We start from the raw sequence: 71,519 nt of genomic DNA on the forward strand, positions 1-71,519 counted from the left end.
CGCCAGGCCCCGCCCTGGCGACGCCGCGGAGTCTCAAGCAGTGGCGTGCCCCTCGTCTCGGCGAAGGAGGCTGCGACGACTGCAGGAACAGGAGAGCAAAGTCAGGGCGCGGGAGGTCTTATTCCACTGGAGGCTGACGAGCGGGCTCTGTTCTACTTGTATCAGCGAAACTACGGCGTGGACAGGGCATCGCTAAGTCTGATGTCAGAGCTTGGAATGGGAAAGGGTGCGTTCTGCTGCAGTATATCTTGATGTCACTCGCATGTTGATTCGTGTTGTTTTCTCATAGCCCTTGGGGACGGCACCATTTGGCTTGCCCTCGTCTTCATGACCCCCTCACAGAATACAAGTTCCTTCATGCGCTGGACACACTTTATCAATCGGGCGCCTCCGCTGCGGCCCTGGATCGTCGTGACCGCACCACTTTGGTGGGATCCTTCTCCTCTGGGGGCGTCCCGTCGATAGGCTACTCGCGAGGGGCTCGGCCAGCACAGTACCCGTACGCATACTACTATCCCGACAGAGCGCCCTCGGCGGCCAGGGGATCGAGCACTGAAGAAGATGGCGGCCACGGGGGAAAGCCAGAGCAACAAGAGTGCTTAGGCGAGGATGAAGACGGGCCGGTTGAGAGGTGTGTGGCTTGGTGGTGCGATTTGTATGGCATAGCGTTGTAATGCTTAGCTTCGTCCCTCTAACGCTCTATTGCCATGCGCATTCCCTCTCCGGCTTCAGCCGCGAAAAAAAGAAGCGGTCTGCGGACAAAACAGAAACTCGTAAGCAATACGCGGTCCTGGTGGAACGTGCATCTTCGCTTTGGCGTGCTGTTGAAGCGTGCAGGAAAAAAGGTAGCAGCGGCAGCAATCTTAATCTGAATGGCGATGGAGGAAAGGTTACCTCAGCCTGTGCATCGACTTCCGTGTCAGATCGGCCGCGTCAATCAGACATTTTGACCATCGTCCATGAAATCGCGACTTTGCCAAATGTGGATCTTCCTCTCGGAGGTCTGGTTTTTTAATTCATCCCATGTGACATTTTTTTGACAGGGCGTGTTTTAATTCAAACGACCCCTTACCACATATTTTCGTAGACTCGCTTTCCAAGGAGTTGGACAAGTCATTTGGAGGGCTTAAAGAAGTATTGGCGACCTCGAGGAAATTTGTGGCCAAGGTACACGATGCATTGAATACCACCGCTGCCCCAAGTAGCTCTATAGATGAGCTGAATGCCCTTCTTGAGGAGCTCCGGCAGCAGCCAATTTTGCTAAGGGTAAGTGCTATTGCATCCTGCCTTTGTCCCGCTTCCATCGCACTTCCCATGCTTTCATTATCTCTCCAGGCTTGACCCGACTTACCGGCATTTTCTTACGTTCGTACAGGAAGAGGTCCAACTCGCTCAGATCATTGCGGACGCAAAGCAGTGGGAGGCTAAAGCAAAGAAATCATTACAAGATTTGCGTAAACTTTCTTTGCCAGAGGCAGAGAATCTCATTACAGCGGCAGATGGTTTACCTCTGCGTTTAGATACTAGAAAAATACTAGAGGCGAAAGTGAAAGATTGCAGGGCCTTGGCAGAGGAGATTCTCTCCCTCGTCCCCGCGAGGATGGGGCGAAGTATGGCTGAGTGTCAGACGCTGGCAGCTTTGGGAGCTGTATTGGAGCGGGCTAAAGAGGTACAGCTTCAGTTTCCAGAGCTAGATATGCTAAAGGCTGTGATCACGCGCACGGAGGGCTGGATCAGCGAAGCAAAAGTGGCAGTTTCAGAGACACCAGACCTGCGAAAATTGCAGAGTCTTCTTGAGGAAGCCAACACCATTCCTGTAAATTTAAGCGACACATGCGAGGAAATTCGAGGGAAGGTGGAACAGGCGCATCACTGGGTTGAGAAGGTGCGCAAGGCTCTTCCGCGAAAGAACAAAACTCGCAGCAACGCCGGTGATGCCGGAAAGGTTGACTACTCTGCAGCGAGAACCCTTTTGAGCGAAGGCGCGGGTATTCGGGTTGACGTCAAGGAGCTCGATGACATCGCCGGAGTTTTAGACACGGCCGAGACCTGGCTTCAACGCGTCCGGGAGGCTCTTGAGGAATCGACTGACGAGGCTGGCCTGCAGTCCTTGCAAGCTCTCCTGTGCGAGGCGGACGATATTCCCGTTGAAATGGATGAACACAAGATATTGGCAGCCGAGATTGAAGCCCGACGATGGGGTTTGCGCGTACAGCCGCGTCTGGACGGGTCACAGGTGACCGTTAAGACCCTTGAAAAGCTTGTGGCAGAGGCAGCAGGGTTGCGAGCGCGCCTACCAATAGCGGCGCAAGACAAGAAAGCTTGGCGGCTACCACAGGAGATCGAGGCACGGCGTCGACTTCAGGGGGCTCAATCCTGGTTGAAGATTTTTCGCACTTGCGTGAACTCAAATGGACTCGGCCTTCGCAAGGGCGTGACAGTGCGTAAAGTGTTGCATTTGCTCCAGCTAGCTGGAGATGTCCCGGTCGACCTATCTGAGCAGATGCGGCCCCTGGAAGAGGCTCTTGCTAAAGCGAAGCGATGGCTTGAATCCTCGTCAGAAATTTTGAAGTCGTGCGGCATCCGGTCGCGCACCAAATTTTCTCTAGCAGAAGAAAAAGGTGATGGGGAGGCTGATACGTCGGTTGTGGACGCAGCCTCGGGAGAAAGCGGGCAAAAAAGCGGACAGCTGTGTGATAATACTGCCGACGGAAGAGACAACGAGGAGCTAGAGGACACAGGGAAAAAATGGGATGTCGATCCCAATCTGGATGAGGATGCTTCAAGCTCAGCTGGAGAAGAGGGTGTCTGCATATTTGAAGGCGCAAAAGTGCACCAGGAGGCCCTCACAGAATGTGTGGGCGAAGCGTCGGAAATAGGCGTGGAGCTGCCCGAAGCAGAAAGCCTGAAAGCCTTACTACAACGTGTACAGCATTGGTTGGATCAGCTGGGCGTCATTTGTCCGAAGCGGACGAGCAAGCGTCGCGGGATGCGTCTGAAGGTCTCTGTGCAGGAGGTACGCGATCTGATAGATGAGGGCAAGGCGTTTCCGGTCGATGTGTCGGAAGAGGTGGAAGAGATAACTGAGCGACTGGAGACGACTCTCAAATGGCAAGATGAAGTTCAAGCCGAATTGTTGGACGTTGCACAGGAGGGATTGCGAGAGAGTAAGGCGTACAAGCTGAAAGATGTGAAAGATGGGAGGAATGGCGACAGAAGTGACGTTCCTGAGGTCGATGAAGATGATGTCTTCAACGAGTCCCACGAGAACCGTGTAAAGCGCCTGGAAACTTTGTTGGAGCAGACGAGTGACGTGGGTATCGATTCGTTAGAAGACGACATGATCTCCCGGCATCTGAAAGCACATCAATGGGCTTCGAACGCCATCGATTTGCTGGAGTTCGTGGATCCGAAAGCCAACGTCACGGATATCTGTTTAGCTGAGATTGCCGACGTTATGAATGATGGAATGGAATTGTTGTACGCAGAGGTAGCAGACGACGACGCTGCTTGCTGTGCTTCGGATTGTCAGCAGTCATCAGTTGCATCGAAAGGGTCTCTAAGTGCAGTTGATGGGGATGGAGGCTTGAATACTGCTTCCCCTTCCTTGCTCAGCTATTCTTCTAAGGCAGGCATGGCGTGCGATGAAAGGTGCACATCGGCAGAAGCAGGCGACATATCTGCTCCTGACTCGGATCTCCTTTGTGCGGCGGATGTAAATAGTACAAAAGAAGGTGATCAGAAGGGCAGTGTCGCGGCGAAAACAAGTACCAAGGAGTTTGAAGTGTACGTGACGGAGCAAGGGGAAGTGAAGAAGCGGCGGTTAAAGCAAAAGATGAAGAAGGTTTTGATACAAAGCCACGGAAAATGTGACGAGGTGCTAATGGAGATGATGGTTTTCTGGTGGGATAAGACCAAGATTTTGCGCCAAATCTGGGAGACAAGTAGGGAATGGTCCAAGCGTGCTACTCGTCTTTTAAGCCCGGGCGGTGAGAAGGTGCGTCTAGACGTTATGGAGGAGCTTCTTGCGGAGACACACTCATGGGATTTTGAGATGGAGCTGGTCAACCGTGTGCGAGCCGAGGTAGAACGTGGAAAGAACATATTGAGTCGAGCCACTGCTGCACTTGAGGGTGGCGAAACTGCGAAACTAGAGCTTTCGGCTTTGAAATCTCTCATAACAGAAGGGGATAAATGCAAGATTTATATAGAGGAGATAAAGGCTTTGCGAAAGCACCTTGCGAGTGGGCAACGATGGATTGCGCGTAGCCAAAAAACTAGACCAGAAGAGCTAGATGAAATGATGGTTCTTGCCGAAGAAGCTAAAGAAATCCGAGTGAATTTAGGTGAGGAATATGAAAGGGTGCTTCACAGGATTATTCGCTGCTGTTTTTGTCGGCAAATGGTCGATGGCCCCCTAATACGGTGCACAGAATGCGGCGAGAAATACCATCAACGATGTTTCGATATTCGCGAAGCGGATGCAGCCGACTGGGAGCGACGTGGATGGTGCTGCCCGCGATGTTTAGTTCGTTGGCACATGCGGGATGCGCTCGCCAAGACAATGGTCATTGTTTCGAAATGGATCGCGGTTCCGAACGCCACCCCTTTGGGCCCCATTTTACCACACGGTCAGCCCATGATGCAGACAGCACTTTATGGTATGGGAGGAGGCGGTGTTGGCGGCGTGCTAGATGAGCATTATGCGCGGGCGGTCGAGTTGACGACTGGAAAGGTCAAAGCATGGATGAAGCGGCTTTTGCACGCTGTCATGATGTGCGCAGATCGGAACGCCGAGGAAGTGAGGACCCTGGGCACCTCGAAACTAGTGAAGGGTAGCGTGTTGGTGGAGGTAATCCGCCTTGCCAAAGGAGACTTGGACGTTGATAAATGTGCGGACGTCAAGGAGGTTATTTGGAACTTGAGTGTCGTCTTCTGGGGGGCGCGCCTCATCTGCCAACTCCGGCGTCGACCCAGTCTGGTTCCTCTCCAGGCGCTCACGGCGGAGATGCAATCCGTCGGCATACACAATGAGCCCCTGCAGGTCATGCTGAACAACCTCATTAGACGCGCCCTGGAGTGGATTTATAAGGCCAAACCCATCTTGCAACAGGGCTGGATAAGCGGCGATCAAGCAGTCATCAACGTTGCACGGCTTCGGGAGTTGATTCATGAGAAGCGCAATATTCCTGTGCGCCTTCTCCTCGAGCGGCGGTTAGAAGCCATGCTTGCAGAGGAAGTACCGGAGAAGCGGTATTGCCACTGTCGCGGATTTTATGACGGCTTGTTCATGGTGCAGTGCATTTCCTGCAACGAGTGGTTCCACGGGAGATGTGTTCAGATCCGAGCGGAGGATTTGGACCGGCGGACCGAGTACCAGTGCGTCAACTGCTCGCAGCTCAAGAGCATCCCTTATCCTTATCCGCCCTACCGTGCCCCCGATCCGGAATCGCTCTTAGCTGAGGTGGATGAGGAGGAGGAAGAAGCAATTTCCGATATAATCTTAAGCGGGATTGGAGGCGGTGGTGGAGGAGGGGCCGAAGGGATGAATCTACTTGATCAAGATGAAGAGATATTCATGGCCGACAAGGGCAGCCTCGAGGGCATCTTCCCGTGTAAGAAAAAATTATCCTCGCTAGACGAAGCCTCCAACCATGTAGATATGTATCTTTTGCCATTGGCCCCGTCAATGAAGCGAAAAAAGCTCGGGATGGGGGGCGCGGCAGAAAGCCGTCGCCATTTATCTGGGGGGGCGGAGGGCGTCTCCAAGAAGAAGCAGAGGCCTAGTCCTAGCAGTCATGGGTCAAAGGCTGGAACAGGAGGTGGCAATGGTGCTTGCGCCAGCCACACTAGCAAGGGCAACAAACTGAAAGCAAAGCGCAAGGGGCCATCGATTGACCGCAATGGGAGGACTCTCACAGGTGTCGATTTGGATAGCCTTGGGACGATGGGAGACCTGGATAAAAATCCAGCACCTTCTAGTGTTGGTGGGGCCAGTGCAGTCTCGGTGTCCTCCCAAGAGTCCAGCAAAGCAGTCACATCAAGTAAGCGCGGTCGTGTACGCAAACCTCACAGCAGGCTTCAAGGAGACGATTTCGTCTTCAGCGGCATCGCCGCTTCCGGATCGGGTGGTAGTGGCGGGCTAAAGAAAACTGGCTGACGACTGCTATGTTGAATACATGCACATAAGCCGTTGAAAAAGCAGAGCGCTATGGTAGGATGAGGAAGTTTGGTGCTAAAACCGCTCTTCGATCTTCTCGGCGAGGGAAGTGAGGACGGTTGGTGGACTATAAGCGAATGAAGAATATCACATAGGACACCCGACTTAAGAAAATTAGGAAAGTTATCAAAGCAGCAAGACAAGTTGGAACGGTTTGCGGTGGTCTTTGTTTTTCCTACGAGCACGTAGGGGGGGCTGCGGGGAGGTTATGGTCTTCGCGCTTAACGCTCGAATTCGAAATTCAAAGTCTGTGGGCCCGAAACGAAAGTCTTGGCTGCCGGGAAATTAACTTTTCCTCTTCATGTCATCACGATATGTGGAGCGGCTTGCCCAAGTGTGTGATGTCAAAAATCTCTCTTGCCGTCGTAAAGTAAGGATTGAAGGAGGTTTTGCCACCCCAAGGGCATCGGCCGCAAATAGTTTATATTTACACCTTACTACTGCAATTCAGACTTCCTTCTATTTACGCGTACCACACATGACACAAAGTTTACACAGCAACAGTCAAAGGCTAGAGGCATGACGAGCATCAGTATAATGGAGAAATGACCAGTCATCACCACTTTAAATGAGACTATGTAAATAGAGGTAAGATGACTATCTTGTGAGCCTGCTCGTGTAAATGTTTATTCGCATCGAGCGATTAATACGATTCCCATCATCTTTGGTTATGTACACGGTCATGTACACGATGTAGTTCACGACAATGTCTTCAAATGTGGAAACGAATAATATTCATTGCGAGTGGCGAAGTCAAAATGGTCGTGGCGTGGAAGAACGTCAGACATTGCAGCAGAAACTACAAGGATGGTTTGGCGGACAGTGGCTCAGTCGTTGTCGAGAGGAGGTCAATTTGGACGAAAGCCAGTCAATAAGCCTGCTAGGTGTGCGTGCAAGGGCTGCAGCATGCTTGTGGGGACATTCGCACTGGCGGTCAATTCTTGGAGTGGCAATCTTTTTGTTGTTCGTGCCTGTCCTGGTTGTGGTCTGTGTACTTCTTCTGGACGCGGCGCGTCTCTTACCCTGTCTGAGGCCCAGCTCCCCTTGCTTCAGATTGGCCGAGCTCAGGTGCGAGGATATTTGTACCTTTGAACGCATGCCATTACGTCTCGTCTCCACGGCGTTCATACCTCATGTGTACTCGCGTCTGCACGTCAAATCTGCTATGATCGATATATCCCTGCGCGGCCCCAAAGGGCTTGAGCACTTGGCCGATTTGTCCTTTACTGATGCAGATGCTTTAGTACCTATGATACTGACGGGGGGTTTACAAAACTTGACTGTAGATTCTATTTTGGAGGTCACAAATACAACAAGGCTCGCTTACATGGTCGGTTACCAGCTTAACGAGGTCGAATTTCAGGCGGTCATTACGACCAGGATCCAGATCTTGGTCAAAACCCCCATTAATATTGATGTGAAGGTCCCTATCCGCTCAAATTTCTATCTCACATGCGGTCATGTGCCATGCAAGGCTGCGGTATGCAAATACATTTGTCAATTCAAAGATTACCCTATTGAAGACCCGGATCCCGAAAATCCTTATCCATATGTCACTCGGGTAGAAAAAGTAAAGATGGCGTATGACTCAGAAATGCAATATGTTATTTCTCCAAAGGTGAATGTATGGCTGAGTAACTTCAAGGTGGCAGCCACCTTTCCAAAGTCCACGTTGGACTTGTATTTTTACAACGCCACAAAGCCGGGGAGCACCTTAGGTCTTCGGGACCGGCAAGACCTAGACGAGGATCACAGATTGTTTCAAATGACATTGCATGAATTCCTATTACAGAGCCTGGAAAATTCTGGGGGTCAACCCTTTACTATGAACATGGACCTGCGACTCTGCAACACTACACCGGGCCAGGCCGCTACAGCCCGGGACTTCACCACGCGCTTTCTAGGCAAGGAACCAATGTACATCTATCTGGCTCAGTCGCAAAACGACAGCACATGCCCGCAACTTCGAAAGGCAATGCTGCGGATACCGCCCGCCGGCTTGTCCCTGAATACAAATTACAGCACAAAGGACAGCTCCGACAGTAGTATTAGTAACATGGGAGCTTTGACCGACGTGTTCCGGGTAAATTCCGTGGACCTTTTCAGCTTGAATAACACGATTCTTCGCTCCTTTGTCAATTTGACCCTCATGCTACCATTTGCGTTGGAAGGTGAATTACCCATGCTTGACATGGATGGGTTTGCCGGACCAAATTTATTAGGGCATTTCAAGGCCTTCCATTCCACGCTACCACCCGTGCCACCGCGAGAAGGTCATGACTATAACAAGCCTCCCGAGCATAGTTTCGGCAAAATGGCCATGTCGGAATTCGCTCCCAGAGGGGAGGATACAATCCTTCTCTTCACGGAAGCGCAGCTTTCGCCATGGGGTGTGGAAAAAGTGGAGGCCATTCTTCCCAATTTTCTCTCTCAATTAGAGGAACTCGATATCGACTTGATAGGATCTAGACCTTCAAATCCCGGCAATGTCATGCAAACCTTTCTAAGCGGTGTGGTCATAAAGCTCGCAAGCCTTGAAGATCGGTTCGTCCAGCACGGCGGGGCCACGGGAGGTCGTCTCTTCTACACTCCTCTGGAAAGCCACATCAAACCCCGTGTGCACACAGAAGTCAGATCTATTTCGTATGAGCATAGCAACAGTACGGGTTTGCTTGCTTACGTTAACTTCACCTACCCGGAGGCCTTTCAAGGTCGTTTCAATATCCGTGGAGGCTCAATGCATTTTGTGCTCGCAGACGGTAATTCCACCGCCCTGGCCACGGTCACGGTGCTCAACTTTCTCTTGTCCAAAGAGCTAACGCATTTGGAGGCTGAGGTTTTCATATCGGACAATACGCAAGCCAAAGCCGTGCATGATCTCATCGATAGCTATACCAAACATTTGCCCTTAAGCATCAAAGTTCTGAACGGGTTCATTGATACGGCCCCTAATTTGAAGGAAAGGGTACCGATACCCCACGCCGACTTGAAAGAGCAGTGCGCTTCAGATATTGAAACTTATTGCCCAGGGCTTAGCCTCTTCGACACTCGGACATGTTTAAATCGGGCCATGGGAAGCCGAATCTTGACATACAAATGCACAAAAGCTCTTCTTCCGCGTGGAGCGCTGGAATTAGGAATAGCTGATCTTGCCAAGTTCGTAAATTTAGGTCGTGGTTTGGCCACAGGTGTGCTCGACAGGATTACGAGCACGGCTAGCAAAGTAGCCGTAAATCAAGTGGAGATTTTAAGTCTTGGCACGCCCGAAGCGCCGATGGACTTACAGATAATTCTGGAAGAGGATAACTTTGCATCGGGAATGCCTGATGGGACTCCAGTTGATGTTACGGCTCGCGCGAACATGACTCTTGGCATCTTTGAAATCGTCGACCTCACATTTGTGGTCCCACCCCTGGCTGTAGAGGTGTTGACACCATTGCACGAAAAGCAAAATGTGAGAAACGTATCATCACCGCTAACGGTAAACCAGACCGGAGCACTATACGAGGCGAGGCCCAAATCCATTATATACAGCGCCGGTGACGTTGTGGATGACGATCTCAGGTCCCTCTTCACACTCGCAATGCCCGCCATGGAAAAGGACAAGACGTCTTCGTCCATGCTCCTTATCAACCCAGCTATACGTATCAGTAACATTTACGACGCTATGTTTTGGTTGGAGGACATCATGTCCGATCTTACCGATAAATACGTAGTTGCTCGACCTGTGAGTACTGGCGACGTCTGGTCCTACATGATGTCACCTATTCAAATCAAAGTAGATGTCTTGACAGCTATCAATTCTACGTCCAGCCAGTCTACCGGCCACCCCGGCGAAGCAAGATCTCCTACTTCCCTTTTAAAACAACCGGTGAACGATACATGGAGCAGGATTGTGTTTCGATCCGCTTCCTTTCTGGATGTTATTGTTACAGAGACACAATTGGTGTTTTCTGAGCCTTGGAGCGAGGCTGTGGATGTGTCAATACCGCCAACGCGCTTGGCAGTTTACGCGTCATACGTGAAGGAAGGCGACCGTCATTTTGCTCCCATTTTGACGGATGACGCGCCTTGTCAAAAAGACACTCGGGCCTGTCCGTTGGGGGTTTTCAAGGCTGGTGCCTTCCGTACCACACGTGGAGCCATGGTGGTATTGGATACGAATCTGAATATGACATCAGACGACGATGGACGCTTTTGGGGACATTTATTGAGTGACTATGTGGCAGGTGCCCGCGTTGCTCTGCATCTGAAAACCGAAAATGGCGCTAAATCCGATGGCGAGGCGCTCTTTGATGTTGATGCCTCCTTCATTTTGCCAAAAATGCCGCCGCTGAATTTTCCGCTCACTGATTTGGTTAATCCAGTTGGAGAAGCAAAACAACATGCGCAGCAGGATGCTGGTCGGAAGCTGTCTTTAGCGGAAATATGGACGTCGTTAGATCCATTCATTCTATCAGTCATGCAGCCCGTCAGCGTAAAAATAGAGACAGTACAGCTTCAAAATTTTGAGTCCAATCCGATAGATCCATTGGATTTAGCTTCTACTACGTTGAGGGCTGATTTAGTAGCGTGTAGCACAGTGACAATTCCAGGGATTTTGCAGGTAGCTTTGAGCATTCCACCACTGAGCATGCATATCTACAACGGTAACATTACAGAAAACCTGATCTCTCTCAAGAATGAGGAAGGAGAGCGCACTCCTATGCCTTCGCCGTGGGCTTCGGCTCGACTCTCAGAATTCGTATACGACAGTAAGCTTGGCAATTCTTCAGCGGTTGACTTGCACGTCGATGTTTTGCGCGTCAAACAGGCACTGCAGCTGGCAGAAGACATGCTGTTGAGAGGGGAAAATGTCACCATGACAATATCTGGGACGGTAGATCCATCGGCCTCCCTCTTTTCCCGCATCGTCTCTCATATGAGTATTCAAGTCGACATATATTCAGACGAGCCGGTCGTCCTTGATATCGATGAGCAGGGGGCAGAGGAGATGTCACCGCCTGTGAAACCATCTTTATTTGAAAAAAAAGCTACAAAGCTGACGGAGCGTGTATTCGCATCTGCTCGGGTAGCGTCTACACCATCAGAACTCCTCATGGATGCAGACATAGTCATCCCACAGCAGGGAAATCCGCTTGTCATGACCTTGCTTGCGGGTGCAATAGATTTGCGACTGATTCTTGAGAGGGTTCCGGAGGCCACTGAGCCGTTGGCTCGTATATCTTTTGACCCATTCTTTTTGAGTCAGGAAAGGGATATGCAGGTAAAAATGAGAGTGGCCATGGATATGAGTTGCGTCCGGACTTTGCACGTACTCTTGGAACGCTTACGAGCCCGAAAAACGACTGAAGTTATGCTTGAAGGTATTGTGAACAACACGGCCCCGGGGCGATTTAAGACGAGCGTGATTCTGACACCGGCGTTGACGACAAAGCTCGGGCTATTTCCGGACGACACAGCTACCTTCGTTAAAGTCCTTCTGGATGAATTACTGCGCAATCCTATGACGCCTTTTCGGATGGACAGCGTGGCAATCGTTGGAGGAGCAGATGGCGTGGGCTCCCCCGTATCTCTACCGTGCCTGTTGAAGGGCTGGTGCGATGGTGATACCAATTTGGTGGAAGAAGGCCGAGAGATTGTGAGCACACGTATTCAGGCATTGGTATCGGCAACCATCAAGGACCTTTCGACTTTTCTAGGCTTACCTGAAGGCTTCTTCGGCCTGAGTATAGAAGTTCCTGGTGCAGATTTTAGCATTTTCGCGGAGTCTATAAGCGATGAGCTGGGTTCGATCATTTTCCAACCAACGAAGCTGGCGTTAAGAGATGGTGCGGCCATGTCATTTACAGGAGTCGCGGAAATCAATGATTTTTACGGATTGCAGAAGACTGTCTTTCACCTTTGGCAGCGCAATTTTACCCTGCGCCTGATGGGCGGTGCGAATGGACGAAATGATGTTCTCGCTGCTGTTCTTCGCCTCCTGCCCATTTCCGTCGAGTTCACCGCTCCATTACCTGGCACTGAAGGCTACATAGATACTCTACGTACCCTGCCCACGGTGTGTGACGACAGTTGGAGAATCATAAATACAACCGCACTGAACTTTACCGCCCTCGTCGATCTCCCACATTTGACAAGTCCAGTGCCTCTGAGAATGGATGACTTTGTGGCCACTGTATATTATCGCGATGTTCCCATTATGCAGGCCAGACCAGAAGGTGGCACTTTTCTTCTAGGTACTGATAAGAGTTCTGATCACTTGTATGTGACAAGCTTGGCGGCCCCTGGTGGTGCAGCGTTTAATGCTTGTCATTATTCTTCAACACCTGAACTTTGTCTTTTGGGAGAAGCCTTAGGAAAGATCTTGACATTCGGGGACTCGGGGACTTTCAAGGGTGATATTCTTGTCGCTTATCGAAACCCGGTCAATGCCAAATTGACACAAACCATCCGCATGCCCATTCAACTGTATGCTTCCGAGAGGGATGGAAATCCAGATGAGGCTGATATAGTTCCAGAAAGGGTGGACAGGTCGCCAAAGCCTAGAATGCCGTGGGGAAAAGGACACCTTTCCTGCTCGGAGGCCCGAGAGCTAGTCCAGGACATTTATATCAACCTAGAAGACACAATCAGCTCCAGTTTGCGCTTCTGGGAGACAGTTCAATTGGCCATGAAGGTCTTCATGGTCAACATTTTTGCATTCCCATTAGAGATATTTCATCTTCAGCTCACTTTCTTCTTTCGGGACCTCGACGGTGTTGGGGATACATGGCCATCGATGAAGTCCTATCCTCCCTCTTATGATTATTGTTTGCTTTACAAAGCCGAACTGTCTACACCAGACTTTGTGGTTGCACCCGGAAAGGGTGCATGGACGCCGCTTCTTAAGCCGCGCATGGACGAGACGAAGCTCACAGAAAGTCTGACCCGGCTTTTTGACGAGGTGGTGGGGCACAAACGCTTATGTGCAGATATATTGGATTCTGTTGTCAGCATTAAACTTCGAAGCACACTTGGCGCCAACGACGTGCCGTTTTCTATTAACTTGCCTATGTCCATCCGTTCAATTTCTCTGTATGGTTCTAATGCTTGCGACGTCAAGCACGCAAGCATGGCTCATATGCAGGACCCAAACGCAAAGCAGGTTGGGCACATAGGCACGGGCGATAAAGCGAACAAGTATCATGAGAAAAACACAGAGTCTGGAGGCGTCACCTTTGTCAACGCCGACGGCAGTATTGTAAGAGCAAATGTGCAGGCTTTCAATAATGCAGGGGGAGAATATACGATGAAAGAGGACATCAATTCGCGTGTTAGGTATTACAACTGGATGAATGAAGATCTCGATGTGAAATGACATGTACCCCGGCATTTTGAGGAAATGTGGAGCAAAGCACGCTTTTTGAAAACGACTGCGTGAGGATTACTGCACTAAACAACCATGGTACTTCTACAACGGCACCTATAGGGTTCCTGTTGTGTTCATAGAAATTTAGGACTCGCGTTGGCGAATTAGTTTCATAAAGATAAAGTTGGCGCTACGTATGCTTTCAAACCTGTCGCATGAATACTATCATCAAGTATTTTCTTTTACTTCAACCGACATCTATGAGATAATAGGTGAAAATGATTCAGACGTGGGCTGGAAGTGGATAAGGACCGCGAGATGGTCGGAGGCGTAGACAGGACCATTGCGTTCAAGCATTCCCCCTCCAGGAGTTCGATGATGTTGACCCCCTTCCTTAGGTTCCGCCCCACAGAGCTGCCCACTCAATGGCCGCAAGTTTCCTCGAAACATTACATAGTCTATTCGTTTCACAGGATTGCATGTGGGGAACGTGAAGGACGCTACGGATTCACCACCCGAAGGCATGTTACGCGCACGTTGACAATGCTTTCGACCGTCAACGCAAGGTAAGTCTTCATTTTCCTTCCCCTGTGTCAATTTCGTCTTCACTAGGCCTAATCCTGCTTCGAGTGATTTCGCAGCCACAGACTCGCAGCCATGCAGGTCCGCCCACGCATCTCGGAATCCTCCTTCCCGGAGAAGCTGCAAGCTTTCCTCGTGAGGCTCCGCATTTAGATCCCCCATAAGCACCACATTTTGGTGATCCTGGTTGTTGGTCCATTCAACGATGCAAGAGGCAGCTATCTTTCGCGCGGCAGCGCTGAGCGAGAAATGGGTGACGCAGACATGGAGGAGTGGACGGCCGGGCCAAGGTTCTACCGCAGCGTGGAGCACAACGCGCTGATGGCCGTCTTGAGCGTCCGTGAAGTCCCGAGGCAGCAGCAGATAATCCGAAGACCGGATTGGAAAGCGGCTGAGCAGCGCAACGCCCTCATCTTCCCTGACCTGGTGTCCTTGAGGCTCGGCGAAGGACATAGCTGGCTGATAAAGAAACTGAAAGGGGGCCGGAGGCTGAGCTCCAGCAATCGTCTCACTGCGGGCTAACGCCCCAAGCAAATCTAGCAAGTGAGTCAGACCGAAGTGGTACCCCGCGGGACCAAAGGTTTGATCGTAACGCACTTCCTCAAGGCCCACTACATCGGCCCCGCTCGCCCAGATGACCGAAGCCAGGTGGGCCATGCGCTCCCAGTACCTGGTCCAACGAGTCGCGGGGTCGGGGTACACCCAGGCCGCCGGCTGATTATGCCAGATGTTGTAGTTTAGAAAGGATATTGAGGGCAGAAGTACTTCTTTCCCAACTGGCGGCCGTGGTGGGAGGGTTGTAGGGAAATAAGTATGCTGGCAGAGTGCAAGATGATTTCTAGTATCCCTGGTTATCGTGACATGATGACGTTGAAGCCTTTCTACATCTTGCAGCTCTAAAAAGTAAACGCTGCCCGTTGAAGGCTGGTGCCAGACTCTCTCAGCTCTTTGTCCATGCGTGGCGAGTGCAACCGTCTCCATTACCAGTCGCTCGCACCACGGCCCATCCAGGGCGATTCCACAGTCAAGCCGTCGCGCCTCCTGCACTCTTACAGGAAATTGGCTGAAGGATTCCATGTTCTGATCCAATAACGTCGCTGCGCACTCATGTTCAGAGAGCGGTTGGGAGGTAGCTCCTTGACCGGTCACGCCAGATGGGTCGTCAAAGAGACCTTGCTTGTGAGCAAATGCCACCAATTCCTCCATCTCACCGGGCCGAAAATCTATTTTCCCACTCCATATTGCAAATGTCCCACCGTATGCCAGCGGCGGAGGTGGAAATGACGAGTGGTGGCCGGTGAAAGGGTGGAGAGGTATTGCGTGCGCGCGAGTGTGCCATTCAAGGTCCTACATACGGATGGAGTTCTCCCCACGTCAGTCTCTTCCAGTTACAATTTCTCCCAGACAAGGCATCTTCTAGAGAAAGAAGCCTAGCACACATGCTAACGTCAATTGAAAAGGGATTACGTCGTACACTGTTTGCAAGTATAACCAAGTTTCCGGACTATGGAATATGTGGTTGGCGTCAGCATTTGAAATGGCACATTCTGCCCCACGCGCCGCACGTACCGTGAGGTTTGACGATATTTTTGATTTTCTGCCTGTAAGGCGCATACCACCAGATTGAATGGCACAAATTTGGGCGTTTGTCAGCAAGACGAGCAGCGCAGCGAGGGTGATAGGGCACTGCAAGAGTGGGTCTTGCAGGCCGGCATTATGCTTCGTTCTCTTGCCCATCCGTGGACACTAATGAAGATAAGATAAAATTCCAAGTGAGTTACTTGCAGACAGTGCTACTCGTCCATCGTGCGCTCTTTGGGCGTGGGAACGCGTGCCTTTGTCGGGGGGTAAAGTCGATAAAAAGCAAGGCGGGCTTAGCGAGCGGCGAGCGTGCAAGGAAGGGCGAGGGGAGTCTGCTTGCAGCAACTTAGGCTGGAAAGGACTTAGTCTCACAGAATCATTGAATAGGTAGCATATGCACAGGCATCCAGATCTGAAAACAAACATGCCAGTCGACTGGCTTGATCATGAATGTGTCAAGTCAATTGGTGTCTCGCAGGCGCCACCCCCCTTGCCTCTTCACACCTACTTCCTCTGCTATCATATCGTCCCTCCTGTGTTATCACTTACTTGCACCAAAGTGGGGACGTCTTTGTCTTTTAAGACCGTATTTCACCTGGCGTTTCCTATAACCGCACTTAAGCAACGATGACAGGATTATTGGTGGAGTTCATAAGAAGGCGCGCCTACTGGTATCGATTGTGGACAGGTATGTCGCCTGGGAGTAAATTGAGCTCTCTATTTTGTGTGACTTACCGCAGGATAATTGATCGCGCTTTCGAATCTACATGCCCGTCGAATAAAGGCACTTACATGCTCGCTTGGTGGGAGCAAATAGTTTTCAGTAAGTGCCATGAATCAGGTGTCTACAATTCTGCAGTATACAGGGTGACAGGGATTCCTCGTCTGAATAAAGTCACTTTTCCCATGTTCATTCCAAACGGCTTACTTCCATGTGATAATTTTCTTTTTTAAACCTACACAATCTCGAAGACACACTATTCGGAGCCATCTTGGCACCATTTGCCTACTACACTATCAAAAGTGTCCAGCCGACTTTGCGTTACGTTTTTCATTTGCTCATTGAGCATTAAAAACAAAGCATTGCAAATGGAATAGTACAAATAGGATGCTAGTGTGCTTATATACACAAGGCGGTGAAACAGCTTTGGAACAAGCCACTCTGAAACAAAGACTCTCGTTTGCAAAATGAACTGAGCAAATCCGATTAAGCATCCGTTTAGGAACTTATACTTTCCTCTTGCGTTTCTCGCTCCTCCTTTGATGTTAAAAGCTGCTTTCACACGTCCTCTGAGGCCACCTGTATAGTGCTCTTTCTAATGCGTATGATAGATACTCTCCGCTATCAATACATGATAATCAGTTTCCTACTACTGATAAAACGCACTTTCAAGAGTCTCAGATGACAAAATTCGCCTTTCTCCTACTCTATTCCAAAGCCAACGACCACACAATACACTCATTGAATGTCCAGACTTCGGAAATTAAAAGGAAATGACCCGGCGCCAGCGCCTGTCGCAAACTACACAAGTCCTGAGGCGAGCAGCGTCTTGAACGCTCCTTCTTGGGCAACCATGCGCTCTCCTGAGATTTTCGCCTTCCTATGCAAATTCAAAAGCATGTAGAGTGCCAAATGCTCTGGTCTTCAAAGATCAATTAGAGAAGCTGAGAGCTCCGGTGTATACGCCTGCACCGTCTCTTTCCGACGTGCCTTCGGCTTTCAATGAGTCTTCCAACGAGGCCGACCCCAGACGACACTCTTAATTGTTGAAGGCGTCTTCGGGCGCAAATATGGCATCTTCAAACCCAGGCGGTGGCGGCTGCCCGTCTCAATCGGCATCTGCCCTCCTGACGGGAGCAATTTACGCACTGCTGACTTAGGCCGTTTGCAGTTTTGGACGGACGTTGGGAACAGGCACATGGGCTTTCTCGTTAGACAATCCATCGTCCGCCCCTTTCACAGCATCATTCAAAAGCCAGGGAGTCAAATTCAGGATAAAGAGCGACCTGAAGGGACTCGTGCCTACTGCTCTGATCTTCTCCTGCTCGTGCTTCGACACAGGCAACTGCGGTATTTTCAAAGAAAAGTACAGCTCTGAACAGCAACGCGTATTCTGAGAGTTGCGGCGTCCTTTCATACTTTGTACTTAGCGAGCATCGCAGGGCTCAGTTTATGGCAACGTGGAAAGAGTGCATCGCGAGTGTCTTGACCTCGCCGATCCATCGCCCAGGTACTAACTACCCCAGGTACAAGCTCGCTCCCACCTCCTAGCAGAAGTTGCCTTTTTCCCTTCTTGCGCTCCTCGCGCACAGGGGCCGCAAAACTTCCGGGACGCACGGCGCACAAATGCTTTATTCAAAGCTCGAAGCTTTACAAAGTTTTGAAAGCAGCAGTGTTATGCGTCTGTAAGCAAATATGTATTACAAACGTGAGCATACGTAATCGAATATGACAGTTGCACTCTATAATGTACACGTCTCGTCAGTTTCTACATTATACACAACGCGGACATAATTGGCTTGCGAGAGGGCAACATTCCTACTTCATGCCTGATGCAGGGATCATAGACCTTTGCTGGGATGAAACGCAGGAGAGACCATCACGAGAGGAAGAAGAGCGCTTCTCGCGGGCTCCAGGACATCATGAGCCGTCGACTGAAAGCATTAGTCATGCCATATCATCATCATCGAAAGTGGCTCGCACATTGCCGAAGGATGCATTGTCGCAATCCAGCGTGCATGCAAGTGGAGCTGCAAGTACGAGCGCAAATGACGCCAAATCTGTAGACCTTTTGAAAGCAACTGGGGAGCTTTCAGAAGAACAAAAAGGCATTCTTCGTTCAGTAATGGAGGTGAGAAAAATCCGTACGGCGCATCTGTCGCCAAAAGGTGGTGATTTATGCCATGAAATGGAATATTCATTTTGTGAAAGCTGCTAGAGTGACAGTGGTGGTAATGAATGTCACCTGCCAGCCTGCCTGCCCCTCCCGCCTTCTCTCACTCTCCAGTGGGCCCCATCGCAGGGTCACAACGTATACTACAGTGGCCGTGCCGGATCTGGGAAGACTCACCTCCTGCGGGCCATCATAGATCGAGCACCTGCAGGCAAGACATTCGTCACAGCTTCCACGGGCATTGCGGCCGTGAATGTGGGCGGTGAGTGACATCTCTATATCCCTTTCAAAAAAACGCCGGTCTGTGCTCCGTATTTTTCAAATTTATGTTGTAATGACGGGTGTACAACGATAGGAACCACACTCCACTCGTTCGCTGGCATCGGTCTGGGCGACGACCCTCTTGAGGTTTTGAAGGAGCGCGCGGGGAAAAACCGTACCGCGGCAGCGAACTGGGCGGCCGTGGAGGTCTTGATTGTGGACGAGGTCAGCATGCTGCACGGCTCCCTGCTCAGCAAGCTGAACGAGATCGCCAAACACGTCAAGAACCAGCCCCACCGGCCATTCGGAGGGGTCCAGCTCATTTTTACAGGCGACTTCTTCCAGCTTCCCCCCGTCAGCCGGGGCCGCCGGGCGGGAGACCACGACTATGCCTTCTTGCATCCCGTCTGGAAGGAGCTTTTTGGGCCTGAATCCTGCTATGAGCTCACTCGTGTCTTTCGCCAGGCTGAGAAGCCCCTGGTCGCCCTCTTGAATGACGTTCGCTACGGGCGGGCCTCGGCTGAAAGCATCGCATTGCTCCAGGAGCTGTCGCGAGATTTGAAGCCCCCCCCGGGGATAGAGCCGACCTTGCTCTTTGCGACGAACAACCGCGTGGACGAGATGAACCAACAGAAGCTTGGGTTGTTGGCGGGCGCGGAAGATCACGTTTTTCAGGCGACGGACTCGGGCGTGGAGCCCTTTCTGGGCCAGCTGCGAAAGAATTGTCTGGCGGAGTCGAGACTCAGGCTGCGAACAGGCGCGCAGGTGATGCTCTTGAAGAACGTGAACGCAAACCTCGGGCTTGTAAACGGCGCGAAAGGACGGGTCACGTCCTTCACCAACGATGAGGAGCATTTGCCCATCGTGGAGTTCGCCTCCGGGATGCAGTACAGCATCGCGCAAGAGGAATGGGCGATCGAAGTGAGCGAGCGGGGACGCACCGTCAAGAAAGCGGTGCGGTTGCAAGTCCCGCTCAAACTGGGGTGGGCGATCACCATCCACAAGAGCCAGGGCATGGGCCTGGAGTGGCTGGAGTGCAAACTGGACGACGTGTTTGAGGACGGACAGGCCTACGTGGCACTCTCCCGGGCAGTCAAGCTTGAGGGGCTCCGGGTCCTGACATTCCGACAGGTAGGTCTCCTCCCCTGGCACCTTGTCCTCAGGGCCCCCACCTCTCGGCGTTCTTAATGCCGTGCCACTCGTCGCCGTTATTCCTTGCGTGACCTCGCAAATCCTACGCGGCACGAACCCTACATTTTCCTTCTCGATCTCTTTGCACAGGACCGTTTCCGCGTCTCTCCCCACGTTGTCTCTTTCTACGACAGTCAGATAAAGGGAAAGACGCGCCGAGAACCCGGTGAGGAGTCATCCTGGCTCTCAAGCCTTGCCCCCAACTGGCTGCCGGAACATCGTAAGTACAGAGAAAACCCCGGCGGGGTTGTTGGTTCAATGACAGGAAGAAGCTCTGGTCGTCATGAGGAGCATGGGGCATGGACTGGGAAGCGGGAGGGGCCTTATTCTTCCTGGAATTCGGGAAGTGTCACAAATTCACTCAAACGCAACCGTGTCGGGGGGGGAGGAGAGTGGATCCCGCGAGGAGGAGGAAGGAACGTTTTGCCTCCCCCTTCGCCGCCACCTCCAGCCACGTCACCGCCCGCACCCTCTCCTCTGGGACCAGCTAACGGGTCTGCGCTCCCAGGACGGAAACAAACGGTGCCGCCCTACCGGCCGTTTTCCGCTCCTCTCGCGCCTTCGGCGGGACCGTATCGTTCGCAGAAGTATCAACACCAGCAACACGAGCAACGGCGACAGCAGCTGCTGCCTGGAGGGCAGCATCTTCCGCGCTCCACGTTCAGGACTGCTTCTGATGGCGCACGGCTGGTCTCATCGGTTAACAACGACACGAACGCCGAAAACGGTAGCGACAGACAAGACGCATATGGCTCCAAGGGCAACAGTAGCAAGACGAACATGGCGACTAGCAAGACTGGAGCTAGCTACGTCAACAATAGGGGGGGCGCCTGGGGCAGCTACGAGCAGCGGAGGAATGTCCCGGCTTACACGTCACGGCCGAGTGGGCAAGGCAGTGTCAGGAACTACTTCTCCACGAAGAAATGAGAAATGGGTCGGAAGCATGAATACGAGCACGGGCTGATGATGGGCATTCTCGTTAGACAATCTATCGTCTACCCCTTTCACAGCATCATCCAAAAGCCAACCATGGAGTCAAATTCAGGATAATTAGCGGCCTTAAGGGACTCGTGTCTAGTGCTCTGATCTTCTCCTGCTCGTGCTTCCGACACAGGCAACTGCGGTATCTTCAAAGAAAAGTACAAAACGCGTATCATGAGTGCAGCGTCCTCTCATAAAGATCTCCGGAATGAGTTACTTTAGTCCCTCCGCTGGCATCTCCCCTCCCAGCCCTTCCACTTCCCCACACTTGTATCGGACAAAGCCAACCACATCGACAACGCACCCGGCCTCCTTCCCCAGGCGCGCAGCCACTTCTGCGACGGTGGGATTTCCTTCCTCAATCATATGAGGCTGTTCTAAAAGCGAGACCTCACCCAGAAATTTCCGCAGCCTCCCCTCTGTCATCTTGGCCACGATGGCAGGGGGTTTCTGGGAGCCCGCCGCCTGAGCCTGGATGAGCTCCCGCTCGTATTCCAGGACTGAGGGCGGAACTGATGCAGGAGAGAGGAAGCGGGGCTTGGCTGCGACAACATGCATCGCCAGACGCTTTCCAAATGAGTCCAATGCAGGCATCTGGGAGGGCAGCTTATCGCACTGGACTGCCACCAATCCCGCCGCCGCGCCCATTGACGGATTCAAGGCGTTGTGCACGTAACTGCCCACAAAGCCCTTGGCCCCAGGAGGGAGGGCCAGTCGCGCTATCCGTCTCACAGAAATGTTTTCTCGAATCTTAGCCACTAGATCTTTCAAATCTTGACTGAGAGGGAATCCCCTTCCTCCCGCACCCTGTCCGAGAAGCCTGGGAATGTCCAGTTTGTCTGCGAGAACAGATGGAGCCGGCCCACCATCCATGCCGACGGTTGGCGGCATCCGAAGGATTGCTCCCGCAAGGTCCTTCACGAAGGCCTGAAAATCTGCGTTCCTCGCCACGAAATCTGTCTCACTGTTCACCTCCACTATTACGCCAGCCTGGCCCTCTACTGCGATGCCGACCAGTCCTTCATTTGCTGCCCTATTGTTCTTCATAACAGTCGCCTGGCCCTTTTTTCGAAGCCATTCAAATGCTTTGGCTATGTCTCCATCCACGCCCTCGGCCTCCAAGGCCTTTTTGCAGTCCGTGATAGGAGCACCAGAAGCACTCCGAAGCTCCTTGACCAATGCCAGCGGAGCAGCGGCATACGAGCGAGCACTTACACTTACTCTTCCGCCAAAATGTTCCGGTAAAAGAATTATTTGTGCAGCATGTAGTCGGGAAGTAAACTTCCAGAATGTCATGGTGCCCTGGCGGCCTGCGTGTGGAATGAAAGGGTTGCATAGACCATAAGCGTGCTGAACTTGCCTGGGGCATTCGCGGGCCCCTGCCTTGTAAGACCAGCAAATAATCAATTTCTAAATATTGAAACCCATGTATGTAACCAAATCCATTAAAAAAAACCCGTTGTTTGGGGAATGTGTGCATAGTACTTATAGCTACTCCTGAGGCGAGGATGCGCGGACCAAACGCGTCGCCGCTGCAACGCATGAAAAAAAGGTGATGGCCTCCTGCGAAAGAGACATCATCATGGAAGCGTCTTACGTTTGCCAGGCAGCTGCTACAGGTGTTTTGCGCGCCGGACAGCTCCGTGCGTAATTTTTGACCACGAGCAACAGCGCAGAAGCGCTTGATCTCTTTCACGGCCTCCGTTGTTTTTATTTCTCCTTCCTCACTTAAGACTCCCGTCGGGCACAGGCGAGGGAGGCGTTATTACCCGTCATCTCACCGAGTCGAAAGAGGGCCAAATGTTGCCACGCACAAGGCTGGCGCTGATATCAGCGTTGCTTGGCATCATAGTGCATCCCTTTCCCGGAGAAGCAGCGAATCCCAAGCTCCCCCACACGCATAGAGGCATGCTCGAGGTAAGGCCTGGAAACTTGGCTGCACTCATGACTCTTTCCCAAGTGTGCCTCCGACGGTGGACATCAGTCCTGGTTTTCTTGCCCTCAAAACCTATTCCGTGCTGAACAGAAATATGAGCTTAAGGTGCCAAGACTGGCGCTAGACATGGCGGCTGTCGAGCGCCTCGAAAGGGGATACCCGGTCAAAAAGCAGATTCAAGCAGCAGGGCGGGCGGGAGGGAGAGGCATTGTGGTCCAGGACGTGCATGCCCCGGCCTCAGTGGTAATGGGCCGTATTTTAGACTTCGATAATTATAACAAGATGGTACCCAACGTGGCGCAGTGTGGAAATTACGCTAAGCGCAAGCTAATGCACGTGAGTGGCCGGGAGCTCTGGAAAGTGCGGGATGACTATAAGGATATGAGGAAACGAATAAACGGAAATGCATGCGAAGCAGTGAGAATACATTGCATTCCAAGGAACATGTGGTGTAGAGACCGGGGAGGCGATCGAGCGGAAGTGCTTTGTCGCCCCTTTCCTCAACCCGCCTTGCCAACCGATTTCTCACATTTCGTTTCTACGTCCCACTCACGTGCAGGGGGACGTGGAGCTAAGGACACGCTACGTCCTCTCCATCGTCGGGTTCAAGCTCGAGTACTTCGTGAGGCACCTCTACCGGCCCTCCATACGCACGCTGACATGGACCCTGGACTATGACAGACAGTCAGACCTGGAAGACACGGCGGGTTACTGGTCCGTGGTGCCGCTGGACAAGGAAGGGAATGCGGGGGACTGGTCCCGTGTCTTCTACTCCGTCGACCTCCGCATCCCCGCCTGGGTGCCCCAGCTGGTGGTGAACATCCTCAACACGCAGGCGCTCACGACTGCGACTGCTTGGGTCAAAACACAGAGTGAGAGGGCGTACCAGACGACGCCGACGTCTGGGAAAAGAAGGCGACCCGATGCCCGGGCTTCAGGACGGACGGGCTCCTCGAGCCTGGCCGACGAGATTGCCAAGTCGGCAGCTGAGTCGAGGAGTAATATTTACGGAGGGGGAGACTTGTGGGAAGAATTTGTGCAAGAGTTTTCCGACATAATTGACACTGCAAAGTACGCCAGTCAAGTTAAGGAGCGGATGCAAAAACGGGAAGAGAGGGCGAAGAGCGCCAGGCGGAAGAAAGGAGAGACGGAAGCAGGGGCGGGCCCTGACGATTCGCGAAACATCCTTCGTGTTTTGTGGATGACCATATTATTTTACAGTATCACCCAATTATGGATTACGAAGGCAGAGCGCCGAGTTGTGAAGGGCTCTGGTATTGGAAAATAATAAGGGCTTTCGAGGCAACTCGAACAGAAGAATTGAGTAAGGGGATCTAGAGAGGAAAGCCGTGTTGCACACCAGAAGTAGATTTTCCGCAGAGAGACGGTTTCAAACATGTAAATAAGACGTGATGATTTCTGATCAATTCTTCGTTGTCTCAGAAAACGCGGTTTAATCGGATACTGCCCTCACGAGATGCTTTACCTCTGGGAAGAACACATCTCGCTGGCCCTCGCCATCGTACACGTGGGTGCAAGACGAGAAACCCGACTGCATTTCCACTTCCCATCAAGAAATGCCGCAGAGAAACTAGCCGGTACTTCTTGCAAAGTTCTTTTCATGCATACGCAGCACTCCTCACGATATCCTGACACCATTTCAGTAGGCCCTCTCCCGTGGTCCCGCTCTCTTCGTATCCTCTGCACCACCCCTCCATGAAAAGACCTCGTCCTAGGACCTTCGTGGCGCCAGTGATAACGATGGCGCGCATGGCAAGGGCTTTTGGTTTCAAACCTCTACGCCTTGTTTCGAGGACCAAATCATGCGGCTGTCAACATGCTCGGGCAGCGTCCACGAGCACCCGCATGGCAGTTGCGCCTGCAGCATCGGGGAATCCATCCCAAGCTTCAAGAGCCCAGCCCTCAGCGCGCCCATCTCCTCCTACGGGTAATTCGCTCGCCGTCAAACCTTCACGGTTGCAAGAACTTCGTACAAGAATAAGAGAGGATGGAGATCTCTTTTCAAAGTTTGCACAGCAGACCTCTGCTTCCCTCCCCGCGACGGCAGCAGCGCTCCCTTCAAGCCTGGACATCCCAGGGTCGCCGGCCTTGGAAGACGAAAAGGAAGTTCGTTTGTCTGCATTGGGCCCCTTGATAGCATCGGAAAGAGAGCCCCTTGTAGATTCCTTTGGTCGTGAGCACACTTACCTCCGCATATCTCTGACCGAACGTTGTAATCTCCGTTGCACATATTGCATGCCCGCCGAGGGCGTGACCCTGCAACCGAAAGGCCATCTTCTTACCACGGACGAGATCTTGCGTCTAGTTGAGGTTTTCGCTGGCTTGGGAGTGACCAAAGTCCGGCTTACAGGCGGAGAACCCATGGTGCGGAAGGACATAGCCCTATTGACGCGCTCGCTGAGGGCATTGGGGATCCAAGAGCTGGCCATTACAACGAACGGTGTGGCTCCAAGGAACAGGTACGAGGAGCTTGTTGCCGCGGGAATGACCCATTTCAACGTCAGCCTTGACACTTTGCAGTTCGACCGCTTTGCTGCCATCAGCAGGCGGCCGGGCAGGTTCCTCGAAACGGTCCTCGGTAACGTGGCGCTGTTGGCGGACGCCGCGGGTGGAGGAGGTCGCGTCAAACTCAACAACGTCGTCATGCGGGGCGCCAACGACGATGAAATTCCCGACTTCGTGGGCTTGACGGCCGGCCAACGACTGGATGTCCGCTTCATCGAGTGGATGCCATTCGACAGCAATGGCTGGAACAGCGGCACCTTCCTGCCCTATGCCGAGATGACCGCCCGCCTGCAGGAGTCTTTCCCTACCGTGGTTCGCGCCGTCGATGGTCCGCATGACACGACCAAGTGGTGGCAGGTGCCTGGGCACCGAGGCCGGGTCGGCTTTATCACGAGCATGAGCCAGCACTTCTGCGGGACTTGCAACAGGCTGCGCATCACCGCGGACGGGAAGTTGAAGGTCTGTCTATTCGGGGCGGAGGATCTGAGCCTTCGGGACGCTCTACGAGCGGGAGGCACGAACAAGGAGATGGCAGGCATGATCGGAAAGGCGGTTGGGCTCAAGAAGTTCTCGCTGGGGGGACGAGCAGATATGTTCGCACTCGCGGGGTCCAAAAACCGACCCATGGTCCTAATTGGCGGCTGATTCATTGCAAGGAGAGCTGAACATGAGCCGATCGAAGCAAGCCACCTGCTTTGAGTTGGGCACCGAAAGATGTGCTTCGCAGGACGAGACTTGCCTGAAGTAAAGATTGCCAAGAAGCCTTGGAAAATCCTGAGCCACACGAGCTTATCCATGAAAAATCTGCAAAATCGACAGCATCTTCTAGAGTCGTTTGTTCTTTTACCGCGATCTTTATGTGAACTGAGTATATAGGCCCTTACACCATAACCTTCTCTCACGACGAAGAGCCTCGTGAAAGTATTGGCCCGCACAGAATAGTATAAGGAAAAAATGCAACAGCACCTGAGTTTCCACTCAACAAATAGCCAACCATCCCACTAAAACTACATCCTCGCGCTTTCCTGGTTGGAGGACAAACGACACGATTGCCACACCTTCGACTTCCGTCGGCCTCTCTCTAGCTTACATACAAACAGCGCCTCCGCGGAAGGCGGGTTATCAGGCGATCCAATTATTAAGAAGAGACTTCGAGAAGGCCTTTCACGTACCCATTCTGATGGCTCGATTCCTAAACTGACCTGAAACGATCCTCGACCAAGACTACCGTCCAAGCGCGTCACTGAGGACCGTCGTCCACGCGCCCCCCCTGATTTGGCTCACTCCTTTCATCGCTTGCGATCTACAAGCGTGTCTTCCCTTTACCCCGTGGTCCGTCCTCCTCATATTTCCGCCCCGTCGTTACCGCTTTACGTGAGCCTCACCCTACAAATGTGAAACGTCTGGCACAGTCAGGGCACGCTCTCAATCGAGCGGCAGCGGCTCTTGATGAGCTCGCCAGACCTTCGCTTCTACCGCCTTGTAGCTCTCCTACATCTCACAAAAATCATTCGTCTCTCTCATCAACACATCTCAAAAAACCATCCATTCATGTCCAAAACGCATCCCTCCATTTCCGATCCTGTTTGACATTGCTCGCTATCATACCTCACATCACTCTCCTATCCGTGCTTCCAGTGCATTCCGTTGCCTTGCTCCCATACTAGCCCTCAAGTCCCCTTGTACGGGCCCTGCGCTTTCTGCCGCATCTTTGAGGAGGGGATGCAGCCCGCACGCACTGTGACATAGCTACACCACCTAGCCCCTACTCGACATCCATTTCTTACGTAGTTGAGCCCCTCATGATCCCTTTTTCCAACGCTCGTATCCCCTTTTTTATCCCTGCGTGTGCACTCGATCCCAACTCAAGGTGTGTACACCAAATCCTGAAACCGCGCTTTTCCAGCTCTCCCGCCTGTGGGAGCCTGTCCCCTTCCATCGCCACCCTTATGCCAGAACCAAGGTGTCGCCCGGCAGCTCCAGCCAAAATGGTGCGATGGGAACCTTCACCACGGCATTTTCATCCTTCACGGCCACGTTGAAGTGACCCTCGATCCGGCCCAGGTACTTCCTGTCTTCCGGCACGCAGGTGATTCCGAACTCGGACATGTACATATACACAGAGCCCGGCCCCACTACCGGCTGAGACTCCAGCTGCTGCGAGGCTGGGCCGTACTCAGGGGGGGAGCCGTCTGCCTTGAAGATCTTGAGCTCGCGGGAGAGGAGCTGGACGTCCCCCGGGTTCGTGTTGGTGAGGCGGACGTTGCACTGGAACTGGTAGAGATTGTCCTGAGGACGCGAGGCACCTGGCTGGAAGAAGCAAAATACCTCCACGCGAATGCCATAGGCCGTGATGTCGGAGTGACGCTTTCTGACGGCTTCCATGGGAAGATCGCCTGACTTGCCTTTCCCCACCCAGCCCTCCCGGGGACCATTCACCAGCCCGCCTGAGCTCTTTGAGGCCGAGCCCGAGGGCCGTCGGCGGGAGCCCACGACGCTTCCGAAGGCGCCAAGGCCCGGTCGACTGCTGCGCCGAGGTTGTGGGGCGCTTGAGGAAGGCTGTACGGGAGCCATCATGGTCGCCGCCATCGGAGAGGCCCCGCCCAAGCCGAAGGCGTCGAAGAACGGGTTGCGAGAGGCTCGAGAGCTGCCTTTCCCGTTTGGTACACCATCACTCCCAACCTGGCGTCCATTTAATTGTTTTTCCAAAAAATCTTTCATAGTAGTGATCTCGTTGACGAGCTGCTTCGCCTCATCGTATCTCCCGAATTCCATGGCGCCCGCCAAACGCGACTCGAGGGCCCCAAGCTGCTCACGCACCTCAGCGAAACTCAGCTCATCTCCATTTTGTTGTCCACCAAAGTCACCAAAGCTCATTGGTGCTGTGGCTCGCAGTGCTGTCATACGTTCTCCGAACGTTAAAGCGCGCCGGAAGGGGCTAGTGCTCCCAACACTTCCGAGAACAGGTGGCTGTTCTGCTTCGACACGTTGACCGTGCAGGCGAAGGCTGCTTTGAATACGGGACCAGATTGCCGGGCTGACGAACGCATTTGTTGAACCAAAAAGTAGCGTGACCGAAACTATCACCAGCTGGCTGACGGATGTAGAGCAGAACATGATAAAGCCCCCTGCTAGTCCTGTGCAACGGGGTAGCTTGTAGTTGTGTCTGGTTGGAAAGCGAGCAGGAATCTGGCTTCGTGTACAAGATGCCGCGCAAGCAAGAAGCCCGAATAAAACTATCTGTGTGAGTTGTTCGTGAAGATTAAGGTTTGCTTGGTAAGTAAAGTACAGAAATGCTACGTCAAACATTCTTGATTCCAGAAGGCAAGACAGGAGAGCCAGCCATTCGCTTTCGAACGTGGATACCACACTCGTGCAGGTGGCGTGAACAAGTCCGAGTCAATGACCTCGTGGCAAACCACCAGCCTCCTAGCAAGTCACTACAATCTTCTAACGACAGTGTGCAGAACCAAGGTAGTGTCGTGGATCCGCGATGAGAGGCAAGATAAGGCGGCTCGTGTCAGAAACGAGGCGTTGAGGAGACAGCCTGCACGCTGAGTCGCTGACAGCGCACACCCACGCCAGTCGGGGCCCATGCACCGGAAGCACGCAGACGCGCCCTCGACCAGAAAAGAGGGGTGATATCCAAGCCACGTGACCAAGAGGGGCATGGCTGCATGATTTGGTGGTGTTCGGAGTGCGACTTTGATGCCACCCTGCCCGGCCTCTCTCCTCCATTCACGTCTTCGGATGAGGCCCAGCAGGATACGTGGTCCTGTCCCCTACCGAAAGCTGACGCTGGTCCCAACTAAGGCCATTTTGGTTCACGGGTATGAAAGAAAATAGCATAAAAGTCAACGCTCACTCAGCCTTTCAGTTGAGACTTATGCACACAAATTGTAAAGTTTCGTCTTTCCTTTGGCGGCATTCCAGTTACGCCTGCCCGCCCATCGTACCACACTGATTCGAATAACCTCGACTCCCCCCCCTTTCGATAATTACAATTACATGATGTACACTTTCTTCGTATAATGCAATCGTACCAGGGACGAAGCGATCGGCAATCGAGAAACTGATGGCTTTTACCGTGCAGCGTCGAAGTAGACGCGAGCTAGCTCTATAATAATATGCATTTCCGTGATGGCCCAACTCGCCAGACCAATATTTCTTCCACTTATCCCCTATCAGGCCGATTCTTGGGTGGCTTTGTATTCTCCCAGGCTGCCACCGCCTTTGTTGCCAAGGTGGTACAAGGTGTCTCTGCTACCATTTTGAGTCCCTACCCCACCAAATTTTCCCACCCTTCGTCCTTGCTTCAGACCTACTTCCTCTGTCACCCCACCAAAACCCCCTCCGCCCGGAGTGTGTATCGTTAAGATATCCCCTGCATGCACCTGCACTGTATTCTTTCCTCCCAAGTTGACGAGCCTTCTTGACGATTTGGCTCCTCCTGCGAAGGTCAACAAATTTAAACCTCGCGCCCCGTCTCCGCCTCCCGCCAAGCCATAAGGCCGGAAGGCTCGTCGCTCAGACAAAATGCTAACAACTAAAGGGCGGCGAAACTCCAAGGCACGGACCACACCATCACCTCCGGCGTACACGCCCTTCCCCCCCGAGTCGTCCCGCAACACGAATTGACGCAGGATGACTGGAAATCGCCGTTCCAAGATTTCTGGGTCCGTGATTCGCGTGTTCGTCATATGGGTGTGAACACCACTCTCGCCATGCCAGCTTGGCCCCGCCCCTGCCCCCCCGGCGATCGTTTCGTAGTACCCCATGGACGCGTCTCCGAACGTCAAGTTGTTCATGCAGCCCTGCGAAGCGGCGACCGCGCCGAACGCGCGAAAGATTACGTCCGTGACCCGTTGAGACGTCAGCACGTTCCCTCCAACCACGGCAGCACTCGGGCTGGGGTTCAGGAGGCTGGAGGGCGGGATGAGTATCTCCACGGGCACCAGGCAGCCCTGGTTGAGAGGGATGTCCGCGTCTGGCAGAAGGCACCGTAGGCAGTAGATGACCGCCGATGCAGTGACGGCGGGGGGGGCGGTTCAGGTTTCCGTACAGCTCGGGACCTGTCCCAGCAAAGTCGAAGACCGCAGAACCCCGAGCCCGGTCGATGGTCACCTCCAGGCAGATGGGCGTGCCGTCGTCCATGAAATCTTCGGCGCCCACGGTCCCCACCTCGGGCAGCTCCTGGGAGAGGGAGAATCTGGTCAACATTGCCCGCACCGCCTGCTCCGCGTTGTCCTGAATGTGCTGCATGTAGGCCTGGATGACCCCAAGGCCGTACTCGGAGATCAATCCTTGCATCAACATGCGCCCCTGCGTGTTCGCCGCCACCTGCGCACGCAGGTCGCTGAGATTGTCTTGCAGATTCCGACTACCGCTGCAGCCCGGAACCCGGGCGGGAGCCTCCAGCAAAGCTATGATCCCCGCCTCTTGGAAAACTCCGCCTTCCACCAGCTTGAAGGCAACGATGGCCGCCCCCTCCTCGTCCAGGCGCTTGGACATGGGCGGCATGGATCCAGGCGCCAGGCCTCCCACGTCCGCGTGGTGCCCTCGACTGGCCACGAAGAAGACAAGCCGGCCTTCGTCAAAGACCGGCGTGATGACCGTGATGTCCGGCAAGTGGCTCCCGCCGGCCAGCTGAGGGTGATTCGAGACGAGCACGTCGCCCTCTCTCAGACCCTCCCGGGCCCAGTGCTTGAGCTGGTAGCGCACTGCCTCCTGCATCGCCCCCAGGTGGACCGGCAGATGAGGAGCGTTTGCGACCAGACCGCCGGTCTCGTCGAAGAGCGCACAGCTGAAATCTAGGCGCTCTTTGATGTTCACACTGATGGATGTTCTTTGCAGGGTACGGCCCATCTGCTCGGCGACTCCCATGAAGCGGTGGGCGAAGATCGATAGGTAGATGGGGTCGAGGGTCGTGGTGATTCGCTTCTCCTCCACCGCCCCCACCAGGATCTCAAAGTTCCCCTCGGATGTAACATGGGCCGTGCAGCCCGGCTCTACCACCACAGTCGAAACCTCCTGCATGAGAATCGCCGGGCCTGGCACCACAAAGCCCGCCTTCAAGCCCTCCGCCTTGTAAAGAGGAGTCTCCACCCGCCCAATGCCTTCAAAGAACACAGATCCGTAGTCGACCGGTCTGGGCTTCTCGCCTTCTCCAGCGACGGCCACGCGGAACCGCGCCTCCGACTGACCCCGACCGGTGACTCGGACCCGTACGTCATCGACCAAGACGTCTCGTCCCTCCAGCTTGAAGCCGAACTCCCGCTGGTAGTTGGACTCGAAGGCAGAACGGTAATCCCGACCCTGGCTCATTCCGCTGGAACCCAGCCTTCCCCCATCCCACTCCCCACCACCACTTTGCCGGCCCCCGGTCCTGACCTCCTCCGACCTCGCAGTCATTAGCGCGCAATCCGTTCCCGCAAATCTTAAATTCAAAAAGCGTTCTACACGGATGGCATCTTCGGCAAAGCCTTGCGCGACAAGTTCCTCCCGGGCCGCCTTCTCCAATGCATCCAACCGCGCCTCCAAAGTCGATAGCGACTCCTCGTCGTACTTGCCTGCCGCAGGCTCCTGCTTCTCCACCACGATATCCGCCAGATGGATCCCGTAGGCGGAGAGCACGCCGGAGAAACGGCTTACGATTATGCGACGCATGCCTAGAGCCTTTGCGATGGCGCAGCAATGCTGAGGACCCGCTCCCCCGAAGCAGGCGAGGGCGTGGGTGGTGATATCGAAACCGCGCATGGTGGTCAGGTTCCGGATGGGCCGGCACATGGCCTCGTTCGCCACGCGCAGGAAGCCGTAGGCAACCTCGTCGGCCGTTTTCGGGACCCTAGACACGTCACCTCCGCCCTCTCGTGCCTGGGTGCTCTCGGCGGCCGCAAAGGCGTTCACCTCCCCGGTCAGGTCCGCGAAAGCCGCTTGCACCGCCGTCACGTCCAGAGGCTCGTCCTCGCGCGGGCCGAAAATGTGCGGGAAGTACTTGGGGACCACGCGACCGAGCAAGACGTTGGCGTCCGTGACTGCCAGGACACCGCCCTTCCGGTAGCAGACCGGCCCCGGGTGAGCCCCCGCGCTCTCGGGCCCGACCACGAACAAGCCGTTGCGGAAGAAGAGGCGGCTGCCCCCGCCCGCCGCCACCGTGCTGATGTCCAGCTGCGGGGATTGGATCGTAATCCCTGCCGTGGTCGTCTCGAACACGTGCTGGAAGGCACCGTCGTAACGGGAGACGTCTGTGGAAGTGCCGCCCATGTCGAAACCGATCACGGCCTGCGCTGCTTCCTCGCTTTCCCTCCCCGCCCTCCCGGACGCCGTGACCGCGTACCCCACCACTCCCCCCGCCGGACCCGACAGTATGGCGTGGTGCCCGGAGAAATTGTTCATGGGGGCCAGGCCCCCGTCGCTCTGCATGAAGCTGACCCTCACCCGCTCCTCCAAGCGGGCGTCAAAACCGGACTTGAAGGATGCCAAGTAGGCGTCGATGACGGGAGTCAGGTAAGCATCTATGCAGGTGGTCAGCCCTCGAGGGACCATCTTCACCATCGGCATGACCTGAGAGGAGAGCGAGACTTGCTTGAATCCGATCTCCCGGGCCAGCCTGCCCAAAATTAGCTCGTGCCTGTGGAAAGTGTAGGAGTGGAGCAAGACAACCGCCAGGCTGCGATACCCCGAGTCGTAGAGAGATTGCAGCTGTTGACGGGCAATATCCTCATTCAAAGCTTTCTCTACACAGACACGTTCACCCGTGACACCCACAAAGTCGCAGTCAGATGCTGCATCTTCAGCCGCGAGCACGACGCGCTCATCGATCTCGACCACCCTCTCATACAAGACCTCCGGTTTCCGGACCTTAAGGTCAAAAATGGAAGGTCTAGATTGGTTGCCAATGTGCAAAAGGTCACGGAAACCAGCCGTGATCGCTAGGGCAAACCTCTCTCCTTTCCGCTCAAGCAATGCGTTGGTAGCAACAGTGGTTCCCATCTTGATAGAGGCAATGCGAGAAGTGTCCAGGGGCTCATCGCGGGGATGTGGCACACCCGTCTCTTGCTCAAGAATTCGACGAATTCCCTGTTGTTGTCGAGCGATGAAAATATTCAATGAACGATAACCTCGTTCCGTGGCATCTGCGTGTCTACTTCTTGTGGCGCTTTTGACCTCCCGTGCCCCCTTACCTCACGCGGCGCGTCGGGATAATTGGCAGGGTCTTCACTCAGCAATTTGAGCACACGAAAACCATTCCCTGCACAAATAGTCACCAGTGCACGTTGAAAGTGTTATAAAAAGCTCAATCGGACAAATTTGATTGACGTTAAAAATCCAAGCCCGCGGCGTGTAGCTCTCTTACCGGGCAGGACGCAAAAAACGTCAGTGAAGGTTCCGCCTCGATCTATGGCGAAGCTGAAAGAGCTTGACATAGAGCCGAAGGCCAATGTCGACCTCTCTGTAAATGTGTTGGACCCTTTAACATTAATTCCCCGCTCTTCAACCGAGTGTTTGAGCCCCTCGGAATGCGTTGCACCCGTCACGCTCTCCTCCGGGTCGCCTAACCCAAGCTCCCTCCACCTGGAGGATCGAGAAGCAGAAGCTGCGACGGGAGAAAGCGGCGAAGAGTCAGCGAACGAGCGCGAGCTGAGTAGAATTCATACTGCATACCCCTCCTTTTTCGGCGGGCGGTGGCGGCGAACAGATTATCTGACCAACATGACTGCGTTCAAGGAAGCATTGGCAACTTTTCCCGACGCCTCGGTATCGCCTTCGGCATCATCAATCCAGTAGCATGCGGAGAAGTCGCACATACGAAATCTTTAGTACCTACATGCAAGGCCAAAATCAGTGAGGACCAAATCATGTTGTAAGCAATATCTGGATTATTTTCTTAGGCTCCCGAGGCCCCATTGTAATCACAGGAAATACGGATGCCTCTGGCGGCAAATTCTTCCGGCCTCAAATTGCCATGAAATTGGCCTCGACGAGCTACTGTTTTGTGTGCAGATTCCAGAAGGCTGCCGTTCCAGCTCTCATAACAGAAGCGAACAACCGGTATAGGAAAGAAACAGTAACGCTGCGTAAGCTACCCGCAATTATTTCCATGCTTCCATATTATATTTAATCGATCTCTCGTATTCCAAGACCATTCCTACACTACTTATCTTTCAAAGGAAACCAACGCCCTTTTTCATGCGCCCTGCTTTTACACCTCGACGGAGTTGCATGATTCAACATGCGGGGCCCCACTCTCAAGCATTACGCACTCTGTACTCTCTATGAACAAACATGAATTCTCCACTCGGATTATCAAGACCCAGGTCTAGATCATATGCGATAAGTTCTAAGCCTTTATCTCTCCCAAATTCTTTCCATTTTAAAAAGTCTAATTCCCGTCTCCCAGACTGCCGTCTTACACATTTCGTCCCAAGCTTGATGTGACACCTGTCCACGCCCTAGACACCGACATCGTTCTTATTTCGTGAAGGGATAGGAGTGGTCCGTGATTTTGATGCTTTTGCTCTGGCCTTTTTCGGCCTTTTTTTCCACACAAATGCGTAGAACGCCATCCGCGTATTGGGCACGCACAGAGTCTGTGTCTGCACTCCGAGGCAGCCGAATGGAGCGTTTCGCCTTGCCCACACGCCGCTCCTTAACGTGGAAATTCTCTGTGTCTTCACTGTGTTCCTCACGCCGCTCAGTCTGCACGGTAAGGATGTCATCATCCACCGAGATGTCTATGTCTTCCTTCTTGTGCCCCGGAAGGTCCACCTGGATGCGAAACTCGCGGTCGGTCTCGCTGGAAGAAACCAAGGTGAGAGAAACGCACGCGTCCGTAAATTGTTATGCATGAAGACCATAACCATGATGAAATTGCAATGGGCGTATGCTAGGAGGACCCATTCCTGTGTCATTACCTGATGTCCATCTGCATGCTGGGATGGTGCGCATAGGGATGATGCACCAAGTGTCGAGCCATGTCCGAGTTCATCCCTCCTTGATCAAAAGTAAGCAAATGGCCTGGATGACCAAACATCTGTCGAATGGATTCCGGAATTGGATCTGCCCTGCTGTTTAAACGTGAAGTTGCGAGTTAGAGGAAACGGGACAAGTCAGAAATGGGAAACGATGCAGATAACGCTTCTGTTCAAATAGCACCCAACTTTTTCTTCTCCCTAGAAAGGGTAATACGACTTGGATGCATCAATTAGCAAGTCTGACCGAATGAAAGCTTTCTATTGCGAGTGAAAAGTATAAGGGTCCGAAAAGGAGGAGGCAGCAGGAACGAGAAGGCGCAAGACATGCAAGTTCTAAGTTATTCCAGGCGAGCGCAGGCGGTACCTGAGTCTCCGACCCATGGCCATTAGTATAAGTGGTGCTTGTACACGCGTGAAGAAGAAATACATGCATTTTCACTGAAGTTTTGCAAGGCACATAACACCACATGGTAAGAAAATTCTAAGCGAGAATCTGATGAGCGCGTGGTTCAAGCAAGTTTGCTAAAGGTTTTAAGAAATGCACGCCCGTACAAGGGCACAAATCGATGTCAGAAAATAGTTTGCATTTAGTGTGGAGCACTTTTTCGTGTCTCCAGGCCACCTGAGCGTGCAAAAGCGCGTGCACCACCCTGCTTCCGGCCTTCCTTGCGCCGGAAAAAGAACAACGCCTTGCGCTCTTCAAGGCCTCGCCCAGGCCGCAAACCCGGTCTAGATACTACACCCTGCCCGGTGCCTGGCTTGTCACTCACAGGCGACTACCACGCTACAGGCATCCACTGTGGCAGGGCACATAGACTTACGGGGCAAATATGAGCGACGACGAGAAAGATACAGCCAAAAAGGGGTAAGTACATCTTTGAGTCTTTAAGTGACTATTTCGCCCTGGCGTGCTTCCTCTCCCGCAAGGCTCATGACACTCTTTGCACAAATGTTCAGAACAATGTGCCATAGATTATAGCTATACAGTAGTTTGACAGCTTAAGTCTTGTTTGTCGAGTCTGTAGAAAGCTGTTAGATTCCGATTTATCGATGTAAATGGTCTCCTATTGCATTGACAGACTAGATCGTCTGCTGCAGCAAATTCCGTTCTGTAGGAGTGCATTTGTTTGGTCTTTTAAATAATGTTTGTCTTCAACCGCACAAAATAGGACGAAAACTTATGAAGACCGGCTTAAAGCGGTGAGTGTTATTTCGAACCCTTTGGCGGGCAAAAAATTGACCAAAAAGCTCTACAAGCTGGTAAAAAAAGCCTCAGCCTCCAAGAGCGTGAAACGTGGCGTGAAGGAAGTGGTGAAAGGTTTGAAAAAGGGAGAGAAAGGGATATGTCTGATTGCAGGAGACATATACCCTATCGACGTCATCAGCCACTTGGCGGTACTATGCGAGGAGAAGGACACCCCCTACATATACGTGCCCTCGAAGCATGATCTAGGCAGTGCCGCGGCGGTAAAGCGGCCCACCAGTTGTGTGCTCGTCAGTGTCAAGGGAAGCGAAAAGGATCAAAAGGAGCTTTACGCGAAAATGGCGCTCGAAATTAAGGAAGCGTCGAAAGAATAAACACTGAAATTAAAATTTATGAACACAAGTTACAGCACATACATTCTCCGATAGCATGATAAAAGTCTTCAATACTGGCTCAGACATGTATGTGTAAGCTTGGTACTGACTGGAGCGCCTCTACTAGCCGCCCAAAACCTCTTACCCCAGAGTTTCTAACACAAAATGGGCACTACAAGGACAAGTTCCACCCATGCGTACTTCTTTGAGCTTTTTGGACGAGATAATCACATTTTTTCTTGGTAATAAAACAGTACGTCAAGGTGTACGAGCTTCTCCGATTTGTGATCGTTCTCCTCTTTCCTCTCCTCGCTCGCCCTCCGAGGCGGAGACGCCCGACAAATTAGTACGCGCCCCTAACAGTCGTCATGAAACTGTTCCGTCGCTGAGTTTTTTACATCATCTCCGTCTCTTATCAGATACAACCACCCTCAACATTCTTGATCGTCCCATATTCGTTGACGAGGTCCGAAGAAACTTTTTTTTTTCCCAGTTGCTCGGTTGCCCCTACCTCACCAACGCTGGATCAGCTTCCGAGAAATTCAAGAACATGATTAAAGCAGACGCCCCACGCCAAGCCCGGCTGCTGCGGGCGCTGTCTCTCTCAAGCCACCAGGAACAAGGCGGACATGGCCAAGAAGCCTACCGTTAGTGACATCAGCTTGGTCAGTTGCGTGGCGCTGGAGTCTCGGAAAGCCGAGGGTATAATTTCAATGGCGGCGACATGGATAAAGGTGCCCGCCGCAACCGCTCCCATGAGACCAACTGTCGCTGCTGTGTGGCAATAGGAGGATATCAGCACGCCGAGAGCCACACCTGCAGGCGTAGCCGCTGAGAAGAGGACGGCAGTGAGGAGGAACTCGGTCTGGCTCACCTCCGCTAGGAGCATCGTCGAGCCTAGCGTGAGCCCCGCCAAACCCTTATGGGCCAAAATGGCCAGGAAGACCCCGACTTGGGTCCCGCCCCCGTCCACTATGCTCTGCGAGGTGGCCGTGGCCAGCCCCAGCCCCTCCATGACGGAATGAAAGCCTAGCGCCGCCAGCAGGCACAGGGCGCCCGCCACGGTGTGAAGGTCCTCGTGACCGTGGGCCTCATCATGAATATGGCTGTGGCTAAGGCTGTGGCTGTGTTTGCGACTGTGACTATGACAGTGGCTGGGAGCGCTCATCCCGGGGTGCGAGCGCCGAGTGGAGGGCGACTTCGATCCAGGCGACACTCTTCCGTGGGTGCTTTCCAATGACTGTGCTTTGCCCTCGTCGTGCCCCTCAGAGCTTTGCGACGGGAGAATGGGGGCCTGTGTCTGCCTCAGATGCGCCAGAAGCCCCGTCCGCATCCCGTCGTTTTCTTGGTGGGCGGCCTTGCCGGCCTGGCTGCATGAATCCTTCTTCCCGGGCAGTTGCCGCCCAGCGTCTTCTGTTGCGTTTTTGCTTTCGTTCTCATTCATGTGATTCTCCACAATCACGCCAGCGGTATCTTTCTCACAGGCCGGCTCCGTCTCGGAGCTTGAGGGCGCTAGGCGCGGCATGACGGCGCCGTATTGATGAAGCGGAGGCAACAGATCTTGGCGCTCAGACTTCCTGATCTTGGTTTGACTGATGGAGCGAAAAAGTCCGCTGGGAGAATCTCCGGCCTGCCATTCCCACTGGGACGGGAAGCACTCGGTTCCTTTGTCCACCTGGATGTGGTCGAGGTGGTGGTGCTCCCCGGACTTGACAGGCGGTGCGAAGAGTGTTTCAATGTAAAACACCATGATAAAGGAAAGGGCACAGACAAACTCGCTGATGGGGAACCCATACAATTTCTCCTGGAGCCCGGACAGGGAGGAGACGGCGTCGTGGAGGAGGTGGACGAAGCCCGCCGAGAGCATGACTCCTGCCGCAAAGCTGTTGCACACTGCCAACACCATCTTGTTGTACGAAGCCATGACGATCGGCGCCAGAACTCCCCCCAGTCCCACCAACCATATGGCCAAAGTGTATATCAAAAGCACCCACGACATTGTGATAAGTGGGCTGAGACTTGAAAGCCGAGGCGTAGATTTCAATAGAACTTCACCAGCAGCCGCGGAGACGCGCGAGGAGGTTGTTCCGGGCCAAAGAGACTTTAATTCCTTTTCAGTACGGTCTTGAGCAATAAAACAAAGCCTAATAAATGTGGTGGAGGTTGTTTTGAGTATTTGACACACGTAGAAGGCCCGGGCAACGGGCGACCCCCGATCTTCACATGGCCCAACAATGCTCTGTGTTGTTTAAAACCTACGATGAGCGACGTGGAAAATTATTCCACCACCCACACTTATGCCATGTAGCTCATTAACACGAGTGTGCGTGCATGAAGCGAAGCGTGGAGGCTGGCCAAGGGTTACCTGATAGTATCAAGTCAAGCGTTGCGCGTCGCCGTCGGAGCGATTTTTGCATGCAGGCCCGCGGGGAGGGCAAGAACGAAGCTACGCAAATGTTGTCACAAGGTTTCGGCAAAATAAATACTTGGAGAAGATGGGCTACGCATAGTCCCGCAATAGAGATGGGGCGATAAATGGTTTTACAGTCTGCTATTCTTCACAAGGATATTTTTTGAGCGCATGCCGCCGGATTTCAGGCCGCGCGTGCGTCGTCTCGCTGCTTCTACACTTCCACCTCGCTAGCTGGAGGGACACAAAGTATTTTGAGTGAGACGCAACGACGGTGTGATGCCGGTCAACCTCGAACGACCTCTTTTCTGACGCCAACTTCTGCTTGAAGAGCTGCTTCTGGAGGTCATGGACTCACCCTTCATTCGGACATGCCCCGTGTACCCTCCCCGCCAGATGAGTCACGGAAAGAAGAAGGAAGCGTATTCAGACCGCGGGTTCGGAACAATAGCTATCCATGCCGGCCAAGAGCCAGACCCGGGGACAGGAGCTGTAGTACCTGCTATTTCGTTAGCCACGACATTTTCGCAAGTTAGCCCAGGCGTGAAGCACGGCACAGATTTGCCCAACAGCTTTGGAAAAGGCTTCGAGTATTCCCGCACAGGCAATCCAACAAGAGGCGCCTTCGAGCGGGCCATGGCTGCGGTGGAGCATGGCCAATTTGCCGTGTCATTTGCCTCGGGTTTGGCAGCAACTTCCGCCATTGTCCATTTGCTTGAGACGGGGCAGCATGTGGTCATCGTCGATGACGTGTACGGAGGCACCCAACGATACTTTCGTATGGTAGTCAAGCCCACGTACGACATCGATTTCACTTTCGTGGACTTCAACGACCCCTCAGCGCTTGACGCAGCCTTTCAGCCGGGCAGGACGAGGCTGGTATGGCTGGAGACTCCGACGAACCCTACCCTGAAGGTGTCCGATGTGGCGGCCACGGCGGCCCTGGCCAAGAAGCACGGGGCCCTTTTCGTCGCAGACAACACCTTTCTGTCCCCGTATTTCCAAAACCCCCTCGATCTGGGGGCCGACATGGTCGTGCACAGCGTCACCAAATATATCGGCGGGCATTCGGACGTGGTGGGCGGGGTCGTGGTCACCAACCTCCCGGAGGTGCACGAGAAGCTCCGATTCATCCAGAATTCTGTCGGGGCGGTCCCTTCCCCCTTCGATGCGTACATGGCCCTCCGAGGGCTCAAAACCTTGCACGTTCGCATGGAGGCCGCCGCCCGTAACGCGCTGGCCATCGCCCGGCACTTGGAGCAGCACGCGGGCGTGGCCAGGGTCCTGTACCCCGGCCTGCCCTCCCATCCCCAGTACGCGCTCGCCCAGAAGCAGCAGCACGGATCAGGGGCAATGATCACTTTCTATGTGCGGGGAGCATTACACAACGCGCGCCGTTTTTTGGAGACGCTGCAGGTGTTCATCCTGGCCGAGAGCCTGGGGGCCGTCGAGTCGCTGGCCGAGTCCCCGGCCATCATGACCCACGCTTCCGTGCCCGCCGAGGTCAGGCGCACGCTGGGAATCGACGACACGCTTGTCCGCCTGTCTGTGGGCATCGAGTCCTTGCCGGATTTGATCGAGGACTTGGACAGGGCCTTGGAGGCTGCGGGGGCGGCGACCGCCTAGGGGGGTCGGATGGGACAGAGGCAGTGCCGGGACACAGGAGAGGGAGGGGTGTTTGTGCGGCTTGTGAATGTCATCTTGCATGGAATCAAATAAAACGTTGCATGACGTGCTGTGCTTTACAGGGCTTATGCGTACTTTGCAATGTTACACGCTGAAATCACTATCGTCGTCATCGTCTGAAAAGCTCTCCTCTTCCTCCTCCTCGTCTACATCTGAGCCCTTCCTTGGCTTTGGCCGCTTAAGCGCGCGCAAGGATACCCTTTTCGGGCCCTGTTTCTTCGCATGCATCCCCGTCCTCTTGGGGGCTCCTGCTGAGGACGCACCGCCCTTTCGAGCGGCCCCCTGGCTCTTTCTCTTTGCCTGCCTTACTCCGACTCCGGTGCTACCGCGTTTGCTCACGGTCCTTTTCATCGCCTTCATGCGTTTACCGGCTCTGGCTCCCTCGCCCTCACTCCCCATGAGGCCGTAGTCCGATTCCTCCCCCCCAACAGACTCCTCCTCCTCCTCTCCCCGCCGCAGCACCTTCCCCCCCATCGCCTCGAGCTCGTCGTGATGATGCGTGAGGACGCACAAGGTATCCACCACGTCCTCTACCTTGGCCTCCTCCTCCCCCAAGCTCACGAGGAGCATGGTCGGGCACCGGCAGAGCTCCGCCAGGTACTGATGCCCCTTCAGATCGAGCACCACCCCCCTGTCCTTCTTCACGTGCACCCGTCCTACCGCCCCGCTGTCCCCGGTCAGATCTTGGGCTTTATCGCGCTCGTCCAGCTCTATTAATAGGGAACGGGATCGCACCCCCCCCGCCCCGTGCCGACTTGAGCACCATCAAGGGCAAGGTCGCGCGACCGCCCCCTGCCAGGGAGCCGCGCTTTCGTTTTTTCAAGACGTCACCGCTTTTGAGCTCGCCGTTCGCCGTATCTTGAGACGCCTGCGAAGCTTGAGCCCCCCCGTCGAGGAGGGACGCTTGGGACACGGGCCCCTCGGGCTCTTCTACGTCCTCTCCCACGTGCTTCTCTGACCCCTTCGACGTACCTCCCTTCCTGTCCAGGTCGCCAGTGAATTGTTCGGCTTCTTCACACGTTGCCTTCTCAGATTTTCCATATCCTGCCATCTCCGCCAGGGCCTTCCGTTTTCCCGCCTGCCAGGCATCTATCTCCTCCTTAATGACGTCTCTGAGGTCGAACAAATCCACCGCATCCAAATGCACCTCCAACTCTTCCTGTATCACATCGAGCTGTGCGACGCACGGGCATTCACGTTTTTCGATCGTCGCTACCATGGATGTGCTAGACTTGGCGTTGCTCTTGACACCCTCATTGGCTCCGTTTGTCTGGAAAGGGGGATACAGGGCACGAAATGCTTTCCGCACGTCCACAGCACTTGGAGCTTTAGCACCCGCAGGACTGAGCTGCGACAAAAGTTTAAGTGTTTCCCGGTGTGTGTCAGAAGCTTGATATGTCACATTTGATTTTCCTGTCGACGGGGAGGGGGAATTTGATGCATTTCTGGTGGTATTCGCCGCGAGGAGAGCGGCAGTACTCGTGCCTGCGGCAGTCGCAATTGAGCCCCTTTGCGCAAAGGCTTTTCCTTCTTCTGCATCAGATATATCTAGTAGCTCAGCTAAATAAGGATCATCATCATCTTCGGCCATGGGAATATTCTGGGAAAATTGACAAGGGAAGAGATGTCCAAAAGCCCAAGGCAGAGCAACCTAATTTACATGGTCAGGAGGCAAGTGTGTTCAGTAAGAAATCCAGAGATTCATTCTCATACCGACGGATCAGCACTAGGATCTTATTTTGACGCCTAAGATGCGACTGAGACCCTGCGGCAGCCCAAAGAGGCGTGTAAGCTGGCTCCCTGGGGGTCGCCTCAGTTGAGTAGAGTCTGTTCCCCCCGCCACAGCGCTCAAAGCCTCATCCCTCGCACGCGAGACGCGCCGATGCACCCGAACCTGAGACCCGAAGAAGTGCACGCACGGCCACGCAGGATGGACGGTGGAGGAGCGTCATGACCTGTTATGATAGACTGAAGTCGTCTCATCTCGGGACAATCGAGACCTGAGTCAGCGTTTGCCAGGTCCAACAATCGTCCCCTCCCTCCTTTCCACCTGATTTCATGCGTCCTGCGTCGTATCGCGATTTCGCGCTGTCGAGCATGAGTAGTGGGCGACATCTACGCATAATGTTCTCGTCGACGCTTGTGTAGTATTAGTCAGAGAAAGCGGCGTGGATTTGGCCAGACTTATTGCAATCAAGGGCAGGCATTGATGGAAGCGCTAGCGTTTACGCCAGAGCTTCGGGCTCCAGCTCCAGACTGCTCCGACATATGACTCACCTCCATCTCCTGCACTGCTTTTCTACATAAGTACAGGATGGCGACTCCAATTGGTGGGCCACCTGTGCAAGATATCCCTCCGCCCGGCGGATATCCCAAGGTAAGTGCGAACACACGCAGAGTACCTCCGATGAAGTTACGGTGCTTGAAATATTGCATAACTTACTTCCGTCGGTACTAGGCCTCGGTGCTCCTACGAAGAGCTCTTGAATGTTTTCAGAATCGTGTAATGACTCTTCTTCCCCTCCATCGCTCCCTCCCACACCCCTTATCATTTGCTGCTGCCGGCAATAGATCTTTTACAAGACCCGGCTCGGGAATAGGGGCCCGCCGAGCTGGGCAATATGGACTGGCGCCATCTTGGTGGTGTCCTATGGTTTTGTTCAAGTAGGGCGCACGAACACGGAACGCCGCTTTTGGTCGGACCAAAAGCGGGAGCAGAAACTGGCTCTGGCCCCTTTGCTCCAAGCGGACGAGGACATGATTTGGATTGAGCGGCAAAAGAAAGCCCTGGCCGAGGAGGCGGAGATTATGAAGCACGTCCCGGGGTGGAAGGTGGGCGAAAGTGTATATAAGACGAACGTGACGTGGATCCCCCCATCGGTATCGGCGTACAAGGGGGAGTGAGCGGGCAAGGGGACAGCCTGTTTCGACGGGCTCGGTGGAGGTTCGTGGGGGCGCGCGTCGATGTCCGTGGGGACTGTGGGCCCTGTGTTGCAAGGGTGAATTAGAGAGAGTCCAGGGGGAGGAAATAGTGAAGGAGGCAAGGAGCGTGCGCACGTGGAGGTTGTGCGCCTGCTCGTGCGCGTGCTTCAGGCGGAAAGGAATGAGTAAACTGAAGCGAATTTGGCCACCTTGGGTATCCGTTCTATACAATGCTTTATCTGTTAGTATGGACAGTTCTGTTCTCTTTACACTTCCGGGGCGGATGAATGCCCGATCAGGTCGGTCGTCTTGTTCGGGCTCCCTTGATAGACGTGCACGGGCCCTCCAGCCCTGTTGTCCCCCCCGCGTCCTCCCAACCCCCCGTCTCCCCCTCCCGCCCCCGCCGGCAGTCCCTTTTCAAACATGGCTAGTTCAAGGAGGGCATAGCGCTTGAGCCACAGGGGGAGGGGGCGGTAGATGAGAGGAGGGAGGGGAAGAAGCGGAGAGGTCTGGGTCCGATAGGCCAGGTACCACGGCTCCGATCCGTGCCGCTCGTTGTATCGCTCTTCAGCCAGTGGGCAGCCCGAGAGGAATACGAGAATGAGAAAGGTGAAGATGGGACTGATCACCGCTGCGGCATAGGCGCCCGGCAGGTTGTTAGGGGCGTCGAAGGCACGGGAGGAGGTAAGGAAGAGGCCGAGCCAGAGGGTGATCTCGCCCCAGTAGTTCGGGTGCCGGGACCAGGCCCAGGGCCCCGTGGTGATGATGCCGCGCGCGGAGGCGAGAGGAGCGGTCCGCCTCTGTTCGTGAAAGGCGTCCTTGCTCTGGTCGGCCCAAACTTCAACCAGAAACCCCAGGGTAAAGAGGGTCCATCCGGCGTAATCACGACCACCCAAGTCCACGTCCTGAGGCGCAGAATTGCTCAAAAGGATGGGCATCGTGACTAGAAACACCCAAAAGGCTTGGAATACGAAGAATGAGCCAAAGCGGACAAAGCTTGCTCGCATCTCGTCGAAGCGGGCGTCGTGCCCGCGTCGCACGACTCGAAGCAATAGGTACGAGCCCAATCTCGCACCCCATACTGTTAATAGGACCGTGTTTGTGGTTTGACGGGAATAACTATGTCCTCCCAGACCGTACGATAGCCACCCCAACAACACGAAATTCGAAGCCCCTGATATGTCGGTCAGCTTGTCGAACTGAAAAAGGTAAGCAACTAGAAACGTGAGGAGCTGCAAGGCCGCCGTCACCAGCGCCGAGAGCCACAGGACATCAGGCCATGCCCAAACTGCCATTCCCTTTAAGAATAAAAATGTACAAATGAAAATGGTGAAACTTGCGCTCTTGTATGTTTATAGGAGAAACTTGGTGCCTGGTAGAAACGGGTCCAGTCTTCTGGACAAGCCTAATCGCGAGAGAAGTACTACGTGGTGCGGTGAAAATATTCCAACGCCAACATGCTGTACGCATGTCAAGGATGCAAACACAAAGCTCCTTTCAAGGTGGATTTCGGGACGACCGTGGCTGAAAATTGCCCCGACGGGGAAAAAAAGCGGCGTGGGCGTGACCGCGTATGCCCCAAAGCCTCCTTGAACCGGGGCCGTGGACTCCCTCTCGCTCCGCCCTTGTCGTCACCTGCACCCGGCATTCCCTCGCACCCCCCGCACGGCTTGCGCACGACGGGTCTTGGCGCGAGGATCCTGTGGATGCAACACTTGCCGCAACATGGGATGGCGATGGTGTCGCGTGGTGATGGTTTTGGGTGGTGGGATCTTCCCTCTAAGGAATTTCAAAGGGGAGAATCTGTCATTCCCCTTGCCTCGCTCGTCCGCTGCACGTGTAGAACATGCGCCCCAATGCACTTGTGTATCCATAAGATTCCCACAAACGTGACCACGGCTCCCCACCACAGTTTGCAAGTCGGACAGCATCCACACCCATGCTCATTTGAGTGGCCGGGTATTGTGAGGCACTGGCTTGTCGACTAGTTTTTGCCCCTTCAAGATCGAGCGTCGCTTTTTTGACATGCGTACATCCACATCTGCCGTGCGAAGCTCCGATGCTTCCGAGGAGACTCGCGTAGCACCGGCTGCCCTAAGAAGCCTACAAGCGCACGCACCAAATGAAGATTCATTGCCCGTATCTCCCTTGGGGAGCAGGGCCAATTCAACAATGCCCTCTTCGGCTGCGAATGATCATCATTCGTGCCCCCCCGCCCCGTCCGCCTCGGCACCCCTATCCACCGTCAACCACCTGGAAACGTTGCGCGGGCGAGGTAATTGCAGTACATGTACGACTTGTAGCGTCATGAGCAGCGATCTGAGCATCAACAGCATGGCGAGTGATGACGATGGGGCTCAAGACGAGGAGGACGACGAGGAATTGGCAGGCGGGAATGGTGGTACAGAGGAAGATGCCAAACATAAGTTCCGTTTGAAGGTCCTAAATTTCAATGTGTTTGCAGGCAGCCCTATCCCAATGTGTTTCCAAAGCGTGACTCCCAAGACTGCATCCCTGGAGGGCTCCGAGCGCCTCAAGCTCCAGGTGGAGCGCATCCGGGCCCTGGGGCCGGACATTATCTGCTTGCAGGAGGCCTGCTCGGACGGCGTGGAGAGGTGCGTGGGGACGTGCCAGGGGGTGGCTATGCTCCCGTGATGTGTGTGTGCCATTCGTTGAACCCGGAAGTGATGTTTCTGACCTCGCGTACCCCACCCTGCCACGTGCTTCCCATCCCCAGATACTACCGCGAGGCGTTTGCCGACTTGTACGACAGCTTCTTCGAGGAGCACCCCCCCGAAACGCTCGGCAAGCTGACCCTGGGTTTTGTCTACCTGGTGATGGCCACGGTCCTGGCCTTTTGTTTCCATTGCGTGCTAGATTTATGGGCCTCGTCTCTGACGCTAATCATCCCCTTCGGTCCATCTGTCTCTTCTACCTTTGCGCTCCCCTCCCTTTTCTCCTCGTTCAAGCCTCACCACTGGTCGCGAGATGATCCCTACGACTCAACACGGCTTTTGCTGGTACTCGCGCTCGTGGGGAAGGGTTTGGGAGTGGCGGTCTGGTCCATGCGTAAGACCTGCCTGGTGGGGTTTCTCCAGGGCCAGGTGAAGGCGTCCACCGTCATTCTCTGGCGGCGAGATCGCTTCTCGGTGGTGTACAACAAGGACCCCGTCACTCAAGCCTTGGTCCCCGCCGAGATGCGGACCACATTCTTCCAGGAGCAACGCGGGGACTGGTTGAACCTTGTCCGGCCCCGGGGGTATCTCACTGCCCAGCTCTTGTTTCACGGGATGCCCTTGTACATCGTGAACACACACCTGAACCTCGGACAGCAAGTCTTCCGACGGCGACAGGTGGAAGAGCTGACGCAGCATTGCAAGAGCCTCTCCCAGGTGGGCTCTGTCGTGCTGTGCGGAGACTTCAACGTGACCCCGGAGAGCGAAGAAATCCAGCTCTTGTCCAAACAGGCAGGCGTCAAAGATGCGCTGCTGGAGAAGGGATGTTCTGAGCCAACTTGGTCGAGCAGGAATCCGCTAACGCACGGTGTACTGCTTGAAGAGGACCATCGTTGCGATTTTATTTTTTACAAGGGCTTGGCGCGGCAGCACCGCATGGTGAATCGGCGCTGTCGACTCGACGTCCCGTTCTGGGGAAATACCTGGCTAAGTGACCATTTTGGGATCGTGCTTGATATGATTTTGGAGCCTGTACTGGCTTAACTTTATGTTGGGTCGCAACGCGTGCATCGGGGACGCGATGAAGGGCTACTCGAGAGATTCAACTGTTCTCTGTTCCCCTGCACCTGTCTTTTTTTCTTAATAAATTGTGGATCGGAATGGTAGGCAAGCACTAGGCATCGGCCGTGGGAACGTGTCCTTTGTTGGACTATAGTATCAGAAATAGAAATCACAGAAGAGAATAGCAAAAATGAGTAAAATGTACGTGTACCCGAATGGGAACATGACTAGTGGTGTGGAAAGTTTGGGCGCCTTTCGAAACTTAAAAAATAAATCAAATGCAGATGACAATCTCTGTACGTGCTTTTTTTGAGGGATATTTTTGTGACGTGCCACTGTTATTCTGCGTTCTTTTCATATTCTGGGGGTATCCCCCTGGCTGCGGTGACTGTTGCAGGCGAGTCGTCGTGCCCTGGGCGACCAGGAGGTTTGAGGGGGGGGGGAGGTGGACAAAGTACGGTGTTGAACAATAAGCTGAGCGACTCATTTCACCTTCACGTACTCTGTATATGGTGTTAAGCTTCACTCGTGAGGCATAGACTGGAGGATGTGGAGGCCCGGGGCTCGCAAGCCGGGACGGCCCTCTGCAGGCGGGAAGGCGGCTGGGAGCGCTCCGGCGGCAGAAGTATCTCCCACACCCACCAATTCCGCTCCCAAGGGAAGAATATTGAGCGCTTCGACCTTGGGTATGAAATTCATGCAAAAGCGTATGCAAAAGGATGCCGAAATGAAGCAGCAGGCAGAGCAGGCCATGGCAGCCAAAGCTGCGAAATGGACACTGGAGCATGAAACACGGCAAGCGGAGAAAGGCGCGTCTACAAAGGCACAGGACAAAAACACCATTTCGCAAACATTGCAACCAGAGCAGAAGCAGAGCAGTGATTCGTTACAGTTAAAAAGGTCACGTACGATGGTTTTTGAAAACGAGGAAACGGATCCGAGAACTCAAGTCCTGGGGCGACGGGCATTCGGGGGGTTCAATGAAGTGGTGGCCAGAATGTTTGAGCAGAACCTTCAATTACTGGGGTTGCGCAAAGGAAAGCGGAGACGTGGAGATGACGACGCAGACGAGAAAGAGGTGAATGAACACGAGATGGTGGAGCGCTACCGGCGGCACGGCAATCTACCTGTCAAGCGAGACAGTAACAAAGGCTCTGAGGCATCCAGGGGCGGCGGGGGGAAGAGGGGGCGATACGCTTACCAGCAGCCGAAACAGAAAATGCGGGGTAGCTAAAGATGTATGGATTCGCATTGTAGCGTGTTGAATACAAGGTGGCAAGCGGAGTGTAAATGACTTTGAGTAAATAGCGAAGAGAAAAGCAATCAATTATGTTCACATGTACCGACACTCTTTTACAGCTTATCATTGGATTTCTTTTTATTTTAAGGCGTATTCTTCAATGCCATACAACAGCAAGTTACTCTGATCCTCAAACACGAGTCTTCCGAAGGCCAGCCGCCTATCCAGTCCTCGCCCCTCCTTCTCAGCTCACAACATGCTCGCCGCAGCACCTCCGCTGAGGTGCGAACGTAAATAAATCTGACCCAGAGCTTCATTGCAGTCGCGTCCGTACACCATTTCCAACGAAAGAGCGTTTCGCGAGCATTTTAGACAACGTTGTCGGCATCCCCGTCTGCTATGACGCCTTTCCCGTTACCCACTATGAAACAGCGTGCGCACATGCCTCGAAAGCGGCCTTACTAAACATTCCGGCGACATCAGAAATCATGCTCTCGCCACCATCTATTTCTCCCTCGACTGTACATGGATTGATACTCCTCCCGCCCACCCTGGCCTGTGAGCTTCCCCACATTCACGTAGCCCGCCTGGCTCTCGGCCCTCGCTTTCGCACCATCACTCGCTCCCGCTAGGACAGGGTCTAGCCATCTTGCCCGGCACCAGACGCAGGAGCGTGGCAGCCCCTCGGAGATCTTCACTCCATTCCAGGTCCGGAAGCAGAGCGCGTGTGTGGGCTTGTGGCAGGCATAGCAGATCACCACCTCCTCCGGCTTCTGTGTGTCGAACTGTTCTAAACAGACGGGACATTCGTCTTCCCGGGCCAAATCCAGACATAGATTCCCCGTTTGCTGTCCTTTGTCCTTCTTCGCCCCCGCGTCTCCGGCCGCAGCCTCATCCACCAAGGCCGTGTAAGCCGCGCGAGCTTTCGCGTCGACCAAGACATCGCCCCACGACTTCTCATCCTCCTCGCCTCCTTTGCCGGGTAAGCGAGCAAACATGCGAGTCAGCTCGTCTTGCAGCAGGCCTTTTTGCGGGAGCAGCGTGTCGTTTAAGGCGAGCCGGAGGACCTTAAGATAGACGAGGAGGATGTGCTTGCAAACGACCCCGGCTTGACCGGGGATGGTGTGGCGCACAAAATCGGGGCAATCGCATGTAGGGATGCGACAAATATCTACATGATAGACGTTACCTGTATTGTGAATGACTTATTTTGGTCACAACTAGCTGAATAAAATTCACCCTCGCTCCTGCATATGCTCGTATTCTCAACTTTCAAGATCTCACCTGTAGTCCCTGACACATGAAACCGACGGTGTAGGTTCCCCTCTGTACTCAAATTTTCGTTGTGAATCAAATACATGCGCTGATTGGTTGCACGGAACAAGCGATCGCGGAATGTACCAGCTCCCCTTCGGAAAGGGAAAGGGCGTCTTTCGATTTCGGCTGTCGTTTCATTTTTCTGTGATTTCGCTGACGGCTTCTTGTCATTGCATGTAACCCCTTCAAATCCCTGGCGCTTGATTGTACCCGCCTTGTTAGAGCTAAAAGAGTCGCTGTGCCCGCGTTTGCATCCGCCACTTTGAGCGCCTCCTTTGGCTGATGATGCATGGCGCCCGCGGGTAGCGGGTCCAGCTGCGCCGTTTTTACCGCCACCGCTACCATTTATATCAGGCTCATGACTAGTGGTGTGATGGGGAGGTTTCACTTCAGAATGTGACCTTGCCTTTGGTTTCTGGAAAGAGTTCATAATTCCGAAACTGGTATGCCCTGGGGATGGAGGAGGTTCAATCATGAGACTTGGCCCCTGGCCACATCCACGCGTTATATTTACACTCAACAGTCGCACCCTGACGTTGGAAAAGCCTGAATTCTTCTCGTGTATCATGTAAACCACTGTACACCGCTGCAAGCCACGACTAGCATGGACAGAGACCACGGCGTCGCTCCCAGGCCGCTCACTCGCTCTCGCGGAGGCTTGCTCTGAGCGACCGCTCCCTTCGATAAAGAGTCCGCAAAATAATCACACGCGTTGCCATGGTCGCGTCCCTCGTCTCACTCACAGGTAGCAATGGGATTGAACGGGCGGCCGGCGTCGTTTTGGAGACACATACATGACCGTGCACTTCATTTGAAAAGTGAGGCAGGTGAGTCGTCGATCTTTTCTAGCACGGTACTCAAAGTGTTGGCTCAAATGGACGATTGTCTCGACCATCTCGATCATAAATGGGCTTTAACTCATACGATCAAGGCATACGACTGCCGTTAATTGCAGGAGCGGATCCTGACACCGAGGGGGACGATGGCCATGTCCATTTTCAGCATCTGAAGCGGCAGCTGGGCTTCTGGCAACTGACCATGTTGGGCGTAGGCGGGAGTATTGGAGCGGGCGTCTTCTCTCTAACCGGAGTAGCTGCTGCAGGTGCTGGTCCTGCTGTCGTATTTAGTTACATATTCAGTGGTATTATCGCGGCAATAGACGCTTTGTGTTATTCGGAAATGGCGTCGCGGTACCCCCAGGCGGGCACCGTCTTCCTCTATACCCACGTCACCTTCGGGGAGCTGCCTGCGCTGCTTGTCAGCATCAACCTGCTCGTCGACTATACTGTAGCTGCTGCTTTGATATCGCGCTCCTTCGCCCTGTACCTGGTGGACTTCCTGAAGCACGCCGGGCTCGGTCCCGTCCCCGCCTGGCTCGCCCCAGTGCCTGTCACTGAGCTCTTCAGTCTCAGCCTGGTCGCACCCCTCCTCCTCCTCCTCCACACCCTCGTGCTCTGCAGGGGGACAGAGACGGGTGCCGTCCTGAACGCGATTCTTACCAGCGCCAAGGTGGCAGTGATCCTGCTCGTCTGCGCCCTCGGCCTCTTCCATGTCCAGCCCCGGCACTGGCTCCCCTTCTTCCCCCGGGGCCTTGAGGCCGTCTTCCGCACGTCCTCCACCGTCTTCTTCTCCTACGTGGGCTTTGACACGATCGCCTCCTCCTCGGAGGAATGTCAGGACCCCCTGCGTGACATGCCTCGAGCCATCCTGGTCTCCCTAGCCACCTGCGTCGGCATCTACTGCGCCGTCTGTCTGGTCCTCACGGGCATGGTGCCCTTCGACGCCATCGACCTGGCCGCCCCCCTGTCCTCGGCCTTCGCGGGTCTGGGCCTCGCGTGGGTGCAGGCCGTCATCTCCCTCGGGGGGGTGGTGGGGCTCGCCACCACCCTCCTCATAGGCCTCTTTGCCCAGGCCCGCATCTGGCTAGGCATCGCCCGAGACGGTCTTCTCCCCGCGGCGCTCGCTCGCATCCACCCACGCTTTAAGACGCCGGTGAACGCACAGGCGTTGTGCGGGTTCCTACCCATGGCCCTGGCCGCGTTTTTCAACGTCAGGCTTCTCTCGGAGCTCCTGGACATCGGTGTGATTCTGGCATACGGAACCGTCTGCGCCGCCCTGCTCCTGCAGCGGTCCACAAGACGCGTTTACACCACCCGCTGTCTCGTCGCCCTGCTTCCGGCCTGTGCTCTGCCTCTTTCCCTGCACAAATACAAGGCCAGCACTGGAATCCTTGCTTTAGACACGGCAATCTGGCTCTCGCCCCTCTTCGTGCTTGTGCCCCTGCTCCGGCCTGGGGACTACCTAGCCCCACCGCCGGGGGTCTGTTTCGCCTGCCCCGCGGTACCCTACGTGCCTGTGGCGGGTGTTGTCTTGAATGTGTACTTAGCGGTTAACCTTCCAGCTGTCGCTTGGGCCCGCCTCTTCATACTCTGGACTGGCATCCTTCTTTACTACGTATGGACAGAGTATGGGTATTTCCTGAGGGGCGACGACAGAAGGGATGTGGGAGCAAGACGCACACGAAAGGAGCGCCCAAAAGATGTCACCGAAAATGGCAAGGGGCCGCTCTCACCGACAGACTCCCTTCGCCGTCGCCACGGTGGAGTGGGGGAATTCGGAAAGGGACAGCAATTGGGCAGGTGGGGGGAAGGATTGGATGGGAAAAAAGGAGAAAATTTGTTGCGGAAGCCATTGCTGGATGGCGAAGACATTGTATGATTGTACATGAAAAAATCTGTGCATAAAAATACGAGCAAGCATCTGATCCGCCAAGCCACATAAAGAAAGAAGTGGCTAAAAAAATACAGACGATTGCGTAAATAAACATCATATGTGTTTCAACTAGCCACTCAAACTTCTCCCTTCCTTCTGATGGGTGCGACTGTCGTTCAAGATTGCTCTCCATTGCGGCACGAGTGGCATGTCTTCCGAGACCCTCGCAGTATCACCAGGAAACGATACCCGGAGGACGCCCCCGGCCGACCCGTGTGGACCGGGAGGCCCCGACAGACAAGGTCAATGATCCAGTCGCGCCCAAGGTGCCTTGGCGGGCATCTGACTTCTTGCCCACGCTCATCGGTCCGCCGTTGTCGAGTCCATCCAAAGGCTTAGTAACGGGGCCGTTCGTGTCTCTGAGGGTCGGCCATGGTGTGCATGTTGCTATCCGGCTGTGCTCACCACCTTTGCCTTTCCTCTGCTTCCTTCACTGCCCCTTTCAGACGCTCTATAACACGAGTGAGACCAAGCTTATTCCCAATGTCTGTAATAACTAAGTTCTGGGATGGCTTGCGCTCATCTTACACGAAACTGGTCGTCGGAGAACTCAACAACTATGGTACGTGAGGCTGTTAATTTTCGGAAGCTCGTATAGAGTCCTGTTTCACAGCCTTCATGGAGGCTCTTTCCATGTTTGTTGCATGAATCACGAGCCATTCGACAACAAATCATAGTGATGAGGTAGCAAATGGCGATGCGTTGGCGCCAGGGCTGCTGATTTTTACATGAGTGGGGAGCGGACTGCTCTGTGCACCTTATTGATGCGTCAGTCCGTTGCATGCCCTTCTACCGCATCTCTTGAGAATATCGATCCGCGCTACGTATGTTTTCATATCTACCTTTTACTTCCCGAATGAAGTTTACTGGTTTATTCGAAGATACTTTTTACATGGGTCTTTCTTCTTTCGCGGCGAAACTGAGACATCAGATAACACCGCCCTACATTCCACGGGGCGCGCTCTAGCCTGACAACGGCGTGTCTCATCTAGCACTGTCAATTTCCTTCCCTGTTACCGTCACACAGGATTACGCTATCAAGATCTGTTCCTAGAGGATCAGGCAGTGACGAAAGCCATCCACCATTTGTCTCCGGAAGAGCAAGTGGCCCGGGAGCGACGCATCAAACGAGCGATCGAGATCTCTCTGAAGAAGAAGTACCTCCCTGCGGATCTGCAAAAAATGCAAACCCCTTTGAAACCGTACTTGAGTCACGCACTGGACGAGGTAGAGGCGGAGGAAACGGAGCGAAAGCTCCTGAACCCGTAGGCACAGGAGGGATGGTGGGAGTAGGAGCGCGAGTGAGGAGGGCAGGCCAGGCAGGGTGTGATTGTACGTAATAAGTTGGCATGGGGTGCGTTGTTATCGCCTTTCGCACTTGCTGCTTTGGGTAATCGAGAGAGGCTGTGAGGAGAAGGCGACCCAGCGGCCTTGCGGCAGCCTCAGGAGGGAATGGGAGCAAGCAGGGAAAAGCAGGAATACACGCACGACGCGCCATCGGGGTTACCCGGACCACTTCTGTGGCCCCACCTCCGTCCGTTTTCTTTCATGATTTCGAGCCCTCCATTTCCTCAATCTGACACGCCACCTGCATTTACCATCCCCCGCCGCCACGCAGTCATGTTCGAACCGCAAACAAGCACCCTTCTCCTTCTTTCTCATTGTTCGGGGGTCCTCTTTCTGGCATGAGAGCATGACATGCCCCCCGACGACACCCACTCGGCCAGTCCCCGCAGGCATCTCTTCCGTTCTTTTCCTCTTCCGTACGTATGTCCTCTTCGCCCCTCGCGTCTCAATAGGAGGTTTAGGACACTGGTCTGTACAAGCCCCCCGACGTCGCCCTCCCTCCATACCCTGCCTCCCGCTTCTTCCCTTCTCTTCGCAGGGCGCAACCCACGTGTCACCTTCTCACCAATATCCCGACGCCGGCCCCCTCCGTTCCCACCGCGCAGCCTCTCGCCTCCCATGCGTCGCCGCCACCCGGTCCTCGCTCCGCAAGCTTCTTCCGTCACTCCCAGTCGCCCACGGTCCCTCCTGCGGCCGCCCCGCCCCACGCGACACCCGTTCCCGCCCTCTCTTCCTAGTTCTTCCTCTCCACAATGTAGTCGGCGATCGCCAAAAGCGGCGCGGCCCGACCTCCGAACCGGCCCAGGGCCGCCTTGGCCTCTCCCACCAGCCGCCTCGCCTCCTCCCGGCTCCCCTCCAGCCCCAGGAGCTTCGGGTAGGTGGTCTTGTCCATGTTCAGATCCTTCCCCGCCGTCTTGCCCAGCGCCTCCGTGGACGCGGTCACGTCCAGGATGTCGTCCGCCACCTGGAAGGCCAGCCCGATGTCCAGGGCGTAGGTCTCGCACGCCTCCACCTCCTCCGCGCTTGCCCCTCCCAGAATCGCCCCCGCTGCCACGCTCACCTTCAGCAGGGCCGCCGTCTTGTGCGTGTGGATCCAGGTTAGCTCCTCTAGCCCCACGCCTTCCTTTCCCTCGCACTCCAAATCCATCACCTGCCCGCCCGCCAGCCCCGTCGCCCCCACCGAGGCGGCCAAGCGCGCGATCACACTCACGACGCGTTCCGCAGGCACGTGCGACGGGGTGTGCTTGGCCACGTGCTCGAAGGCGGTGGACAGCAGCGCATCTCCCGCCAGAATAGCCACGTCCTCGCCGTAGATGACATGGTTCGTGGGCTTGCCCCGACGCAGGGAGTCGTTGTCCATGGAGGGCAGGTCGTCGTGGATAAGGCTCATCGTGTGGATCATCTCCAGGGCGACAGCTGCTGCCATCGCGTCTTCGGCTGTCCCGCCAGCCATCTCACAGGCGGCGATGCACATGATCGGCCGTATCCGCTTGCCTCCCGCCAGAAGGGAGTAGCGCATGGACTCGGTGATCTTCGCAACTTGCGGCGAGGTCACTTGGAGCGAGGCATCCAACGCGCTTTCCACTGCGTCCTTCTTGTCGAGCAGGTACCTGGGGAGGGAGTTTTGTTGGAGTTCGATGATAAGCGTGTTGTAGTACAGGCAGCCAAGCCACCGCACAGGCCTCAAACCGGACCTCCCTCCTCGTCCCTGCCATGACTCCTCCTTACTTGTTCAAATCAAAGGCGGGCAGGCTGCTGGCGGAGGCGGCGGCAGAGGGAGAGGAGGTTCGGCTGGTGCTGTGGGCGTCTGCGGTGGTGGCTGCCGCCGCCATAACCCAGCCGCGGGGGTGGCGCCTGGTGTTGGTGCTGCATGGGCCGGAGACCGACGGGGTGCCAGAGTGACAAGAAGAGGCAGGTGGTCTTGCCGCCGGCTGGAAAGCTGTGGGTTGATGAACATTGAAACACACGGCTGAGCAAGACTGAAGAGCGACGAGAAGATTGTGAAAAAGCGGAGTTGCACCGCAAGTTTTGCCCGCACTTTCCCTGGATCAATTGCTTCGGAGCGCCTTGCATATCCAAATATGCCTCAACGAGAGAACAAAAAAAGATTGGGCCGTGCATGCAAGATGCAAAGGCACAGAGCATGAGGAGCAGGTCCCTCGAAGATCGAGTCGAGGTCCGCCTAGATGCCTAACATTTGAAGCAACAACCTACCCGTGGTACGCGTGCCGCTCAGAGCTGCTAAGGATAGCACCAAGCATGTTGATGTAGTGAATCCTACCATAATTACTGTCTATTTTCCTTTTCTTCGGTGTCTGGATAAGTTTTCACGATGGATCCCCTAACTCACTGCCGTACGTGTGAAGGAAAGAGGATGAGTGGTGGAGTAAGTCTTCAAAAAGTTGATATCTCCACCAATTATTATCCTACATCATACAAGAGCGTACATAAGCACTTTGAATACGGAAACGTGCGTGAAAATTGCCCAAAAGGGTGGAGGGCCCCCTCAGGCTGGCGCGGGACCGGGCTTCAAGCTGACTTGTCCGAGGATCTCCGCCACTCGAAGGGGGAAGGAGCACAGAAACGCGTAAAAGACGCAAGACTGTCCGGCGCCACCTGCCGCGACGAAGCGCAGCATGTCACGCTCTCTTCTCATCCATTCTGACGCAGCAAAGCCTTAAGGCACCCAAAGGAGGGCCAATATGACGGCAAAGACATGACCCCGGGGCAGCAAAAGGCGAGCCCTCCCCAGACCCCCCCGTCATGATGCTGCCGCGTTCTGCCTGCCTGTCACGGCGAACAAACTCGAGGCGCCATGGTGGCATTTCACCTTCCTGCCAACTCGTTCTATGTTATTGCTGGATTTGGGTGCGCCTCAACTGTTTCTGGCAAATTTACGTAGGCACTTTTTCCGTCTAGGTACAGGCTGTTCCACTGTGGCCTCTGGCTTCGCCTCTCTGCTCCATCCCGCCCGCTCTCAACAGACTTTGAAGTTCTTGCACCCATGTCATTTCAAGATGTAGCGAGCCACAGTCACTCTTACGAGAACGGGGCCATGAACGGTGGAGTCAGGTACGGCAACGGAGGAGCTTTGACATCTAAACCTGTGGTGACGTTTGGGGAGAGCAACGGGAGGAGCATCTATGCGAGCGGGAGCCGAAGCGCGACAAACGGCAGCACGGATCACACTCCTGGAAGCTCTGTCCCGCCATTGCGCCATGCTCTCCTCCAATACCAGCAGCAAGTGCAGCTGTTCGAAAAGCTTTCGCGCGTCCTGGGCGGGCCCCGTGACGACAGCGAGCTGAGAAGCCAGCTGCAGGCGCAGGGCTCCGTGGTGAAGGAGGTGGGAAGCCGCGTCGAGCAACTGGTACATGCACAGTTGCGGTCGGTGGAGGGCGTGCGGAACAAAGCAGAGAAGGACAAGGCTCGTTTGGAGGTGCAGAAAATGAGCAAGGACGCTCAGCGGTTGAAACTCCGGTTCGAGAACCTGGAGCGGGCCACGGCGGTAAGACTACGGGAGCTCAAGTTGGCTGGCCGGCGAGCCGAGGATTTGTTGAGAGGGTCGGGCATTGGAAATGGAGATGAGCCAGGCGCGGGAGGGGGGGGGCAGCTGATGGAGCGGCAGCACGGGCAGCAGGAAATGCAGCTCTTGCAGGCGGAAGACCTGGACGAGCGCCTGCTCCAAGAGCGCGAGGAGGAGATTGTGGCCATCAACCAGTCCGTCGTGAAAGTGAACGAGATTTTCCGCGACCTGGGCGAGCTGGTGTCGCGGCAGCAGGAGGACATCGACGCCATCGAGCAAAACGTGCAGCACTCCCACGCCGCCGCCAAGTCGGGCTTGGAGCAGGTGGCGAAAGCAGCCAAATACCAGGCCGGCTGCAGTCTCTCCTGAGAGGCGGAGCCGGCGGACATGTATATGCACTTTGTACATTGGTCCTTGAAGGAAGGAAAAGGCAGCCTGGCTGGCGGGATTCTCGGGCGTGGCTGGGGGACAAAAATCCGGGGCGAGCGTGCACCTCCCCTCTTGTACATAACGACCTCCTGGATACCCTTTTGATGTACACTCCTACTCACCCCCATCCTGCAGGGTAAGCGGGCTCCAGAAGGGAGCACAAAAAGAAGCAAACTACTTGCGGACCCCGCTTGTTCGTCTGTATTCGGTATTTTGTGCTTTCCAAGGCCAGCTTGATGACGCGCTCACCGTCGGACGTGTGTCCAGTAGGCCCATAGAAAGAAACAAATACGTGGGAGACTTCAATAGGTCTTCTTCTTCTACAGAACACTTACAATCAGCTTCCGCAAAAGACTTACTCTCAGCCCGGGTCTTCCTCAATTCACACTTTTTGTTGATACGTGAAGGGAAGCACAGCTGAGACGCCGGCGCACTCCGCCCATAGACATTCTCCAATTCGTATCAGAAACCCACAGGTGTCGGAATTCGCAACAATGAAAGGAGGTCAGCGTACAGGGGCTCCCCACAACGCCAGACGGGATACCTCGTTGGAAAGAGACTGCCTGCACGCGTCCCACGGCTCCTACTCCGCTCCACTCGCACGCTTGTCCTCCTTCTTCGCCGCTTTCATCTCGCCCCCTTTCGCTTTCTCTCCCCCCGTCTCCTCACGCCCCTCCTCGTCTCCCTCCACCCCGTCCTCAACCACCTCGTAAAAGCTGCCGTCTGCCTCCCAGGCGTGGATCTGCTCGTAGTCCCTCACCACCACCTCCCAGTCCGCGTGCACGAGCATCACGCTTCCCGGCGTCGACAGGAAGTCTACGGTCAGGGGAATGTCTTGCCCCGGCACCACCTTCATCTCCATGCTCTTGTAAGAGCGCAATGCCCGCACCTCGTCCAGCATGGGATAGGCGAGCAGGACCCCCGCCTGGCGCGATACCAGCGTCGCCTCTCGCGCGTGGGCCTTGAGCCGACCCGGGCGTCTGGGCAAGGCCTCGAACTTCCCGTTGTCCTCGATGGCGTCCAGGGTGACGGAGAGCTGGTTGTAGGAGACGCAGGGCGTGGAGAGCTCCGTGAAAGTCCCCTCCCCGCCGTGCGGCCGCGCGCCAACCTCAATCAGACAGGGCTGGTCCTCCCCTTCCAGCCATATCACCTCCGAGTGCGTGGGCCCCTCCCTGATCCCCAGAGCGTCCAGAACGCCGAATATGTAGTCGGTCATCCGCTCCTCCCGAGCCCCGTCTCCGGACTCGAAGAGGTTGACTCCGAAGTAGACGAACTTGCTGCCGTTACAGGGAGCCTGGGGGGGAGGGGGGAGAGAAAGCGAGGGGTTGAGAGAGAGCCTCTTAGCCCCCGGTCCGCCCTGGGTAACCCACCTTGTCATAGGCCCATATCGCCACGCATTTATGAATGCCGCCCTTGGAGACGCAGTCCACCACATACTCTTGTCCCTGCAAGAATTCCTGGGCCAAGACCTTGTCGTTTCTCTCTCCAAACAAGTTTGCCTCCCCCAGAATGGCCTTGAAGGCCCTCCGAGCCTCCGTCAAGGAGGACACGAAGAAAACGTTCTCGGTGCCGGCTGACCGGACCGGCTTCAACACCATTTGGAAATCTCCCTTGTCTCCTGGGCTCTCACCACGCTCCTTTCCACTCCCGCCCAGCTCATTTACGAACGCCTCAATCCCCTCCCACTCCGCCGTCTCCACCTGCCGCGCCGCCCGCAACCCTGCGCCTCTCACCCGCTCGCCCATCAAGAACTTGTCGCGGCGGTGGTGAGAGAGCGCTTCACCGTTGCTCTTCATCCCCTCCCCGTATCTGGCGGAAAGAGCATCGGCCAGCTCGACCCCGCTTTCGCACCCGCAGGTCAGCCCGACGATTTCGAAAATTCCGTTGTGCGGGCCTCCCCCCAGCGAACGGATGGAGGCCAGGGTTGCCTCGATGTCGCCCGCATGTTGGATGGATGCGGCGAACTGGAGGTCTTTGCAGGCGGCGGGTAGCAGCGCCAGTACATCTTCAGAGAAGGTGGTGGAGAGGACACGAATGACGGCGTAACCCCTGTCGCGCGCCATCTGGGGGAAAGCGGTAATATCCCACGTGACGATTAAGACTGCATACTGAGCATGACACCTGAGGATTTGGTAAATGCCTGCCAATTTTTAACCCTTGCCACTGTTACACTAGCAATTAAACTAACTATCGTTTTTAAAAAATGCGTGCAAACCCGGCCATCCTGACCATTCAGTCGGTGATTCGAAGGAAGTGTCTTCCCTAGCAAGAACGTCACATACCTGAGCCAACAGCGCACCACTAGACAGGGGATCGACCACGACTATGGCTCGTCGACCTGTGATACTGCTGCCACGACGCCGCCGGACGTAGGTTTCTGAAAGTGCCAATGGCTGGCTTTCATTCTCGCAGACCATGACTGGAAGGAGGGAGGAGAGGGGGGATCGATGTGGATCGGATACGTGCCGAGGCTGCCACAACTGTGATGATGATTGTCTGCATACAACTGAAATATAGATGCAAATGAAGTAAAGACCAGGACGAAAGACAGGATTTAAGCGCGACTGCGCGGACGTTTGCGTCAGGAAAATGAGTCGGATCAATGCGCAGGGAGGTCTTCAACCGCGGATCAGGGGGTTGAGCAGCTGTCACAGTGTGCACGGTTTTTCCGACATCAGACTTAAAATACGAATATGAAAAACTTTGCCCGGCCTCTTCCATCAACCACCTAATTATGACTTCCGTATGAAATGCTTTCATATTCTTTGGGCTTACATGGGTATATTGTGGCACAGAAAATCATCTTCCAAAACTCTTGGCTACACCAATCGGATATGGGCCACAATTGAGTTGCAAGTGGAATGGATGCATGGCACTTTCTACTTGTACTAGGTCGAGTCTTTGATGGACATATTTTAACTGCGATGCATGGGCTTGCCATTGACAAAGCTCTCCAATCTAGACGAAGTCCTATCCGGGAGCAGAGGAATCATGCATGATCGATGGCAATCATAAGAGACCGGCAGGTACGAGCGACAACGCGAAGCTGACCTTGAGAGAGGGCTCATCTTGTTCTCTCAAGTCATCTGCTCCGTCATTACTCCGTTCAATCTCAGGAGTGTGATCGATTGCCAGCTATTACAGCGTTGTATGTGCATTCAAACTGGTCGCATGGTCGTGGAGCAGAGGTTTGTCGATAGGCTAGTTTGCTTTTCTTTTCCTGATAATGCTTGGGTCTCCAGGGGAAGGACACTCACCCACGGCTCCAATATCTGTGTCCGCAGTTATACTATTTCGACAGGCTATACATGAATGGATGTACAACGCTGCACCGAATTGTGGGAGAGCCATACAGCAAAAGATTCAAGGTACGTTAGGTGAAGGGAACAATGGTTACGTGCCCCGGCGAGTGGCAAGGACGAATGCACCCCTGCCCCTGTGCTCGCAGTGTAGAGGGGGATCATGTCCGAGCCCATTTTTGAGGCTGAGCGACAGAGAGTTGTTCAATTTGCTTGCTTGTCAATGCGTGGAGGACGACATTATTCACCTCTGATCTCTTTCCGAACGACAGTATCTTCAACAATGGACATGTACAAGGTATGAGTCTGGACGCGGCCATGCTTGAAATCGAGGCTCGCTTCCTTCTCAATCTACCGGAGGAAGAGCTTGCCTCGGTGGACCGCTTGTTTTTCCAGCTTGAACAGGCGTATTGGTACTATGAAGACTTTCTGGCGGATGCGCACCCGGATGCTCTTCCTCACTTCAGCCTAGAAGCTTTCACCCGAGCCCTCTTCACGCGCTCAGAGTGTTTGCAGCACCTGAAAGAATCACACGCGGATCTCGTGAAGGCATTTAACAGCTATAAGTACTCTGTGCCAGTCTACGGATGTGTGTGCCTGAATCGGGCGCAGGACAAGGTTCTCCTCGTCTGCAATTGGGACGGGAAGGGCTGGACCCTCCCCAAGGGGAAAGTGAACGAGGGGGAGGCGCCGGCGGATTGCGCGGCCAGGGAAGTGGAAGAAGAGACGGGTTACGATGTCAGGGGGCGGCTGCGCGAAGAGGACGCATTTACCATGGTCCAGAATGCCAAGAGGATCCATCTCTACATTGTCCCCGAGGTCCCGGAGGACTTCCCTTTCTACCCGCAAGTGAGGAAAGAGATAAGCGAGGTTAAGTTTTGGCCGATAAATTCCCTACCTAAGGACGCGTACGGCTTGACACGACCTTTGGATCATGTGAGACACTGGCAGGAGAAGAAGCGGCAGGGCTCAGGGCGCGTGAGGGCGGGGTCGTCCAAGACGCCCAAGCGAGGGGGGCCATGGCAGCAGGGGCCAAGATCCTCGAGCGCAGGAAAGGGAGGACGTGCTAAATCGGCGCCAGGGGTCAGGAATGGCCGCGCGCAAGGAAGATGGGAGGCCGCGGCGGACGCGCACAACGCCACCACCTTCGGGGCGGGCGACGCGGGCGAGGATTGGGACGTGGAGGCCATGTTTGCGGCGAACGAGAAGCTTACGGGCAGAAAGTTCACGTACGACGGCAACCCACAAAGGTTCGGAGACTCTCCGCAATCGCAGGGGAAGCAAACAGAGCGGGGTCGGAAAGACCCGAGGCAGCCGACGCAGTCCGGGAAGGAGGAGGCGGCAGAGGGCGCGCGGGCGACGTCGGCGATGAGAGCACCTGGCGAGGGCGGTGGAGAGCCCCGACGGATCAACCAGATAGAGGGGGAGGCCTTGGGGAATATGAAAGCGCCCGCGACCCCTACGTCGCCGCCGGTGTCCTTCTTGGCGCAGCAGCTGCGGGTGCCCGTGCCTGCGACCCCCCCGGGGTGCAGTCGTGCGGGGAGATCGAGCGGCGGGTGGGGGCGGAGGCAGGGGGGAAGAAGATGGAGACTGTAATGAGCGCAGGGGAGGGGGTGGATTTCACTTTCGACGCGCAGGACATCTTGTCGGCTCTGCACTTCTAAGCAAAGTGGGGGGGGGGGATGAGGGCTGGCGATAGGCAAAGGAATTCAGGGTAAATGGTGATACTGAGGGGCTTTTTTACGCGACCCCTCTAGCACGAATGTAGGACGATAAATAGGAGAAGAGGAGGGATATGAAGGAGACGAGGGGGAGGGAGGGGCAAACGCGCATGGGAACCCACAGAGATGGCGCCTGCCTGGCGCCCCCCGGAGGCGTCTGATGGAAAGGGGAAGTGCGAACAACAGGGAGGGAGGCAGAGGGGAAAGGAGTACAAAATGATGACTCTATCGTTCGAGCGTCAAAGTGACGCTCCGTCATCAGGAGTCCAGCGGGTTTGGCCTGGCTTGTATAGGAGAGAGATCTAGGAAAGAAGCTCGTAAGATGGAAAGGGGAACTGCAGAGCGTGAGAAATAGAGGAGAGGGCTCAGGGACAAGGAAGGCGGAGGGAGCCGAGTTTTGGCGACAGGATGGGTACCAGTTATGGATTCCACCTTTAGTATCTGCACACAACACACACACTAGGGGAGAGATGCGACCCCCGGGACTTGGAGCGAGTGAGCACCGTGAAAGGGCTCTCCTGTTCTTGTCTTCTCTCTCCCCTGCCCCCCTGCGTACGAGATGTCAGTCGCCTGTGACGCTCGCCATTGTTTGCGCTCCGCTGGTCGCATTGCTATTGCTTTCCTCCAGCCTGTCCTTGCTTTGTACCCTCCTAATGGCGGTGATCCTTTCTGACTTTCTACTCATTTACTCACCATAAATAGCGGAGGCTCAAGTACAGGACCGCGCATGCAAGCGCAAGCAAAAGATCGATAGAAAAAAAATAGAAAGCTGAGCAGGCTGGGACGGGGAAATAATTTGAAGAACGCAAAGAAAATCAAAAAGAGTAAGCATGGCATGATGTCGCAGTCCGGTTGCTTTTTTCTTTGTGCTCCCTTTGCGTTCTACTCGTTAGTTGCAGCACACAGATGCCACGCGGGATGATATTGTCTCAAGCCGCCTGCAGACGGTCTTTGTGCAGCGTTCGGTCTTTGTACACGCCTGTTACCACCACCAGGGTCTAGACCAAGCGGGTCGATAGGCTGGAAACACCTTCCTCCGCCAGCTCGTCCCTCTCCTCTCCCTCTCCTTGCGTCACGAGACCCTCGTATCGTCCTCTCCCAGCCCCTCTTCCATCCCGTGGAGAGGCAAATTCATCTCTTGGTTGACCGGCGGCACACGAACCAGTGGGGCTAACCGTCATCTCATAATCTACCTGTTGTGGACGTCCCACCCGTGATCGCCCCTCCCTCAACCCGTTTCTTCCAAGCACGCCCCCACTCCCACCTCCCCTGTGCAGAATTTTCCGCCGCACCAAAAAACCAACGATCGCCAGAATGCCGATGACCAAAAGGACCCATCGCCAAAGTTCCCGGGCCCCACTCCCCACGCCCCCAACCCAGGCACCCGAAGCTGTCGTAGCCCGCGTTGGCGGGTAGAGACTACGCTGGTCCTGACAGGGGACTGCCCCCCCGCAAGGCAAGATCTCTCCCCCAGCAGATTTGCTATTCGCGCGCAGGCAAGCCTGGTCGCACGACCCCACCACCATAAAGAGGTACTCGGTGCCAGGTGCCAAGCCGGTCACTGTGTGGGTGGTCATCCCTTCCGCAACATCGCCCACGTAACTCGTTGGGAGTGGCCCCCTCGCCCGTGGTCTCAGCCGTTTGGCCTCTTGCCGCATAACGCTCCACCCCACAGACAGTGTGCAAGACCGGCGCTTCTGCTGGGCTTGCTGACTGACGAAAAGCCTGCAGGACCGCCTCAGGAAAAGCGAAGACCTTGTATCTTACGCCATGCGCCTGCATCCCTCTTCCCCCTCCACGGCCCGATTTCTTCCCCGGCACCGTCAAGGTAGCGGCAGGCCAGGTCACCGTCACGCTATCCCTGTGTACGTGCCTCAAGGAGGGGGCAGGCGATCCTGTCGCCGGGGCCAGTACGGGCGCGATGGCGTGACCCTCTGTCGTCATCGCCACACGCAGACTGTATACCCCTGTTCCGTTCACTGCCACGAAGAGCGAGTCCTCCGCCACGCCCTTGATGTCGATGCGAGGCATGGCCTGAGCCCCGGGCAACGGGCGGCATCCCTCTCGAGTACACGTCTGTGTGGAGTCTGCCAGGTACCGATAGTCGTGCTCGGTCGGGTAGAGGCCGACGCACGAGCCGTCGCAGACCGCCAGGCTCATGGAGCCCGTGCAGGGCTCCAACACCAGCTGCACATCCCCGCCTTGCTGGGCATACATTTGATAGCGCTTGCTGCCCATTCTCCCGCCCACAGTGATGTCCACAGCCTCCAGATTCGATGAGACGAGGCCGTCGGGCGGAGGAGGGTGGCGGCGGGTGGGTAAGATAGTCACGTCGTGGTTGGTGCTGGCCGTGATGGTGAATCCCCCCCCCTCGACGGCCCTACTGACTCCTCCGCCCTCGGGATGATAGACAGTGATGAAATAGAGGCAGGGCTCGCCGGCCGTCTGAGGATTGCAGAAGCCGTTGTTGGGATTGTATTTATCATGCGCGAGGAAGACTGTGTTATAGGCTTGCGCCGCAATGTGCCTCGTCTGGTAGTGGTCAGGGTGGGGATACTCGTCCTCAGAAGTGCACTGGCTCTCGGCGCACGACCACACGTACAGCTCCAAGGGGTCACAAGGGCAGCCTACGCGACAGGTCTCCAGCCCCTCCCACGTAAACGTGGTAGCGTTACATACGGGCTCGAGCACGACTGAGACGTGCGCAGCCTCGTCTTCTCCAAAGAGAGCTGAAGGTGGGGAGACCAGAAACCTGTAGTAGGCCACATAAGCTTTCGACGAATCCGCCGGCGGTTCTGCAGTGGAGGTATCACACGACCCATCGGCGCGACGCCTCTTGCAGATTGCCCCCAGCCGCGTATTCCCGTGCTGCGGTCTCCCCGGCAAAAGTTTGGTGTGGCCGCTCCCCGTTGTGAGTGTCAGGGTGAACGTCGTGTCGGCTGTGTTGTCGTAAGCAAAAACGCCCACATACAGGGAGTGGCCCGGCGAAAGCATGTACGGCGCGCACGCACTCGTATTCACGCGCGTGTTCCCCACCTCTTCACAGGGCAAATCGTGCAAGATCACTAACTCGTCGCTTTGATAGGTCTGCGCCATCCACGTGTAATTGCCACAGACGTAAGAGGCCGTCCCCGTCTCCCCCTCACTGCTGCCCGGGGGTCGCACGCAGGCGGGGCGGGGGTGTAGGGTGCTGGCCAGGATATCGGGGTCTCCAGACAGGGCCGTCACGGCCACCCGCACGTCCTCCTTCCGCGCAAGCCGGTGCACGAACCACGCCATGCGCCCAGGCGCGAGGCTTTGCTGGACAGGCACGCCTTCCTGTAAGAAGATGAGGCTCTGGGAGAAGGAGGCGAGGATGCTGAAGGTCGAGGCATCCTCCAGGCCCCGCACGCCGATCGCGAAGCGTGTCCGGTTGCGGTGGGGCCCGGGAATGACGACCTCGTTGCGCCCCCTGGAGTTGCTGCGCGAGGAGTACCGCCAGCTGGTCGGGTCCTCGGGCAAAGGCAGCCGGGAGGGGTCGACGCGGTCCGCCACGAAGATCTCTGCGTGTCCTGAAAAGAGGGTCAGACTCACGCGCAGGCCCTCCGTGGACGAGCCCAGCACGGCGGAGAAGTACTGCATGTTGTCCCTGTCGACATGCCCGACCTGCGGCCGTCCTCCCGCCAACGGCACGATGCTCATCGCCTCCACGGAGGCCGTCAGGACGTAGGAGGTGTTCGTGAAGGCCGCCACCGTCACCAGAAAGTCGCATTCGGAGCAGAAATGGGCATCCGATGGCACGATCTCCACGACGTCGTCCCCAACCTGGTCACCCTTCCAGTGGTAATGCTCCTTGCTGGGCAGCACTTGTTGGGTATCCTCGTTGTCGTCATCCGCCGCTGGTGGTTCCACGGCCAAGATGTAGAGGTCCGCATCGCCCGACAGGGTCACGGCCGAAAAGAGCAGATGGGCGTTCGAGTCTCGGCTGTAAATTTTGTAGTGCGCGGCCCCACCTTTGACGAGATGGCCGGTGACGGGAACGGCATTTTGGAGCGTCACCAGCCCCGTCTCGACCCGCAGCGTGTATTCGCCCCCTTGCCCGGCGTACCCGTACACAGCCAGGTACACAGTACACCCGGTGCAAAAGACTCCCTCCTCCTGGAGCTCCGCCGCGGAGTACGTGATCTCCTCCACGCCCGCCCAACTGGTGCTCCTCAGGTCGAAGGTGTCCTCGCCTGGCTCCCGATCCCGCGAGGTCGTGAGGAAAAGGTCCTGGTCCGCGACATCGTCCCAGTCGTCCGACCAGACGTCCCAGTCGTCCGCCTCGTCCTTGTCCTCGCCCCACAGGTCTTGCGGCGTCAGCACAAATTGCAAGCTGACAGTGTCGGGAGGCACGTAAAAGGAGTAGTACACGTACTCTCCTTCGTTCACCTCCCCCGCCTGAGGCAAGCCGGGGAAAAGCTCGATCGGCTCCCGCCAGCCCTGGTGCAATGAGACCAGGAGGGAGAAGGACGCGTTTTCGTAGCCATACACAGAGATAAAGTAGTCACAGGCCAGGCCCCGGGATGGGTCCGGCGCGCAGTGCGTCTTCATGTCGCTGCACTGCAACGTCAGCGTGTCCGGGCCCAGGGACCGGCTCGCCCACGTGTGGTTGGTCGCGCTCGGGCGGGCGTTGGGGGCGGGGGCCACGAAAAGGTCGGGGTCGCCGTTGAAGGGCGTCAAGTGGATGCTCACATCGGCCTCCGGGTCCGTCAGCTTGAACGAGAAGTACAAGTACTCGCCCTCGCCCACCTCGTCGCGCAGGGCTACCCCGTCCTGCAAGGCCACGATGCCCTCGGCCCTCCTAGCCACCAAGGAGTACCGAGCCGGCGGCACCACGCTCTTGCCGAACACGCCCAGGACAAAGTAACAGTCCTTCTCGCAGGGGGGAAAGAGCGTGCGAGGGACGAGCAGGCGGTCACTTCCTCTCGACGTGGACTTCGCCGTCCAATTCCGGACCTTGTTATGGGCCGCATCGTAGACGGGCCGGCCCTCGAAGGTCTGCGAGACGAAGACATCGGCCTGCCCCCGAATCACGCTCAAAACCACGTCCATGTCCACGTTTCCTGCGCCCGTCCGCACTTGGTAGTACTGGAATCGGTGGAAGCGCACCATTCCCGCCGTAGGGGTGCCTGGGACCAGCAAGGGCATGCTCGTCGACGCGTTGTCCGCCGCGACGAGAAGGCTGTAGGAGGCCGCCCCCCCGCCCCCTCGAGGCGCTGCCACGGCCAGCCAGAGCTTGCCCGGGTGCCGGCATGGCGCCCCGCCGGGCCCTGTCCCTGAGGACACGTTGACGTGCAGGACCTGGTCTTCGCGGCTGTCGAGCGCCCACATGTGCGTCGTCGCGTTCGGGTAAGCGAGTGAGCACGAGGCGTATACCTGCGGCCGCCCGGCCTCCGGCGTCAAAGTCACGGCCAACCCCAAAGCCTCCCCACCCTGCCCCCCTCCCTCGCTCCGTCCCTGCCAGTCCACCACGTAGAAGGACGAGGAAGCGGCTGCCACTGCCCCTCGCACCGGCACTCCTAGCTGCAGCTGTTGCTGTGTCGTGCTCAGGGTCGCCACCAGGGAGTAAGGCCCTGCGTCGTAGCCATACACCGCCACGTAGACGGAGCACCCCGTGCAGTAGTGCGGGCCGCCAGGCGCGAGCAAGACCTCGTCGTTGTCGCTCCAGGACGTGGATCGCGCGTCGAAGTTCTCTTTTCCCGGCTCTTTCTCTGCGCTGAAGGTCACGTACAAGTCTTGGTCCGTGTCGTCCTCAGGCAGAAGCGTGATGCGCACCAGGGGCTCCACGGCCCCGTCGACCCCGGCCGGTATTCGGAATTGGTAATAGTGGTAGGCGCTCTTGGCCACCTCGCCGCTTTGGGGGAGGCCGGGTATCAGGACGGAGGGATTGAGCTAGGGGAAATTGCAAAACAAGAGAGCGAATGAGAAGGGGCAGCAGGCAGGCGGAAAAGAGAACACGAGCGACACAAGCCCAAAGACGGACGTTCCTCCCCCACCACCTACAACCCGACGCCCACGACGCTTTTCTCGCCCTCCACGCCACCTACCCATCCCGTGTTCAGCGAGGCCATGATCGAGAAGCTCGCGCGCGACCACGCATACACCCCGACGTACACAGGACAACCCACCCCTAGGCTCGGGTCCGGCTCGCAGTGTCCCCGCAGCTCCGCCGCCTGTACGGTCAGGGAGTCCGCGCCGAAGCTCCGACTAGCCCACGTATGGTTGCCTTTGGTGGGGCGCATGACGGGGGGCACGCCAACGTACAAGTCGGGGTCACCGCTGAGAGGGGTGAGGGCCAGCGTCAAGTCCAGCTGCGGGTTGACCACCAGGATCTTGTACCAGGCGTAGGCCTTCGCGGCCACGGTGTCGCGCACCGCCACGCCATCGTGCAGTGTCAGGGTCGAATCCAGCGTTTTGGCCAACAGTCGGAACTCGCTCGAGGCAAATTGTCGACCCAACACGCCCACGATCGCGAAGCAACCAGAGCCCCCCCCCCCTCCCTTCCCGTCGCCGCCCCGCCCTGGCCCCGCAGTCCTTGAAAAGCGAATGCTTCACGGTCAACCTGTCATCGCCTTCCTGCGCGCTGCTCAGGCTATAGCTCGACACCACCCCCGTGGTCGCATCTATTCGCGGACGCCCCTCGTACGAGTCCGACACGTACATGTCTGCCTCGCCACTGGTGACGGTCAAAACGAGCTCCACGTCCGTGTAGTCAGCCCCGCCCACGCGCACGGCGAAGTAGGCCATGGCCCCGTTGTGGGCCCGCCCGGGGGTCTGCAGGCCAGGCAGGAGGCGGGGAATGCTGCCCGCCGCGTCCGTGGACACGAGCAAGGAGAGGGAAGCGAGAGAGTCGGCGGCCACGGCCAGGGTCAGGTTGCTCCCGGCATCACAGCCCTTGTTGGTGCCCAAGGCGGTGTCGATCACGAGGCTTTGCCCGGACAGCGTGGCCGTTCCCTCCAGCTCCCAATCGTGCACAGTGGCGTTGGGCCGGCTGGAGCGACACGAGGCGTAGAGCCGCGGGGCGGGACCGGACTGGGGCGAGACCGAGACGCGGAGGCTCCCCACGTCCGCCGCCCCCGGCCACGGCACTGTCAAACGCTGCGCCAGCGTGGGCCGCAGGGTCAAGGATATGGGCTGGTCCAGCTGCAGGCGGATCGGCTCCGTGAAGGCCGAGAGCAGCAAGGAAAAGGAGGCCTCGCGAAAGCCATACACCCCAATCCGGACCTGACACCGCCCTTCGGGACACCACCGCTGGAACCGCGGGTCGTGCGGGCCCAGGACGATGCGGTCGACCGCCGCGCCCCAGTCCGAGCTCTGGTACTGGTAGTGCTCGCCGCTGGGCCGCTCTCCGTCCAGGGTCACGTACATGTCGGGGTCCCCCAACAGCGGGTGCAGCAACACCTCCAGATCCACCGCCGGCGTCGCGCCTGTGCTCGCGTCCACTCCCTGCCCCCCCCCCGTCGCCGGCCAAGGCCTTGGGCGACAGGTCGAAGCTGTACTGCCGGAAAGTCCCCGCCGTCACCGCGTCGCTCTGAGGCCTGCCCAAGGCCAGCGGCACGGGCTCCGAGTTGTTCCAGCGAGCCAGGAGCGAGAAGCCCCCCCCCAGGTACCCAAAGACCCCGACGCGGTAGACACAGGCCGCAGGCGCTTGCCCCGGATGCGCCGGCGGCTGGTGCTGGCAGTTCTTAGGATCCTCGTCCACGATCACCAGGGAATCAGCCCCCAAGTGGGAGGAGGCCCACTCGTATCGCTCGCGGGTGGGAAGAGCCAGGTCCGAGCCCAAGGAGACGTACAAGTCCACGTCCCCGCCTAGGGGGGTCGCCGTCAGGACCAGATCTTGCCCCGAGCGCCCTGAGCCGACGACTTCATAGTACCGGTAGGACTGCCAATCGACAACGTGGGAAGGGAAAGGACGTTAGAGATGAGGAGAAGGAGGGCAAGAGGCAGGGATAACGGACGATGGGGAAGGATGGGGGTGTAAGGGGCACTCTCAGTGGCGACGACCCGACGTAGGAATAAG

General features: G+C 55.6%; 1 protein-coding gene across 1 annotated transcript; it reads right to left on the minus strand.

Annotated features, from left to right (window-relative positions):
• Positions 1 to 44,503: 44,503 nt before the first annotated feature.
• Positions 44,504 to 45,395, minus strand: NGA_2030900 (uncharacterized protein; the record flags this gene model as incomplete). Its single annotated transcript, XM_005856166.1, has 1 exon — positions 44,504 to 45,395. A coding segment is annotated over one exon (892 nt), but the record flags the coding sequence as incomplete, so codon positions are not given.
• Positions 45,396 to 71,519: the final 26,124 nt, after the last annotated feature.

The sequence above is a fragment of the Nannochloropsis gaditana genome (genome assembly GCF_000240725.1).
Source record: "Nannochloropsis gaditana CCMP526 unplaced genomic scaffold scaffold028, whole genome shotgun sequence".
Lineage (NCBI taxonomy): Eukaryota > Eustigmatophyceae > Eustigmatales > Monodopsidaceae > Microchloropsis > Microchloropsis gaditana.